General features: G+C 44.5%; 1 protein-coding gene, 1 long non-coding RNA gene and 1 pseudogene across 2 annotated transcripts; 2 read left to right on the top strand and 1 right to left on the bottom strand.

Moving 5' to 3' along the window:
• Positions 1–26,842: 26,842 nt before the first annotated feature.
• On the bottom strand, positions 26,843–31,144 carry LOC138637926 (serine/threonine-protein kinase SBK1-like). The gene is made up of 3 exons (XM_069726845.1): positions 31,027–31,144; positions 28,496–28,698; positions 26,843–27,616 (listed from the first exon to the last, which is right to left on the bottom strand). Exons 1-3 carry the CDS (start codon positions 31,142–31,144, stop codon positions 26,843–26,845), a joined length of 1,095 nt encoding a protein of 364 aa, XP_069582946.1.
• Positions 31,145–36,791: 5,647 nt separating this feature from the next.
• Positions 36,792–37,886, top strand: LOC138637925 (uncharacterized; annotated as a pseudogene).
• Positions 37,887–49,279: 11,393 nt separating this feature from the next.
• LOC138680962 (uncharacterized) lies at positions 49,280–69,762 on the top strand. The gene is made up of 3 exons (XR_011321858.1): positions 49,280–49,396; positions 67,141–67,503; positions 67,674–69,762. It is a non-coding gene; the product is annotated as an uncharacterized lncRNA (long non-coding RNA).
• The last annotated feature ends 2,327 nt before the right edge of the window (positions 69,763–72,089 follow it).

Here is a 72,089-nt window from a genome sequence, read left to right as displayed (position 1 = left end):
CATTAAAAATATAATCATCCCCATCATCCTCCTCGTCCTCCTCCTCCTCGTCCTCCTCCTCCTCTTCGCCCGCTACCTCGTCCTGTACACTGCCCTGGCCAGACAATGGCTGACTGTCATCAAGGCTTTCCTCTTCCTCAGCTGCAGACGCCTGATCCTTTATGTGCGTCAAACTTTGCATCAGCAGACGCATTAGGGGGATGCTCATGCTTATTATGGCGTTGTCTGCACTAACCAGCCGTGTGCATTCCTCAAAACACTGAAGGACTTGGCACATGTCTTGAATCTTCGACCACTGCACACCTGACAACTCCATGTCTGCCATCCTACTGCCTGCCCGTGTATGTGTATCTTCCCACAAAAACATAACAGCCCGCCTCTGTTCACACAGTCTCTGAAGCATGTGCAGTGTTGAGTTCCACCTTGTTGCAACGTCTATGATTAGGCGATGCTGGGGAAGGTTCAAAGAACGCTGATAGGTCTGCATACGGCTGGAGTGTACGGGCGAACGGCGGATATGTGAGCAAAGTCCACGCACTTTGAGGAGCAGGTCGGATAACCCCGGATAACTTTTCAGGAAGCACTGCACCACCAGGTTTAAGGTGTGAGCCAGGCAAGGAATGTGTTTCAGTTGGGAAAGGGAGATGGCAGCCATGAAATTCTTTCCGTTATCACTCACTACCTTGCCTGCCTCAAGATCTACAGTGCCCAGCCACGACTGCGTTTCTTTCTGCAAGAACTCGGACAGAACTTCCGCGGTGTCTGTTGTCGCCCAAACACTTCATAGCCAATACAGCCTGCTGACGTTTGCCAGTAGCTGCCCCATAATGGGAGACCTGGTGTGCAACAGTGGCAGCTGCGGATGGAGTGGTTGTGCGACTGCGGTCTGTGGACGAGCTCTCGCTTCTGCAGGAGGACGAAGAGGAGGAGGAGGGGGTGCGAACGGCTACAGCCAATTGTTTCCTAGACCGTGGGCTAGGCAGAACTGTCCCAAACTTGCTGTCCCCTGTGGACCCTGCATCCACCACATTTACCCAGTGTGCCGTGATGGACACGTAACGTCCCTGGCCATGCCTACTGGTCCATGCATCTGTTGTCAGGTGCACCTTTGTGCTCACAGATTGCCTGAGTGCATGGACGATGCGCTCTTTAACATGCTGGTGGAGGGCTGGGATGGCTTTTCTGGAAAAAAAAGTGTCGACTGGGTAGCTCGTAGCGTGGTACAGCGTAGTCCATCAGGGCTTTGAAAGCTTCGCTTTCAACTAACCGGTAGGGCATCATCTCTAACGAGATTAGTCTAGCTATGTGTGCGTTCAAACCCTGTGTACGCGGATGCGAGGCTAAGTACTTCCTTTTTCTAACCATAGTCTCATGTAGGGTGAGCTGGACTGGAGAGCTGGAGATCGTGGAACTAGCGGGGGTGCCGGTGGACATGGCAGACTGAGAGACGGTGGGAGATGGTATTGTTGCCACCGGTGCCCTAGATGCAGTGTTTCCTACTACGAAACTGGTGATTCCCTGACCCTGACGGCTTTGGCCTGGCAAAGAAACCTGCACAGATATTGCAGGTGGTGCGGAAAATGGTGGCCCTACACTGCCGGAAGGGATGTTGCGTTGCTGACTAGCTTCATTGGCCGAGGGTGCTACAACCTTAAGGGACGTTTGGTAGTTAGTCCAGGCTTGCAAATGCATGGTGGTTAAATGTCTATGCATGCAACTTGTATTGAGACTTTTCAGATTCTGTCCTCTGCTTAAGGTAGTTGAACATTTTTGACAGATGACTTTGCGCTGATCAATTGGATGTTGTTTAAAAAAATGCCAGACTGCACTCTTTCTAGCATCGGATACCTTTTCAGGCATTGCAGACTGAGCTTTAACCGGATGGCCACGCTGTCCTCCAACAGGTTTTGGCTTTGCCACGCGTTTTGGGCAAGATACGGGCCCGGCAGATGGAACCTGTTGCGATGTTGATGCCTGCTGCGGCCCCTCCTCCTCCGCTTCAGAACTGCTGCCGCCTGCACCCTGTTCCCCCAATGGCTGCCAATCGGGGTCAAGAACTGGGTCATCTATTACCTCTTCTTGTAGCTCGTGTGCAACTTCGTCTGTGTCACCGTGTCGGTCGGTGGGGCAACATAGTCTCATCAGGGTCTGATTCTTGATCAGCACCCTGCGATGGCAATGTTGTGGTCTGAGTCAAAGGACCAGGATAGTAGTCTGGCTGTGGCTGTGCATCAGTGCACTCCATGTCAGATTCAACTTGTAATGGGCATGGACTGTTAACTGCTTCACTTTCTAAGCCAGGGACGGTATGTGTAAAGAGCTCCATGGAGTAACCCGTTGTGTCGCCTGCTGCATTCTTCTCTGTTGTTGTTTTTGCTGAAGAGGACAAGGAAGCGACTTGTCCCTGACCGTGAACATCCACTAACGACGCGCTGCTTTGACATTTACCAGTTTCACGAGAGGAGGCAAAAGAGCTAGAGGCTGAGTCAGCAAGATAAGCCAAAACTTGCTCTTGCTGCTCCGGCTTTAAAAGCGGTTTTCCTACTCCCAGAAAAGGGAGCGTTCGAGGCCTTGTGTAGCCAGACGACGAACCTGGCTCCACAGCTCCAGACTTAGGTGCAATATTTTTTTTCCCACGACCAGCTGATGCTCCACCACTACCACTACCCTCATTACCAGCTGACAATGAACGCCCCCGGCCACGACCTCTTCCACCAGACTTCCTCATTGTTTTAAAAACGTTACCAAACGAACGGTATTTGTTGCTGTCACACAACTTACACGGTGAGCTATAACTTCAGTATGATTTAGCTACCCCTTTACAGGTGAGTGAGACCACAACGAAAATCAGGCACAATGTTACACACTCTGTTGTTGTTGGCAACAAATGAGAGAGATGCCACACACGCAGGACTGTCACTGAAGCGCAAATGTAAATATTAATCTCCCACTGATTTGTGTGTTTTTTTTAAAAGGGAGACTTCAGAAAAAAAATAAATAAAAAAAAAAATATTTTTTACAGAAGAATTTATAAAACAAATAAAATGAAATGATTGTTTCAGGGAGAATTTAGGAAAAAAAAAAAAAAAAGGCTTTGTAGGGCCCACTGAGTGAGAGAGGACGCACACAGGAGTCAGGAGTGGCACACAAGCCCAGAGGCCAATATTAATCTCCCACCGATTGATTTAGTGATTTTTTTTTTTTGGTAGATTTTGGAACCCAAATCGAGCAAAAAAATTAATAGGCATTCTATGGCCCACTATTTGTGAGAGAGATGGCACGCTCAGGACTGGCACACAAGCCCAGAGGCCAATATTAATCTCCCATTTTTTTTTTTTTCCAGGGAAAATTTATAAACCCAATAAAAAAAATAATAATAAATAGGCTTTCTATGGCCCACTATCTGAGAGAGAGAGATGGCACGCTTAGGACTGGCACACAAGCCCAAAGCCCAATATTAATCTCCCACTGATTGATTTAATTATTTTTTCAGGTAGAATTTAGAACCCAAATCAAGCAAAAAAATAAATAGGCTTTCTATGGCCCACTGAGTGAGAGATGACACAGACAGGGATGGCACTCTAGCAGAAATGTCAATCTTAATCTCCCACAAAAAAAAAAAAAAAAAAAAGGAACTGTCCTTCAATTACTATCTCCCTGCAGTAATCTCAGCCAGGTATGGCAGGCAGCAATAAGGAGTGGACTGATGCACAAATTAAATAAAAAGTGTGGACAAACAAACAAGATAGCTGTGCAGAAAGGAAGAAACAAGAGGATTTTTGCTTTGAAAAAAGCAGTTGGTTTGCACAGCGGCGTACACACAGCAATGCAGCTATCAGGGAGCCTTCTAGGGCAGCCCAATGAGCTACAGCGCTGAGGAAAAAAAAAAAAAATGTAGCTTCCACTGTCCCTGCACACCGAAGGTGGTGTTGGGCAGTGGAAATCGCTACAGCACAAGCGGTTTGGTGGTTAATGGACCCTGCCTAACGCTATCCCTGCTTCTGACGAAGCGGCAGCAACCTCTCCCTAAGCTCAGATCAGCAGCAGTAACATGGCGGTCGGTGGGAACGCCCCTTTATAGCCCCTGTGACGCCGCAGACAGCAAGCCAATCACTGCAATGCCCTTCTCTAAGATGGTGGGGACCAGGACCTATGTCATCACGCTGCCCACACTCTGCGTTTACCTTCATTGGCTGAGAAATGGCGCTTTTCGTGTCATTGAAACGCGACTTTGGCACAAAAGTCGCGTACCGCATGGCCGACCACGCACAGGGGTCGGATCGGGTTTCATGAAACTCGACTTCGCCAAAAGTCGGCGACTTTTGAAAATGTTCGACCCGTTTCGCTCAACCCTAGTGCAGTATATACGGACACATAAATATCCTACCAAGCATAATAAAAATATATATGTGCAGACAATGGCAACAAAAATATTATAGCCAGAAAAGGAAATATGTCAGTAGCTGAAAAATATTGATAAACATGCTGCCTATCAGACCTTGTAGCATAGCGCCCATACACAATATACATGTAAGGGTCAATCACTGATTACTGGATTGTTGGAGATTTGTAATGTAGGTAATACAATTGAATAGGATTTTTTTCCAGTAGAGGGCAGCGGAGAGGCCGGAGTTGCAGAGCGGGGGTTTCCAGTTGGTGATGGTTGCTGGGGGAGTTGAAGGAGCGTGAAGCTGTGCATTGTTGGAAAAAGGTCTGGAAAGAGCAGTGACTCTGGATCTGTTTTTGGTGACTCTGGGACGCGTTGTTTGGCTTGACATGAGCGACTCAGTGAGGACAACTAAGGTCACAGCATCTTGGGCTAGGCCATAAGAGGCCTGAGTTCTAAGGACCTGGAGAAGCCCTGCGATGGAGAGATCGGCATTCTCTAAAAGCTTCAAGTCAGTGGTTGATTTATTCTCCAGCGTTCATACATTTATCATCTATTCGGAGACTGATAAACGCTTTTTACAGAACTACCCCCTTTACTTAGAGAGGAGGTTATCCCCAACATTGTGAGCATCATGTACATTTATCTGTGTGATGTGACTCAGGCCGCATTCACACATTCAGTGTTTTTACATCAGTATTTGTAAGCCAAAATGAAATGCAAAATACTGACCAAATGCTAAATGTGGCCATAAAGTAATAATCATGGGGGCAAACTGTTCTCCGTACTTCCTGCTGGCAAATCCTATCGGAGAACTCTACAATGCGGTTTGATGTGTAATGTGGATATCGGCTACAGAGACTCAATTAAGACTAATACAAGTCAATGTGTCGGTGGTGTGAGCGGCCGATGGGACTGGAGTATAACACTCATGAGGATGCATCACTTTAGTGACACAAATGATCATGAATTAGTTTCCGTGCTCAGTCCGGCCCCAGCTTGGCCAACTCCAACAACATTTAGAAAAGTGGGCCGTCTGTAGCATAAAAATACCAGGTCACAACTGTTTTGCACAAAATAAGGAACAGTTGTTTTCTTCCCGTCAGCGGAGCTCTAGCTTCAAAACGCTATAAACCTGCACATTAATCCCATATCTGCCGGTTAATAGGGTTTTGTATTTTTACATGACTGCAGTTCCCTTTAAGATTGGAAATGATTGAATCCATGATAAGTTATATACTTTGTGTTTTCTCCTCATGTACAATGGAGAGGAGCTGTTTGTACAGAAATCTCTATGCACAACTTCATTTATGGTCATCTCTGGTTTGATTGATTTCCCTGTATGGATTGAATGGGTTGTTACGGACATCTGGTGAGAATTTCAGGTCAATGGCACCTTTAGAAAGATTTACTTTGAAATATTGAACACCAAAAATTTTCTGATACATATAGATTTAAATGATAAATATATACTTTATTTTATAAAAATAAGGTTTAAAAAACCTGAATGGTCAGATCTGCAGCTCCCCTGATGAATAGGATTCTCATCTATCAAATATTTGGGGCATAGTTTAGGAATAATCCAACATGTTCTATTACTTAACCCATATGGTAAAATAATTGAAATTCTGCCATTTGCTTTTTGGGATTGAATGGTTCATGGTGCAATAAAAATGAGTCTGCAGCTCGAATCCCCCGGTCAGTACGATTAGTGAGGCCAAACTTAAAGGGACTCTGTCACCTGAATTTGGAGGGAACAATCTTCAGCCATAGGGGCAGGGTTTTCGGGTGTTTGATTCACCCTTTCTTTGCGTGCTTTCTGCAATATTGGATTGAAGTTCATTCTCTGTCCTCCGTAGTACACAAGGTGCAATCTTGCCTTGCACAGGTGTGTACTACGGAGGACAGAGAATGAACTTCAATCCAATATTGCAGAAAGCATGCAAAGAAAGGGTGAATCAAACACCCCAAAACCCTGCCCCTATGGCTGAAGATTGTTCCCTCCAAATTCAGGTGACAGCGTCCCTTAAAGTTCTGATGACCACTTGTTTAATTTTTCCTTCGATAGATCTGTGCATCAGAATTTTTTTTGCTTTTGATGATTTTACTGAATACAATAAAGAATAATCAAACTTATGTTCCCCAAATAGCTTATTTTTCCTTACGAAGGTGTGGGGGCTAAAGAAATAAGTCAGACTTGTACTGGGCGGGTTTCTTCTCTTTTAAACACAGCTTTTTACCATTTTACCCCTGAGTTCACTTATCCTGAAAACAAAAAGCATAAAATGCGACCCAAAAATTGTTTGCACCCCAAAATGGCAACAATGAAAATGTCTTCCCACAAAAAACAAACAAACCTCTAAGCAAGAGTTATATCACGTACAGGATGACACTGACACCACACACATCTATGATGGCTCCAAGAACACAGGCAAATAATAAGGTGCGGGTGTCCGTCCATTATCCTATCCAAGTGTTGGGTGCGTCTACTGGAATATTGGTTCTGTCCAGCACATTAATAGACCCTGTACCTCAATATTTCACGTGTGTCAGATTTCATCCAATTGATCAAAGGTTTTGTACGAGTTTTTAGCCTCATGTTGCACATTGTCTACAGCGGTGGTCTAGTCACCCGTGTGGTGTGCAACGTGTAGTCTCCACATGTCTGAGAAAGGGGCGAGAACTACTTGAAAGCTGAAACTTTACATCACATGAGAGAATAATCCACTGCTGTATTTCATCTCCATATGTTCGAGTGCAGCCATTGTCTAATAGATGACAAATCTGAGCTGAATGGACAAAGAACATCTCATAAATCTCATATTGTGGATGTCATGTTGTCTGTATTTCAATATTTAACCCCTTCCCAACATGCACCGTACTAGTACTGCTCTGCGGGAAATGCATTCCTGCAGAGCAGTACTAGTATGGGGGCACGATCACGCCAACTCACTGTGAGCGCCGCGGCGATCACATGTGGTTGTCAGTTGTATGTGACAGCTGACACCCCACAGCAATGCCCACGATCGGGGCTAGTGCCAATCATGGGCATTTAACCCCTCTGATGCCGCTGTCAGTTTTGACAGAGGCATAGAGAAAAATCGTGCAGGGAGGGGGCTCCCTGTGCACTCACACCAGAACAATGCGATGCGATCGTGTTGTTCTGGTGGTCTCCATGGAGACCCTTGGCTCTAAGATGGTCGCGGGGTCCTTCCAGTTCCTCCAGTGGGGTGGCTTGTCATCGGGAAGACTCCTGCACTGCCTGTGCTATGCAAAGTGTCAGATAAGCGATTTATAGTGATGTCCCAACCTGGGACAATGTTAAAGTTTAAAAAAAATTAGAATATGTAAAAAGATTTCTTTAACCCCCCCCCCCCCCCCAAAATAAAAAGATATATTTTTCAAAAAAAAAATCAATTTATTTATATAAATAAAAAAAACAATAAAAGTACACATTTTTAAATTTTTTAAATTAAAATGGTACCTCCTGAAAACATCATCTTGTCCTGCAAAAAAACTCAAGCTGCCATCCAGCTCCATAAGCAGAAAAAATGATAGCTCTCAGAATAAAGCGATGCAAAAATAATTTTTTCTATAGTTTTTGTGTAAAAGCACCAAAACATAAAAAAAGATATAAATGAGGTATCGCTGTAATTGTACTGACCCACAGAATGAAACTGCTTTAATAATTTTACCACATGCGGAACGGTATAAACGCCCCCCACAAAAGAAATTCCTGAACTGATGGTTTTTGTTCATTCTGCCTCCTAAAAATTGGAATAAAAAGTGATCAAAAAATGTCACGTGCCCGAAAATGTTACCAATAAAAACGTCAACTCGCCCAAAACTAAGAATCAAAGTCCGCACTCACAGCAGGTTAAATCAGAGATACTGGGTGGAAAACCACAAAACATGCGTTTCTTAAGCCAGTATTATAGGTTTGGGTGCTCCTTGTGAAAAAACGGGGTCCAAATTCAGTACAACGAAGTAGAAGTAGAAAGGAGCACTCACCATCCAGAAGAAATGTTCAATCTTTATTGCGGCATAAAATGTATAGCAAGGTCTCACAGGAGAACATGGGTGTCACGAGACGACGGCCGTTTCACGCTGCTGCGCTTCTACGAGTCTAAGGTAAGGCTGGGGGGAGGGGAACTTTTATGGGGTCAGAACACTACAAAGTTGCCGCCCCTACCCCAGTGTCAGCTGAGACAACCAGACACTTACTAATCAGATTAAAAGAACAAACAGATTAAAAACAACACGTAACACTTAATGAATGAACTACTTATCCAGTACTATAGGAAGACCAACTCTATTCACAAGAAAACTGTCATATCTGATCTCTCATTGAGACCTAATGGTCCTGTGGCATTGACTCACAGTATCCATTTCTCCTCCCTCTGAAGTAAAGGCCCCTTCACACTCAGCGACGCTGCAGGGACACCGACAACGATCCGGATCGCTGCAGCATCGCTGTTTGGTCGCTGGAGAGCTGTCACACAGACAGCTCTCCAGCGACCAACGATCCCGAAGTCCCCGGGTAACCAGGGTAAACATCGGGTAACTAAGTGCAGGGCCGCGCTTAGTAACCCGATGTTTACCCTGGTTACCAGCGTAAAAGTAAAAAAAAAAACACTACATACTTACCTACCGCTGTCTGTCCCCGGCGCTCTGCTTCTCTGCACTCCTCCTGTACTGGCTGTGAGCACAGCGGCCGGAAAGCAGAGCGGTGACGTCACCGCTCTGCTTTCCGGCTGACCGACGCTCACAGCCAGTACAGGAGGAGAGCAGAGCACAGCGCTGGAGGACAGACAGCGGTAGGTAAGTATGTAGTGTTTGTTTTTTTACTTTTAGGATGGTAACCAGGGTAAACATCGGGTTACTAAGCGCAGCCCTGCGCTTAGTTACCCGATGTTTACCCTGGTTACCAGTGAAGACATCGCTGGATCGGTGTCACACACGCCGATCCAGCGATGTCCACGCGAGATCCAGCGACAAAATAAAGTTCTGGACTTTGTTCAGCGACCAACGATCTCCCAGCAGGGGCCTGATCGTTGGTCGCTGTCACACATAACGATATCGTTGCTTTTTGTGACGTAGCAACGATATCGTTAAGGAAATCGTTGTGTGAAGGTACCTTAACAGTCTATGCAGATCCCCACCTCGTGGAGGGAGTTTAACTCTTTCTAGGCTGGCAAACCGCATCACTGCTGCATTACCTTCATGTTGGTCTCGTAGATGGCTAATCAACCGAGGGACCCCTTTACCTGTCTTAATGGAATTGCAGTGTTCCCTAAATCTGACAAAGAGCGGGCGGATAGTCTTGCCAACATAATAAAATCCACAGGGACAAAAAATTACATATACTACATGCGTTTTTACATGTTATCAAATCCTGAACTACATGTCGCACAGGTCCTATCTGAATGCATTTATCTACTAGATGGAACTTACAAAAATTGCACTGACCACATTTGAAATTGCCTTGCGGTGTTCCCGTTTGTAGCCACATGTGTCTTTCGGAAACTACTCTATTATGGACCAAGATGTCTTTCAAATTTTTACCTCTGCGGCAGGCAAAGAGAGGTCCGTGGCTAGTGGGGTCTGAGAGCCGGGTCTTTTTCTAGGATATGCCAATTATTTCTAATGGCCATTCTAATGCAATTATCCATAGGGCTAAATTTAAAACTGAAGACAAATCTCTTTTGTAACGTATTTTCTTTTTTTGCCCTTACTCCTATATTGTCCTCTACCTCCGCCTTTTTTTGTGCATTATCCAACACTTTTCGGGGATAACCTCGTGCTCTAAATCTATTATAGAGTTCCTGGGATTGTCTTTTGAAACCTTCATCACTATTGTTTATCCTTTTAACCCTCAGAAATTGGCTATATGGGAGGGAATTTTTTATATACTGGGGATGTGCACTATTATAGTGTAGAAGGGAATTAGTGGCTGACGATTTTCGAAACACTTCTGTCAATATCGAGCCTTCATGAACCCACAAATTCACATCTAAAAATTCCAAACTTAACCCACCAAAAACTGATGTCAGTCTCATGTTCATGGTGTTAACCTGTTCTAAGTGACAGACAAATTGGTTGAACTCCTATTCAGTCCCGTCCCAAATAATAAAAACATCATCCACGAATCTTAGAAAAAGTTTTATATGGCTTAAGAAGGGGTTGGTGTCTGCATACACATAGCGATTTTCAAAGACGGACAAAAATAGGTTGGCTAGGGTACATACAACGGGCGTACCCATTGTAGTCCCTTCTACTTGCGCAAACCACTCGGAGTCAAATTGGAAGGCATTGTGTGTCAATATATATTGTAAGCCATCACAAATAAAATTAATCGTCTTTGAATCTGTTGCTGTGCAGGAGAGCACCTCCCTAACTGCTTGTACCCCTTGATTTTGCGGTATACGGGTGTAAATGCTCTCTGTCTATTGAGGCCATAACAAAGCTTTCTTGCCAAGTGAATTTTTTCAAAACCTCTAAAAAATTCTTTCTATCCCGTATATAGGAGGGAATGTCAATTAAAAGGGGATGTAAGAGCCAGTCAAGATATCTAGATAATGGTTCTGTCAGTGAGCCTACCCCTGAAACTATGGGGCGGCCAGGTGGAGCTGTCAGAGATTTATGTATTTTCGGTACATAGTACCAGTGTGGCTTTTTCGGAAATTGTGGGAGTAACTTTTCCGCCTGCTTTGCTGAAATAATTCCCCCTTCCACATATGTTCTTAAAAATGTGCGTAAATCATTACTGTATTTTGGTGTGGGGTCTATTTTTTTTAGTTTCTGATAAGTGTCATTTTTAGACAACTGAGAATGTGCTTCCGCCATATACAAATCTCTGGACAGCAGCACGGTATTACCACCCTTATCTGCTGTACGTATGATCGTATCAGACCAACCTTTGATATCTCTCAGTGCCGCTTTTTCCACTATAGTCAGATTGATGGGTGATTTCTTATACAAAAGAGCTTCAACTTCCTTTATAACCTGTTTTTCGAATACCTCTATCACGTTGCCCGGTGTCACTGGTGGCATGAACGTGGAAGGCACACCTCCTGTAAAGGGAACTCTATCCTGGGACTGAGTCTGTATTGTGTCCCCCTCTGGATTAGCAAGACTAAGCAATAATTGGACATCATTTAAGAACCCCATATCTACATTCTGATCTACCATAAAGCCCAAAGGGCCTACTCTGCTAGGAATCTCGCCTGGGAACGTTGTGGCGTTGGCCCCTGTGGAGGAAGAAAAATGTTTAAATAAATGAATCTTTCTCACTGCTTTGAATAAATCTATTTTAAAGTCCACAATGTTGAATTCTTCTGGTAAACTATAACTAAGACCCTTAGATGGAGAGTACAAATCTGGGAATTCAAGACTGTTTTTTGCAGCATGGACCCCATTGCGGTGCCAGCATCAGGCGGCTTGTTAGCAGGCAGGGAGAACGTTGATTCTTATTTCTCAGAAGTTGAACAACGAGAGGACATCTATTCCCTGAGTACGAAGTCCTTAGAATGCAAACTGTTCAATTTAGCTGAACGTGAGGTGAACTTGTTCTGAACAAATAATTCACTTAAATCCTATTCAGACTGTGGAAGAGTCCCGCGTGGCCTCAGAGTATACAAGGATTTGTCCCAGTTCAGAGACAATACACAGTTTGTAAAAAAAAAATGGGAAACCATTCTCCTTAAATGTTCACAAGACTTACTTCAGCTCGTTCTGGAACAGAACATGATGAATTATGAAACAGTAAATATGGAATTGACAAAAACCAAGGAAGAGATAAAGACAAGACTGTCAGATAACCAATGGTCAACATTAGAAAAAAGGTTGGATAATAAAATGGTAATATTTCAAGCAGACATAAAACAAAAAAACGTGATAAATTCATCCGTGATAAAGCAGATTTTGATTCTAATCAAATCTTCTCTTGGAATAAAAACAAATACCGTATATACTCGAGTATAAGCCGAGATTTTCAGCCCAAATTTTTGGGCTGAAAGTGCCCCCCTCGGCTTATACTCGAGTCACGGTAGCGGTGGGGTCGGCGGGTGAGGGGGTGAGGGCGCTGAGGTATACTTACCTAGTCCCAGCGATCCTCGCGCTGTCCCTGCCGTCCCACGGGCTTCGGCGCTGCAGTTTCTTCCTCTCTTCAGCGGTCACGTGGGACCGCTCATTACAGAAATGAATAGGCGGCTCCACCTCCCATAGGGGCGGAGCCGCTTATTCATTTCTCTAATCAGCGGTGCCGGTGACCGCTGATAGAGAAAGAAGCTGCGGCACCGAAGACAGGAGGGGACAGCGCGAGGATCGCCAGGACTAGGTGAGTATGTTATATTCACCTGTCCTCGTTCCAGCCGCCGGGCGCCGATCCATCTTCCCGGCCGGCGCCTCCATCTTCCCGGCGTCTCTGCTCTGACTGATCAGGCAGAGGGCGCGATGACGCATATAGTGTGCGCGGCGCCCTCTGCCTGATCAGTCAGAGCAGAGACGCCGGGAAGATGGAGGCGCCGGAACGAGACGCCGGGAGCTGCAATCAAGGGAGGTGAGTATGTGTTTTTTTTTCTTTATTGCGGCAGCGGCGGCACAAATTTATGTGGAACATCTATGGGGCACAGTGAACGGTGCAGAGCACCGTATATGGCACAGCACAGCTATGGGGCACAGTGAACGGTGCAGAGCACCGTATATGGCACAGCACAGCTATGGGGCACAGTGAACGGTGCAGAGCACCGTATATGGCACAGCACAGCTATGGGGCACAGTGAACGGTGCAGAGCACCGGATATGGCACAGCACAGCTATGGGGCACAGTGAACGGTGCAGAGCACCGTATATGGCACAGCACAGCTATGGGGTACAGTGAACGGTGCAGAGCACCGTATATGGCACAGCACAGCTATGGGGCACAGTGAACGGTGCAGAGCACCGTATATGGCACAGCACAGCTATGGGGCACAGTGAACGGTGCAGAGCACCGTATATGGCACAGCACAGCTATGGGGCACAGTGAACGGTGCAGAGCACCGTATATGGCACAGCACAGCTATGGGGCACAGTGAACGGTGCAGAGCACCGTATATGGCACAGCACAGCTATGGGGCACAGTGAACGGTGCAGAGCACCGTATATGGCACAGCACAGCTATGGGGCACAGTGAACGGTGCAGAGCACCGTATATGGCACAGCACAGCTATGGGGCACAGTGAACGGTGCAGAGCACCGTATATGGCACAGCACAGCTATGGGGCACAGTGAACGGTGCAGAGCACCGTATATGGCACAGCACAGCTATGGGGCACAGTGAACGGTGCAGAGCACCGTATATGGCACAGCACAGCTATGGGGCACAGTGAACGGTGCAGAGCACCGTATATGGCACAGCACAGCTATAGGGCACAGTGAACGGTGCAGAGCACCGTATATGGCACAGCACAGCTATGTATGGGGCACAGTGAACGGTGCAGAGCACCGTATATGGCACAGCTATGGGGCACAGTGAACGGTGCAGAGCACCGTATATGGCACCGCTATGGGGCACAGTGAACGGTGCAGAGCACCGTATATGGCACATCTATGGGGCACAATGAACGGTGCAGAGCACCGTATATGGCACAGCTAGGGGGCACAATGAACGGTGCAGAGCACTATATGGTTCACACCTATGGGGAAATATGAACGGTGCAGAGCACTATATGGCACAGCTATGGGGAAATAATGATCTATTTTTATTTTTGAAATTCACCGGTAAATGCTGCATTTCCACCCTAGGCTTATACTCGAGTCAATAAGTTTTCCCAGTTTTTTGTGGCAAAATTAGGGGGGTCGGCTTATACTCGGGTCGGCTTATACTCGAGTATATACGGTAACCAGACCTATCGAAGAAGATCTAGAGTAAATAGATTTAATAAATCTAGAAGACAACCCAAAAGGGATTATTTTACAACAGATTCAGATTCCAGTATCAATGAAGAGGGTTCCTCGTCCGCCAATGCATCTAGAAGTGAAGTTTTTCCACAACAGGCTGCCCCTTTAGGCGGAGGACGCGCCGAGGCGGCAGAAAGCATGGAGCCCGACAATCAACGGAAAAGAGAGACTGTATCATGGAAACGGACCTACCAGCCGCCACAACATCAACCACGATAATTAATTTGTCTTCTCATGAACTGAGTGCGGCACATTACTCGGTTCTATCTAAAGGTCTTAGTTATAGTTTACCAGAAGAATTCAACATTGTGGACTTTAAAATAGATTTATTCAAAGCAGTGAGAAAGATTCATTTATTTAAACATTTTTCTTCCTCCACAGGGGCCAACGCCACAACGTTCCCAGGCGAGATTCCTAGCAGAGTAGGCCCTTTGGGCTTTATGGTAGATCAGAATGTAGATATGGGGTTCTTAAATGATGTCCAATTATTGCTTAGTCTTGCTAATCCAGAGGGGGACACAATACAGACTCAGTCCCAGGATAGAGTTCCATTTACAGGAGGTGTGCCTTCCACGTTCATGCCACCAGTGACACTGGGCAACGTGATAGATGTATTCGAAAAACAGGTTATAAAGGAAGTTGAAGCTCTTTTGTATAAGAAATCACCCATCAATCTGACTATAGTGGAAAAAGCGGCACTGAGAGATATCAAAGGTTGGTCTGATACGATCATACGTACAGCAGATAAGGGTGGTAATACCGTGCTGCTGTCCAGAGGTTTGTATATGGCGGAAGCACATTCTCAGTTGTCTAAAAATGACACTTATCAGAAACTAAAAATAGACCCCACACCAAAATATAGTAATGATTTACGCACATTTTTAAGAACATATGTGGAAGGGGGAATTATTTCAGCAAAGCAGGCGGAAAAGTTACTCCCAAAATTTCCGAAAAAGCCACACTGGTACCATGTACCGAAAATACATAAATCTCTGACAGCTCCACCTGGCCGCCCCATAGTTTTCAGGGGTAGGCTCACTGACAGAACCATTATCTAGATATCTTGACTGGCTCTTACATCCCCTTTTAATTGACATTCCCTCCTATATACGGTATACAAAGAATTTTTTAGAGGTTTTGAAAAAATTCACTTGGCAAGAAACCTTTGTTATGGCCTCAATAGACAGAGAGCATTTACACCCGTATACCGCAAAATCAAGGGGTACAAGCAGTTAGGGAGGTGCTCTCCTGCACAGCAACAGATTCAAAGATGATTAATTTTATTTGTGATGGCTTACAATATATATTGACACAATGCCTTCCAATTTGACTCCGAGTGGTTTGCGCAAGTAGAAGGGACTACAATGGGTACGCCCGTTGTATGTACCCTAGCCAACCTATTTTTGTCCGTCTTTGAAAATCGCTATGTGTATGCAGACATCAACCCCTTCTTAAGCCATATAAAACTTTTTCTAAGATTCGTGGATGATGTTTTTATTTGGGACGGGACTGAAGAGGAGTTCAACCAATTTGTCTGTCACTTAGAACAGGTTAACACCATGAACATGAGACTGACATCAGTTTTTGGTGGGTTAAGTTTGGAATTTTTAGATGTGAATTTGTGGGTTCATGAAGGCTCGATATTGACAGAAGTGTTTCGAAAATCGTCAGCCACTAATTCCCTTCTACACTATAATAGTGCACATCCCCAGTATATAAAAAATTCCCTCCCATATAGCCAATTTCTGAGGGTTAAAAGGATAAACAATAGTGATGAAGGTTTCAAAAGACAATCCCAGGAACTCTATAATAGATTTAGAGCACGAGGTTATCCCCGAAAAGTGTTGGATAATGCACAAAAAAAGGCGGAGGTAGAGGACAATATAGGAGTAAGGGCAAAAAAAGAAAAGACATTACAAAAGAGATTTGTCTTCAGTTTTAAATTTAGCCCTATGGATAATTGCATTAGAACGGCCATTAGAAATAATTGGCATATCCTAGAAAAAGACCCCGCTCTCAGACCCCACTAGCCACGGACCTCTCTTTGCCTGCCGCAGAGGTAAAAATTTGAAAGACATCTTGGTCCATAATAGAGTAGTTTCCGAAAGACACATGTGGCTACAAACGGGTACACCGCAAGGCAATTTCAAATGTGGTCAGTGCAATTTTTGTAAGTTCCATCTAGTAGATAAATGCATTCAGATAGGACCTGTGCGACATGTAGTTCAGGATTTGATAACATGTAAAAACGCATGTAGTATATGTAATTTTTTGTCCCTGTGGATTTTATTATGTTGGCAAGACTATCCGCCTGCTCTTTGTCAGATTTAGGGAACACTGCAATTCCATTAAGACAGGTAAAGGGGTCCCTCGGTTGATTAGCCATCTACGAGACCAACATGAAGGTAATGCAGCAGTGATGCGGTTTGCCAGCCTAGAAAGAGTTAAACTCCCTCCACGAGGTGGGGATCTGCATAGACTGTAAAGGTACCTTCACACATAACGATTTCCTTAACGATATCGTTGCTACGTCACAAAAGGCAACGATATCGTTACGTGTGACAGCGACCAACGATCAGGCCCCTGCTGGGAGATCGTTGGTCGCTGAACAAAGTCCAGAACTTTATTTTGTCGCTGGATCTCGCGTGGACATCGCTGGATTGGCGTGTGTGACACCGATCCAGCGATGTCTTCACTGGTAACCAGGGTAAACATCGGGTAACTAAGCGCAGGGCCGCGCTTAGTAACCCGATGTTTACCCTGGTTACCAGCGTAAAAGTAAAAAAAAACAAACACTACATACTTACCTACCGCTGTCTGTCCCCGGCGCTGTGCTCTGCACTCCTCCTGTACTGGCTGTGAGCGTCGGTCAGCCGGAAAGCAGAGCGGTGACGTCACCGCTCTGCTTTCCGGCCGCTGTGCTCACAGCCAGTACAGGAGGAGTGCAGAGAAGCAGAGCGCCGGGGACAGACAGCGGTAGGTAAGTATGTAGTGTTTTTTTTTTTTTTACTTTTACGCTGGTAACCAGGGTAAACATCGGGTTACTAAGCACGGCCCTGCGCTTAGTTACCCGATGTTTACCCTGGTTACCCGGGGACTTCGGGATCGTTGGTCGCTGGAGAGCTGTCTGTATGACAGCTCTCCAGCGACCAAACAGCGATGCTGCAGCGATCCGGATCGTTGTCGGTATCGCTGCAGCGTCGCTGAGTGTGAAGGGGCCTTTACTTCAGAGGGAGGAGAAATGGATACTGTGAGTCAATGCCACAGGACCATTAGGTCTCAATGAGAGATCAGATATGACAGTTTTCTTGTGAATAGAGTTAAGGTACCGTCACACTTAGCGACGCTGCAGCGATACCGACAACGATCCGGACCGCTGCAGCGTCGCTGTTTGGTCACTGGAGAGCTGTCACACAGACCGCTCTCCAGCGACCAACGATGCCGGTAACCAGGGTAAACATCGGGTAACTAAGCGCAGGGCCACGCTTAGTAACCCGATGTTTACCCTGGTTACCATCCTAAAAGTAAAAAAAAAACACTACATACTTACCTACAGCCGTCTGTCCTCCAGCGCTGTGCTCTGCACTCCTCCTGTACTGTCTGTGAGCACAGCGGACGGAAAGCAGAGCGGTGACGTCACCGCTCTGCTTTCCGGCTGACCGACGCTCACAGCCAGTACAGGAGGAGTGCAGAGCACAGCGCTGGAGGACAGACGGCTGTAAGTATGTAGTGTTTGTTTTTTTTTTTACTTTTAGGATAGTAACCAGGGTAAACATCGGGTTACTAAGCACGGCCCTGCGCTTAGTTACCCGATGTTTACCCTGGTTACCAGTGAAGACATCGCTGAATCGGTGTCACACACGCTGATTCAGCGATGTCTACGGGGAGTCCAGCGACCAAATAAAGTTCTGGACTTTCTTCCCCGACCAGCGACAGCACAGCAGGGGCCTGATCGCTGCTGCCTGTCACACTGGACGATATCGCTAGCGAGGACGCTGCAACGTCACGGATCGCTAGCGATATCGTCTAGTGTGGCGGTACCTTTAGTCTTCCTATAGTACTGAATAAGTACCGTATATACTCGAGTATAAGCCGACCCGAGTATAAGCCGACCCCCCTAATTTTGCCACAAAAAACTGGGAAAACTTATTGACTCGAGTATAAGCCTAGGGTAGAAAATGCAGCATTTACCGGTGAATTTCAAAAATAAAAATAGATGCTCCATACCGTTCATTATTGCCCCATAGATGCTCCATATACAACTGTGCTATATAGAATGCTCTGCACCGTTGATTATGGCCCCATAGATGCTCCTTATAATGCTGTGCCATATATATATTTCACGGATCCGCACATTCCTAAACCAAGAATCTGCAAAAACCCTAGTCCATGCCCTCATCATCTCCCGCCTTGACTACTGTAACCTCCTGCTCTGTGGCCTCCCCTCTAACACTCTTGCACCCCTCCAATCTATTCTAAACTCTGCTGCCCGACTAATCCACCTGTCCCCCCGCTATTCCCCGGCCTCTCCCCTCTGTCAATCCCTGCACTGGCTCCCCATCACCCAGAGACTCCAGTACAAAAGCCTAACCATGACATATAAAGCCATCCACAACCTGTCTCCTCCATACATCTGTGACCTCGTCTCCCGGTACTTTCCTGCACGCAACCTCCGATCCTCACAAGATCTCCTTCTCTACTCCCCTATTATCTCCTCTTCCCACAATCGCATACAAGATTTCTCTCGTGCATCCCCCCTACTCTGGAATGCTCTACCACAACATATCAGACTCTCGCCTACCATCGAAACCTTCAAAAAGAACCTGAAGACCCACCTCTTCCGACAAGCCTACAACCTGCAGTAACCACCGATTGACCAAACCGCTGCACGGCCAGCTCTACCCTCACCTACTGTATCCTCACCCATCCCTTGTAGATTGTGAGCCCTCGCGGGCAGGGTCCTCTCTCCTCCTGTACCAGTTGTGACTTGTATTTTTCAAGATTATTGTACTTGTTTTATTATGTATACCCCTCCTCACATGTAAAGCGCCATGGAATAAATGGCGCTATAATAATAAATAATAATAATAATAATATATGCTCTGCACCTTTGATTATGGCCCCATAGATGCTCCTTATAATGCTGTGCCCCTTATATGCTCTGCACCTTTATGGCCCCATAGGTGCTCCTTATAATGCTGTGCCCCATATATGCTCTGCACCTTTATGGCCCCATAGATGCTCCTTATAATGCTGTGCCCCTTATATGCTCTGCACCTTTATGGCCCCATAGGTGCTCCTTATAATGCTGTGCCCCATATATGCTCTGCACCTTTATGGCCCCATAGGTGCTCCTTATAATGCTGTGCCCCATATATGCTCTGCACCTTTATGGCCCCATAGGTGCTCCTTATAATGCTGTGCCCCATATATGCTCTGCACCTTTATGGCCCCATAGGTGCTCCTTATAATGCTGTGCCCCATATATGCTCTGCACCTTTATGGCCCCATAGGTGCTCCTTATAATGCTGTGCCCCATATATGCTCTGCACCTTTATGGCCCCATAGGTGCTCCTTATAATGCTGTGCCCCATATATGCTCTGCACCTTTATGGCCCCATAGGTGCTCCTTATAATGCTGCTGGTACTGCCATAAAAAAAAAAAAAAAAATCACATACTCACCTCTCTTCTCAGGACGCCGGCGCTTTCAATAATTACCTGCTCCTCTGCGGCTCCGTCTCCAGCACTGACGCTCAGCAGAGGGCGCGCACTGACTACATCACAGCGCCCTCTAACCTAAGCGTCCTTGCTAGAGGACGCTGCAGACGGAGCCGGAGCGAGGAGCAGGTAATTATAGCGCTGCGCTCCCCTTACCTGCTGCGGCGCGGTCCCTGCAGTCCCTGGCTTCTCCGGCGCTGCAGCTTCTTCCTGTAATTGAGCGGTCACATGGCACCGATCATTTACAGCAATGAATATGCGGCTCCTCCCCTATGGGGGTGGAGCTGCCTATTCATTTCTGTAATGAGCGGTGCCATGTGACCGCTCAGTGCAGGAAGAATCTGCAGCGCCGGAGAAGCCAGGGACTGCAGGGACCGCGCTGGGAGCAGGTAAGTATGACTACACAGCCCCCGCTCCCCCTCCCCTGCTGACACCCGGGTATATGACTCGAGTATAAGCCGAGAGGGGGACTTTCAGCCCCAAAAAATGGGCTGAAAATCTCGGCTTATACTCGAGTATATACGGTAGTTTATTCATTAAGTGTTACGTGTTGTTTTTAATCTGTTTGTTCTTTTAATCTGATTAGTAAGTGTCTGGTTGTCTCAGCTGACACTGGGGTAGGGGCGGCAACTTTGTAGTGTTCTGACCGCATAAAAGTTCCCCTCCCCCCAGCCTTACCTTAGACCCGTAGAAGCGCAGCAGCGTGAAACGGCCGTCGTCTCATGACACCCACGTTCTCCTGTGAGACCTTGCTATACATTTTATGCCGCAATAAAGATTGAACATTTCTTCTGGATGGTGAGTGCTCCTTTCTACTTCTACTTCGTTGTACTGAAAAACGTCAACTCGTCCCGCAAAAAACAAGACCTCACATGACTCTGTGGGCCAAAATATGGAAAAATTATAGCTCTCAAAATGTGGAGATGCAAAAAACTATATTTTGCAATAAAGTCTTTTAGTATGGGACGGCTGCCAATCATTTAAATCCGCTAAAAACCTGCTATAAATAGTAAATCAAACCCCCTTCATCACCCCCTTAGTTAGGGAAAAATAGTAAAATAAAAAAATGTTTCCATTTTCCCATTGGGGTTAGGAGTGTGTTAGAATTAGGGGGTTTCCAATGTTTAGGCACATCAGGGGCTCTCCAAACGTGACCTGACATCTGATCTCAATTCCTGCCAATTTTGCGTTGAAGTCACATGTCGCTCCTTCCCTTCCGAGCTCTCCCATGCGCCCAAACAGTGGTTTACTTTTTCATATGGGATATCTGCGTACTCAGGACAAATTGGACCCCAAAAGTTGTTGTGCAATTTGTCCTGTTACAATTAAGAAAATTAAAAATTGGGGATGAAAATATCATTTTTGTGAAAATAATTTTTTTTTATTTTTACGGCTCTACATTATAAAATTTCTGTGAAGCATTTAGGGGTTCAAAGTGCTCACCACACATCTAGATAAGTTCCTTAGGAGGTCTAGTTTCCAAAATGGTGTCACTTGTGGGGGGTTTCCACTGTTTAGGCACATCAGGGGCTCTGCAGACACGACATGGCATCCGATCTCAGTTCTTGTCAATTTTGCATTGAAGAGTCAAATGGCGCTCCTTCCCTTCCGAGCTCTCCCATGCGCCCTTGGTAAAATAAAACAAATTGGATCTGAAGTGATTTTGTGCAAAAAAAGTTCAATATTATTATTTTTTTTTTTTGTAAACATTTCCAAAATTCCTGTGAAACACAAGAAGGGTTAATAAACTTCTTGAATGTGGTTTTGAGTACCTTCAGGCTATGTGCACACATTCAGGAATTCAAGCAGAAAATTCCTGTGGAAATCCGGACATTTCTGCCAGATTTCCGCATGAAATCCGCATGCGTTTTTTGAGCAGTTTTGACGCGTTTTTTCCCCTTTTTTTCCCAGACATTTCCCAATGCATTAGACAGTGGGAAATCCGCAAAAAAAACCACAAAATTAATGAACAGGTTCATTATTTTTCCGCAATGCGTTTTTCATGCGGAAAAACGCACATCATGTGCACAATTTGCGGATTCCATTATAAATCATGGGATGCTTAATGTATGCAGATTATTTGCAGTTTTATAGCATTTTCATAGTGCAAAAACGCTAAAAAACCACAAATCTGCAACGTGTGCACATAGCCTTAAAGGTGAAGTTCTTAGAATGGTGTCACTTTTGGGCACTTTCTGTCATATAACTTCCAAAAAAAAAAATGCTTCCAAAATTGTGCTGATGTAAAGCAGAGATGTGGGAAATGTTTTTTTTTTTTTTACGGTTTTGTGTGATGGGACTCTCTAATTTAAGGGCACAAACTGACAGTTGGAAATTTGAGCAAAATTTGGAGTATTTCACAATTTTCATATATTACAATATTATAAAGTACAATGTCATGAGAAAACATTCTCCGAATCACCAGGATCCATTGAAGCGTTCCAGAGTTATGACCTCATAAAGTGACAGTGGTCAGAATTGAAAAAATGGCCTGGTCAAGAATTTAAAAACAGGCTTCGGGTTGAAGGGATTAAACAATGAAATCATCTTATTTATGATTTCTAAAAAAAAATAATTAAGTAATATGCATTTACTATGGTCATTTCATGGTACAGCGCAGATGTGTATCAGATATTACTTAATTATTTTATTTGGGCAGAACTAATGAATCCACTATAAGAACTGACACTGAAGGATGATGACGTCCTGTCCTTTCCAATTTACTGGTACATGGTTATTACTGACATGTACCAAGCAAGCTGGACTGGGCGGGGGGAAGTCTTCCTGTGCAGTCCGAAGGTTCCCAAACCTGCCCCCCACGTCTCACATCCGTGGGGATTTAGAAAACAAACCGGTGTCATCTGTCAATCCGCACTGAGTTTCAAGAGCTGGAAATTGATATATTATTATGAACCTGACGGCTGATACATGCAGTTTCTGACACGTGCTGCCCGTGGATGTGTGATATCAGCCAGGTATGTTGGACTCTGAAATAATGCAACATTTTAAACCTACTTTAAAAGCCATTAAGGACTGAGCAGCGCCATCAATCCAGGGCAGGTGGCAGTAAGAAGATGCCGAGGACCCGCCTGTCAGACTAGTCGCACTTTACAACACCGTTCTTTCCCTAGAGGCTTTTAGACTATTCGAACAGGCGAATTCCCAGCGGCTTCTTTCCATCACCTGTCAGGAATTGACTGGTCCCTCCCTATATGCATGCATAGTCAGTCACTGGCAGCGGGCTGGAAGAAGCCACTTGAGACTAGTCTTCAGCGCAGCTTTTTAGAGTCAAACATACATGTCTGGGATCATACAACCACTGCCTGATATGTGCCGTCCCTGGATTTACACCATGTATCAGCTGTCAGGATCTCTGCACCGGTGAATTACTGCACATGCAATCTAGAACTCAACTGTAACACACAACACTTCATCGTCACTTCTGGAATTCCCACCTGAAAAAGTAGAAGAAAACCTTAAACACATTTTCAAATTAAAGGGAATCTGTCACCTGAATTTGGCGGGACTGGTTTTGGGTCATATGGGCGGAGTTTTTGGGTGTTTGATTCACCCTTTCCTTACCCACTGGCCGCATGCTGGCTGCAATATTGGATTGAAGTTCATTCTCTGTCCTCCATAATACACGCCTGCGCAAGGCAAGATTGCTTTGCGCAGGCGTGTACTATGGAGGACCGAGAATGAACTTCAATCCAATATTGCAGCCAGCATGCAGCCAGCGGGTAAGGAAAGGGTGAATCAAACACCTGAAAACTCCGCCCATATGACCCAAAACCAGTCCCGCCAAATTCAGGTGACAGAGTCCCTTTAAGATGGATATTCGCTCTAAATTTACTAATTATGAAGCTAATCTCGAATACCGATCCCCCCCCCCCAAACTACAGCTCTAGTGTCCTCCCCAAACCACTGATCCCAGCACACTAAATGGGCATGCTAGGAGGTTGGCAACCACTGGAGAGACAGGTTGGAGATGACTAGGCCAGGAGAATACAAGATCTTTAGATAAATAACCCATTACTAACCAGACGACTTGTGGCCAATTCTAAAAACAAAACTGGCAAATTCGATGCTGACTGTTCAAAACACCTAAAGATTGTAAAATACTTACACCAGAGAAAATGAAGGGATCCTGCAAGAGACACATCTTGGGTCAGAAAGTAATGGTCATCACACTCCATAAGATTGAGGGGTGTAAAGATAATGACTCTGTATCTGGAGACACTGGATGGACACTCGTGGATCATGGTGAACATTTTCCACATTTGTCACTCAGTTTTAGGGTCTCGTTTTTATGGATTTAAAAGAAAAATGTTAGTTAATGCAAATAGAAATGGTAGGCAGAAGATGATCCTTGTCCTAAATGATGGTATGCTAAAGGTCGATTCTGTGGTGTGCAAAAAAATAACTAAATGTACCATACGAAATTCTTATAAAATGGATGGTCAGGTGTCGGTCATTTTCTGGTGAAAAGAGAAAGTAGAAAATTCTTAAAATATGTTTTCTGTTTGTTAAAAAAAAAAACGTCTAAAGGGGAAATCTAATGTCCTAGTAGTGACATAAAGAATATACGGCTCTATGGAAAGCACAAACCCCATTCCATACCTTGAAAATAAAATAAAAATTAGATTTACTTGTTGACAAATAAGGGCTTGATCTTTATTAGACAATTTAGAAATATATTTTTGCTTTAATTTTCTTAGAACATTGTACGGTAAAATGACAGGGGGAAATCCAAACTACAGGTGAGATAAAAATGTGGGGAAAACATGAAATTTTTTTTCTACTGTAATCATACTGCATAATCCAACTGATATAGAAAATAATACTGCTGTGAGTGACATGCCTCTCATCTAGAACTGTGAGAACCTGTTTTACCATGAAGTGAGGCTATGAACTATTACGCCAGTCACCAAGGCGGTACTGAAGGGCGAGAGTAATCCTTTCTGGATGAACATGCTGCTCGGTGTGTGACATCGGTGCACACGAGGATGCTCATCCAAGGACGATAACTCATTACTAGTCAGTATAGTCTTAGATTAAGGAGGGCACCATCAGTTAAATAATTTCCAAGTATTAACGGGATCTTCCTGTAGTATGTCTTTATAAAGAATCAATAAGCAACCAAGACAAGAAGACCTACATCAAAGCAGGGATCACCTTAACAAATGACACTTTTTATTGATGCACATATATCCACAACAAAGAGTTTTAAACAATCGGCGATTACACCATAAGTAATCATAACAAGCAGGAGCAATGGTTATTATAACACCAAGTCATGTACAAAAAGTTATCATTAGGCATAGTATATTATAAGACTCAATTAGTCAGTTTGAAGACTGCATGCTTTCCAACCCTAGACTAATGCATCTAACTTACGTACTTAGAATAATAAACAAACCCAAACACCAGTATTATGGATGCACCAGGGAGACCAAACTGGATTATAAAATAATCTTTAACTAATAATAGCAATACAGAAAAAAGTAATTTTTAAAATAAAACACTGTTGTGCGAATCAGGACAGTATATATAATAAAAGTAAACCCATAAACACAATTCATATAAGTGCCACCAATGGGCATGTGCAAGGTAATGATTCCCCTTTAAGGAATATAGGCAATTCCCTGAAATTCTTGTCATTGTGCCAGAAAAAAAGTAAAAAAATATATATAACAAATATAAAAAATATATAAACAATGTATATAGCAATGGGTGGAGGTCACACACAAAGTCGTGCAAAATTGCAGCAAGTAATATCAAGTGCTTAAGTGTGGGAATAGATTCAGGGAGGAATCCTCACATGTACGTAGCGAAATCCCTGAGAGCTGTGCAAAGCTGCAGAATCACAAAGTGCAATGTGCTGAAAAGTGACTTGGGGGGGGGGGGGGAAATTTCAGGGGAAGATACTATTAGAGCATTACCTCAGGGTGCCTCACTGTCCTGCAAACGCACACACACCCATCGTGTGTTTCGGAAATCACTTCCTTCGTCAGGGACGACTAAGGAAGTGAGTACTGCAGTGCGCAGGTACCGAGAAAGGTCAGGCCCGGCGCCTGCGCACTGCAGTACTTTGCTCTGCCCTCAACAGGGCAGACAAAGTACACCTGTGCCGGAGCCATGGCAGGAAGACAAGAAGAAGTCGGGATTGCATGAAGCTAGGAGGCGCCGGACCCAGACAGCGACACCCATCAGACCCGGACCGCAGCAGGACCACCCCTGGGTGAGATTAATAAAACCGTTTTTTCTTTCCTTTCACGTTACATCGGGGGCTTATCTACAGCATTACAGAATGCTGCAGATAAGCCCCTGATGCCGGTGGCCTTAGCTCATAAACAATTTTTGAGGTGACATATTCCCTTTAAAGGGACACTGTCACCTGAATTTGAAGGGAACAATCTTCAGCCATGGAGGCAGGGTTTTGGGGTTTTTGATTCACCCTTTCCTTACCTGCTGGCTGCAATATTGGATTGAAGTTCATTTTCTGTCCTCCGTAGTACATGCCTGCACAAGGTAATCTTGCCTTGCGCAGGCGTGTACTATGGAGGACAGAGAATGAACTTCAATCCAATATTGCAGCCAGCATGCAGCCAGCAGGTAAGGAAAGGGTGAATCAACAACCCCAAAACCCCGCCTCCATGGCTGAAGATTGTTCCCTCCAAATTCAGGTGACAGTGTCCCTTTAAGTCTGCCATGAGCTCATAATTCAGGAGCCAATACAAATTAATAAGTGTCATGCAAGGTTATGAGCTCACTGGATCTTTACCTCTCAAGATCTAAAGGATTTCAATTTCAGAACCCAAATCGAGGTTGGCATTGTCAGACATAATCAGCAGGACATCACTCGACCGAGATATGGCTTCCTCTGAGGCATCGCCTATGATGATGCACTCTACGTCTCCTCGATTCTCCACCACAATATACTCATCTTCTCCTTCAATGATGATGATTTCTGTCTCCAAATGTTCCATATCCACGTTGTCAACCACAATCTCATGGGAATTATCAGACACGTGGTCTTCACCCCATGGAAAGTAAAGAAAGTTCATAACTATGTTCACTGAACTCCTGCTGGTGGGGTCTTCAGAGAGCAGACAATGAAAAAATTCATGAGCATTGACAGAAAACTTGGTCCAGTGTCCTGGAGGTACAGTGTAATTTTCAAAACGCTGCCAGTAGATAAATTCTTGGAAGAGATGATCATCTTCTACCGCTCTTTCCCATGGAATATATCCAGTAAACGCAATGAAAAGAAGTACACCAAAGGCCCATGTGTCAATGCTGGGCCTCAAAACTAGAGCTTCATGGCGTCGCAATTGACAGAGCTCTGGGGACATGAAAGGAATGATAAATGACATTGAGGTCACAAGAGTACCGATTGCTTTTGTCAGGCCGAAGTCACTCAATTTAACATGGAAGCAATCTTGGTCCATTAGTAAAACATTGTCTGGTTTTACGTCTCGATGTACTAGTCTTTGATCATGCATGTATTCTAGCGCTCTGGCCAACTGTAGCGCACAACGCTTCACCTTCGCATCTGGAATTCCAACCTGGAAAAGTAGATGAAACCATTAGATGATCACTTTACTAGAAAATGTGTATGGTCTTAGGAAAACCAGAATGGTATCTTATCTACATGCTTTCCTTTTAGTTCAGCACGAGATATTGGTAACCAGTGTCTTACTGGAGTGTTTTCTGTGAGTAGTACATAACTTATGGTTGGCCATATTGTACAGTTGCAGACACTGCTCTGGCCCCTTTCTTTTTCCTTTTTAGCTAAATATCACATAAATATTGGCAACATAAGTATTGTACTACACACAGGGAACATATGTTTTGCCATATTCTACTGTTTCCAGTACTGCTCTGGCCCCTCTCCTCTTCAATTCCCTTTAGCTCTCACGGGTAGAAGTCACTGCTAACGATCACGAACTCTCGACACAAATCTGGGAGCCTTATTTTCAATCTCCTAGACTTACATTGAGAAGTGACTTCTGATTCTTCCAGCAAACACTGGAGCGAACCAGGAAGTCACAACCTTGGTCACATGAGGCACAAAAGGATCAGGTTGGCACTGGAAATAGCAGAAGATTGCAACTGGTCAGTATCTTATTGCACAAAAAACATCAGTAATGCATAACTGGTGGTGACATGAAGGAAATCCCTACTGGTACTGTAATCTAGGATAGCAATTTCCAATCTCTGACATTCTAATCTATACAAAACCACTAATATGGCAAGAAGGGTCAAGTAAGGTTTTTAGCTAAAACTATTGAGTCACATGTTGGAGAACCCCTTTCTTTGAGTAGAGATAAACTGAACTAAAACATTGTTCCTGACTGCAATTCTTTAGAGCATCTTCAAAAAATATGGCCACAATTTTACATGGTTAAATATGCAAATCCATTTAGTGATTTTGAAATACTTACACCGGGTTCTATGAGCGAGTGAAGAGTTCCTGCAGGGGCCAAATCCTGGGTCAGGACGTAGAAGTCATCTGAGTCCACATAGATGGGGTGTGTGAAGATGATCCCTTCGTTTCCTGACAGGTGGATGGACATACAAAGCTCATTGAGAAAGTTTTCATGCTTTGTCCGTGTCTTCTTCATCAATTTAAGGGCCACCTTGTTTCCTTAATGAAATGAGAAAAATTGATATATCAAAGCAAATTCTTTGCAGAAAATGGGCCTTACTCTAAATATTAGTCTTTAACCCCTTAATGCCTTATGATGTGTTTAACTGTGAAGATCTCCGGTCACTTATTGCTCCATAACAGATGTATCAGTGGTGCTGATAGCCCTGGTACAGAAACTGCACCATGCGACTGATGCACAGTCCTGCTCCTGCTGTAATGGCTAGGATGGGTGAAAATGCAAGCACTAGCAGATTAACCCATCATATACAGCTGTTAGGGTACCGTCACACTATACGATTTACCAACGATCACAACCAGCGATACGACCTGGCCGTGATAGTTGGTAAGTCGTAGTGTGGTCGCTGGAGAGCTGTCACACAGACAGCTCTCCAGCGACCAACGGTGCCGAGGTCCCCGGGTAGCCAGGGTAAACATGGGGTTACTAAGCGTAGGACCGCGCTTAGTAACCCAATGTTTACCCTGGTTACCAGCGTAAAATAAAACAAACAGTACATACTTACATTCCGGTGTCTGTCCCTTGCCGTCTGCTTCCCGCACTCACTGACTGCCGGCTGTAAAGTGAAAGCACAGCACAGCGGTGACGTCACCGCTCTGCTCTGCTTTCACTTTACGGCCGGCAGTCAGTGAGTGCGGGAAGCAGACGGCAAGGGACCTGACGGACACCGGAATGTAAGTATGTACTGTTTTTTTTTTTCTTTTTTTTTTACATTTACGCTGGTAACCAGGGTAAACATCGGGTTACTAAGCGCGGCCCTGCGCTTAGTAACCCGATGTTTACCCTGGTTACAAGCGAACGCATCGCTAGATCGGTGTCACACACACCGATCCAGCGATGACAGCGGGAGATCCAGCGACGAAAGAATGTTCCAAACGATCTGCTACGACGTACGATTCTCAGCAGGATCCCTGATCGCTGCTGCGTGTCAGAAACAGCGATATCGTATGGATATCGCTGGAACGTCACGAATCGTACCGTCATAGCGACAAAAGTGCCACTGTGTGACGGTACCCTTAGTTGTAACAGAGGCACATGGGCTGACAGATTTTTTTTTTTTTTTTCCTTTGGACTACTCATTGTGAGCTTTGAACACCAAAAAAGCAGTATCTATTCTTTCAAAAAAGTACTACAAAGTTTATTCAAAGAATTACATATATAGTCAAAAATAATACAAATACATTACATATAAGGCAAGAAAAAAAATGGGTTTATTGGGAACAGGAAGACTAGCTCATCCTGCAAGGGCGTATAGTAGACACAGGAGTTGGACCATGGACAAATACAATTACTACATAAAGTGCAAATCTTATTCATAAAGTGCCAGTGCTTTAGTGATTCAAAGAACACCGAAGATATGGAGAGTTATTGCTAGTAAACACTAAAGCACTGGCACTTTATGAATAAGATTTGCACTTTGTGTAGTTATGGTATTTGTCCATGGCCCAACTCCCATGTCTACTATACGGTCTAGCAGGATGAGCTAGTCGTCCTGTTCCCACTAAGCCCTTAATTTTTTCATAAGATCATGCAAAGTATGGGATAAAGTGAAACAATAAATAAAACAAATCAAAAACCAAATTCCTGGATTTTGTATGCCCCCAAAAATGTTACCAGTAGAAACTACAATTTGTCCTGAAAAGTTGATGACTTCCCTTCCAACAAGGAAAGATATTCTGCAGGTTGATTGGGTATTTTTTTTAGTATTTTGATTTGCTACACTCACAAAATGCAATAATTTGTTTTTGCACTCTTCACTATTTAGTGACATATCAAGGGTTTAAAAATGTGATTTAGGATTTCTTTAAGATAAAATGTACAAAAGAAACAAGTAGTCAAAATGTTTTTACCAGAAAATGGCACAACTGAAAACTAAATCTTGTCCTGTAAAAATAAAACAAAAAAAAACCTCATACAGCTCCATTTTCATAAATGGTCAATCTGTATGACTGCTATTTATTTTTTTATTTTTTGGCAAAAAGTTGGAGAGTTGTGTAAACTCCAAAATGCTGCCAAAGACCAATACAACTCATCCATAAATATCCCTGAACTCCTATAAAATGTTTACAAAATACTATGGATTCTGGAATGACTGTGAAAGAGAAACCAAAAGACTGTCCTACAGCCCCATCCTTAAGGGGTTGAAAGCTTCTCAAGTGTTTGTGGGATTTGAAATGTCTACAAAATTCTAACTTTTATGAAAAATGTTACTATTAAACAATATGAAGGCAATAAACCAATATATCATAGAAACATTTTATGGTATAATCAAATTATGACTAATCCACACTTGTAATATTTGACCTTACCTGTCTTCTTCTCGGTAGCCATGACCACTTTGCCGAAGGTTCCGCTGCCCAGAGTCTTCAACAATTCGTAATCCTTCTCACTAGTGTGGGTGAACTCAAATGCATGAACTGCTTCCATCCTAGCTTATGATGGGTCAGAATCTACTCGAGAAAACCCAGCTGAATCTTTGTTTCAATGTTTCACAAGAGCTACAATCTCTCAATTAGTGAAGTCGCTTCTCTAGGAATTGAGAGCAAAGAAGACCTTGTAGTAAAGATCAACCTCACAAGTGACTGCAAGGATCCAACAGTCTTTTATGGACACCATGGCCATGAGATTGAGGTTCCACCCCTTTACAAGGACAATGGTGTGAGTGCCCCTCTAGTCATATGGAAATGAGGGGCTCACTACGAAGTTCAGGAATAGCTCAGGTATAAAAGATGTCTGGGTGGAGGCCATGCTGGATTTTTCCAGTATCTGCCATTTGTTGACTGAATCTATTTAGTTTACTTTAGTGTCATTTGTTATGCAAATATCGTGTATGAAAACTACTTTAATCTAGAGGGTATTGCTGGATTTAGGCAATCTGCATGTTGTACATAACAAGACACTATATATTCTTTTATGTCAAGTAATCACTCCAAAAATGTGCATCCTGTCTTTCAAAACAAAGATCAAAAAGTTGTGTACCCCAAAATAACACCAATGAAAATGTAGCCATTGATCCTGCCAAAAAAGATGTTGAGCCAACAGGACACATACTTGATATGTATGGGGGCATTATTGCTTTAATTGTGGCATCCTTAGTATTATTTAGCAAGTAGCACTTAGTCACAAGTTCTTATAAAGTAATAATGAGGGAAACTTGGGGCAATTAGAACCCTAAAAGGGCACATGGGGGCTCCTAAGATGTGTTTGCATAGCATGCGTCTCTCCCTCGAAGCAAGAAATGTTTGGGCTCCTCTGGTCTAAATTTTCTGCTAAGCATTAAAAAACCTGGACCCCAGACTGATACAATGCATCAAACTACAGAGAGACCTTTACATCTGCTGTATATAGTGCCCAGGAGGTTGTCTAGTCCGGTTATATTTTTATCGCTTCTCAGTGGTGTCTTCCATGGTCACACGTCATCATTATTGACATCAGGTCAGCGCCGTCTCCTGAACTTCTTTTTCCCTGAATCTGTGGCAGTGGAGCCATTTTTTAAAAAACCCTTTGGCAAATTGCACCACTGATTTATCTCTAAAGGTACCGTCACACTGAACGATATCGCTAGCGATCCGTGACGTTGCAGCGTCCTGGCTAGCGATATCGTTCAGTTTGACAGGCAGCAGCGATCAGGATCCTGCTGTGCCATCGTTGATCGGCGCAGAAAGTCCATAATTTATTTAGTCGCTGGACTCCCGCAGACATCGCTGAATCGGCGTGTGACGCCGATTCAGCGATGTCTTCACTGGTAACCAGGTTAAATATCGGGTTACTAAGCCCAGGGCCGTGCTTAGCAACCCGATGTTTACCCTGATTACCAGCGTAAACTTAAAAAAAAAAAAAAAAAAAAAACACTACATACTTATCTTCCGCTGTCTGTCTCCGGCGCTGTGCTTCTCTGCACTGTGAGCGCCGGCCAGCCGGAAAGCAGAGCACAGCGGTGATGTCACCGCTGTGCTTTCTGGCTGGCGCTCAGTCAGTGCAGAGAAGCACAGCGCCGGAGGACAGACACCGGAAGGTAAGTATGTAGTATTTGTTTTTTTTACGTTTACGCTGGTAAGCAGGGTAAACATCGGGTTACTAAGCGCAGCCCTGCACTTAGTAACCCGATGTTTACCCTGGTTACCAGGAAACCGGCGTCGTTGGTTGCTGGAGAGCTGTCTGTGTGACAGCTCTCCAGCGACCACACAGCGACGCTGCAGCGATCGGGATCGTTGTCTGGATCGCTGCAGCGTCGCTTAATGTGACGGTACCTTAAGTGTCGGTGATACAGATGTGTGGGATTTCTTGAAGCCATCCTATTCATGAAATATCGGATAAGAAAACGGATGAACACCGGTACCCCTAGTGTTGGGCAGGACCGATAGTCCTGTAGAACTACCCAACACTTAAATGGAAGGACTCTTGTACCTCAATACTTCTTGTGATACTGATCTGCACAACATTTGTCTGAAAAATGTTAACGTAAAATCCTTGATTTCTTATTCTGCTAAAGTTTTTTTTTTTTTTTTTTTTTTTTTTTATAGAATCAAATGTTTTCATACTTCATTTATGTTTGCTGCTCTTTTAAAACATGGATGTGATCTGGACACTGGCTGTTGTCCAAAAGACGTTCAAGAAAGATTTATTGATAGTGACTTTTTAAAAAGTTGAGAAACCGCTCTAGACAGGAGGTTTATAAATGTAATGCATCTTCTTTACAAATAACTGGTGCAACATTTTTTGGAATTTACTGCAAATGATAACTCAACCAAGAAACTCAATTGTAAATGCCCTTCATAATTTTCTCCTTAGAAAGTTCTTCTACATTCTTCTAGTTGAGAGGTGAGAAATTAGACTTCTGCACAAGGTAAATCTTGCCTTGCGCAGGCGTGTACTATGGAGGACAGAGAATGAACTTCAATCCAATATTGCAGCCAGCATGCAGCCAGCGGGTAAGGAAAGGGTGAATCAAACACCCAAAAACCCCGCCTCTATGGCTGAAAATTGTTCCCTCCAAATTCAGGTGACAGTCATCTAAGCCTCTCACTCATCTCCCTCCACCTTCTCCAGACTGTGCGGCATCAGCTGATCCCTAATCGTATGCCACGGCTATCAAAGAAAAAATAAAGAAAAAATAAAAAAGCACACTTCACTATTTCCTTGTCACAATACCACTACTGTCTCTGCTGTTCGTGTTTTGGTTTAACTCGCTTCTTTCTGCATCTCCAGCCTCTGCACTCTAGACCAGGACTTCCTGCTATGACCAGGCCTGGACGTCCCTGTACTTTATACAAATGCATATGTCATGACTTTGAGTCAGTTATTTCTGAGGCCTGATCATGGCTAGAAGTCCCGTTCAACGGTGAAGAGTTGGCAATTCTTGCCGCCGCTCTCCACATCTCCAATGACATGGCAGGGGAGGCAGCAGGGGGACAGGTGTGCAGTATAAGTTTGTGTTTAAACCTTTTACTAGCTCTCTACAGTTCTGCAAAATGCCGGCCACAGCTGGCTAAAATGTTACTGAATTTGAACATAATGAATTAAAAATATTCTAGAGAATACGGAAGGATTTTAGTAAAAATCGAGGATTCTATTTGAATAAGTTTTGCCCATCTCTGGACACGCATGCTCACTACTACCCCATTTATGTAAGGGATCTTTGAACCCAATTTTTGTCATTTTTTGGGATCCTAGTGTTCAGACCTTAGCGTTCATACATGTATTATCCATTCGGTGACTGTGATAAATGCTTTTCATGTAACTACCCCCTTTACTTAGGCTAGGGTCACATTGCATTATGTGACCGCGTTTAACGGACGTTACACCGTGGCATGATGCGGTGTAACGTAGTCCGTTAACACCACCATTGCCTGTAATGGTGAACGCATCGCTAGCGCACGCCCATATTGGGCGTGCGCTAGCAATGTGTCGCGTCATTTGAGTGACAGACCGCGAACGCTGCTTGCAGCTTTCGCGGTCCGTTCCTCGCTAGCGCAGATCAGGGATCTGCGCTAGCAGGATCAGCTTTACGCGATCCCTTTTGGGACATTGCGTTAGCGCAGTCCGTAGAGCTATGCGCTAAACGGACTGCCCTAACGTAATGTGACCCTAGCCTTAGAGATAAGATTGTTATCCCCAACATTCTTTGCAACATGTACATTTTGCCAAGAGTGTGCGAAGCAGTCATCAAAGCTAAAGGTGGCTACTTTGAAGAACCTAGAGTATAAGACATTTTCAGTTGTTTCACGCTTTTTTGTTTAGTATATAATTCCACATGTGTTAATTCATAGTTTTGACGCCTTCAGTGTGAATTTGCAATTTTCATAGTCATGAAAATACAGAAAAATCTTTAAATGAGAAGGTGTCCAAACTTTTGGTCTGTACTGTATTTTTATGAAAACAGAAGATACATCTCAAGGTAGTAAGTGACCCATCAGCATTCAGTTATCTATATATATAATTGTCTAAGGGTTTTTCCGTCTGTCTGTCTGTCTGTCTGTCCAGGAAATCCCGCGTCTCTGATTGGTCGAGGCCGCCAGGCCTCGACCAATCCGCAACGGGCACAGCGACGATGATGTCATAAAGGATGTAGACATCCTGCCTCTCTGATTGGTCGAGGCCTATCAGCAACGGGCACAGCGACGATGATGTCATAAAGGACGTAGACATCTCACGTTTCTGATTCAGCGACGGGCACAGTATCGACGTAGATGTCATAATGGTTGCCATGGTGACGATGTCATAAAGGTTGCCTCGATCAATCAGCGACGGGCACAGTGTGCCGCGAATTCTGGAATCATCATTGTCAATATACTACGGGGACATGCATATTCTAGAATACCCGATGCGTTAGAATCGGGCCACAATCTAGTATATAAATGGAGCCAAATCATAGTCCCTGTTTCGACCTTTGGGGCTCAATGCCTCCAGTGTGTGGATCCAAAACACTTTTTTTTTGGCATAAGGATCCTATTACCCCCCCGGGAAGAGCGGGGGGGGGGGGGTCATACCTGTTTGTTTGGACACCTGTAGGTTTGTACACCACTATGGCTAATGTATATACTTTTGTTATTATCTTTGTTTATCACGCTTTCATTATTGTAGTCACTACTGAATGTCAAATGTGACAGATACGTTTGTAAAGGCCCCGTCACACTTGGCGAGATCGCTAGCGAGATCGCTGCTGAGTCACAAGTTTTGTGACGCAACAGCGATCTCGGTAGCGATCTCGCTATGTTTGATACGTAGCAGCGATCAGGCCCCTGCTGTGAGATCGCTGGTCGTGTCGGAATGGCCTGGGCCATTTTTTGATCGTTGAGGTCCCGCTGGGGAACACACATCGCTGTGTTTGACACCTTACCAACGACCTCATTGACGACTCAGACACCGACATATAGGCGTGCATTTGCGTTGCCTTTTCCGCGCCCATTCTGTTCCGATTGGTGGTCGCTACTGCGTTCTGATTGGTTTGCGGCCATGCCTAGGCGACACATTTTATAAGCCCTTTCGTTCTTTGTTCCTGAGCGCGTGGTGGAGCAGATCGTTGTAGAGTTCTCCGGCCTGCGACTCCTCTTCCATTTCGATAATCTGTTCTTCAAGGATTCTTCTGACAACTATACATTGTGCACGGTAGGTGTTTTTGGGGTCGCAAGTCCGTTTTCATAGTCCCCTAAATTTTTTATAGGGCACCTACAAATAATTTCCTGCTATCATTGCTGTGGAGGGAGGGAGTGAGGGCTTGGCTGCTATCTGTGTACATATACTTTTACACGGGCTGCTATTTTAGGGGGTCTTGTGCTTGCACACCCATACAGCATGTTTTCTGTCATGCATGGTAACGGAATGGAGTGCATTTATTTTTTTTATAAATTTTTTTTTTCTTTCTTTATTTATTAACTTTCTCATCTTTTTCTTTTGTGTTTCAGTGTGCAGCATCATGAACAATGCGCAGTGTGCTGTTGTGTTTGCTGCATTGCTGGTTGAGGAAGCTCGGCGGCAAGATGAGGCCCGGATGCAAGAGAGGCGTTCCAAACGAAAGCATCGCATGTGGACCAGAGTGGCTGCAGAAGAGGTCTGATTTGTCCCACATGCAACTTGTAAGAGAGCTTCAGGATAAGAATCCTCATGATTTCCGCAACTATCTGCGGATGTCTGAGGAATCCTTCAAACATTTACTGGAAAGAATTACTCCACTGATTCAACGGAAGGATACAGCGATGCGTGCTGCCATCCCGGCCGATGAAAGATTGGCAGTCATGCTGCGATTCCTGGCCACCGGGCGCTCGCTGCAAGACTTGCATGTTTCTTCAGCCATTTCAAGGCCCCTGCTCAGCGTTCTAATTCCAGAGACATGTGATGCGATTTTCCAGTCTACGTAGCTACATGCAGTTTCCCAACACTGAGGATGAATGGAAAAAGATTGCCTCGGATTTTGAGCAGCTTTGGCAGTTCCCTAACTGTGGTGGGGCTTTGGAAGGGAAACATGTCCGGATCACTCAACCACCGAACAGCGGATCCTACTTCTTTAATTATAAGGGCTATTTCAGCATCATCCTGATGGCCCTTGTTAACGCGAATTACGAATTCATAAATGTAGATGTTGGCATGAACGGAAGGGTTTCCGATGGTGGTGTTTTAGAGCACACACTCTTTGGAGAGCGTTTGAACAAATGTGAACTTCACTTGCCTCCCAACTCTGAGACTAGAGGCAACCTTCATTTTGTTTTTGTCGGTGATGAGGCCCTTCCCGCTTCATCCCAATCTTATCAAACCGTTCCCCCAAAAAAGTCTAACAGAGGAAAGAAGAATTTTCAATTACCGCTTGTCAAGGGCACGTCGGGTTGTAGAAAATGCATTCGGTATCATGGCTAATCGCTTCAGAGTTTTCCACACGCCTATTAACATGAAGCTTGAATCGATAGACTCCGTTGTTTTGGCTTGTTGTGTGCTTCACAACTTCCTTCGCCGTCGCGATGCTTTGGCGTACAGTCCACCAGGCTTCATGGACTCTGTGGGCCTAGAAAATGGGGAAGTGCAGCTCGGTGAATGGCGCGCAAATGATCCTGCAATTGCAGGCCTTCAACCATTGGTACCTGGCAGAAACACCCACGATGCGAAGACCTGCCGAGACAACTACTGCCAATATTTTAACGGTCCTGGTGCTGTTACTTGGCAGCATCAGAACTTATAGTGGGCTACTACTGACATTTATACACTGTTTTAATTATTGAACTGATTTGTCTAATAAACTGTGTTTTACTTTGCAAAAAAGCTTTGTTTCTCATTCTTTCTGCAGTAAGGGCCCGTATATACATACGTGTATTCCTATGTATACATCCATATACACCAACATTGAAATCTACAGATACCTACATATACACATACATACTCACAGACATACAAATATAAATACCTATCTAAGCATAAATACATATCCATACATTAAACCACCAACACTCCAGTCTTCCTGTGCAACTGGAGACGCTGTATTGATAATGCGTAACTTTTAGAACGCAGTAGCGTTTTCGGTCTGACCTGGAGATTACATTACAGGGCGCTTCCTTCGTGAACGCAGTAGCGTCGTCTAATAACCGCGGTGACGTTGATGCGTCGTGGGCGTGGTTTACGGTGCTGATGCGGTGTGGGCGGGTTAAAGGACATTGCTGCGGCCTTGCTTGTAACTAGTGGCGGCAAAATGGCGGCCAGGCGACGTGCAACACCTTGGGGTGACGCAGAAGTGCATTACCTGGTAACAGAGGTAGATGCCTGTGATTATGGGTGTCCTAATCACCCAGAACATCCTGTCCTCCATAAGCAGGCTGTGCTGCGCAGGATCAGTCGGGGCCTAGCCCAGAGATTTGGGGTGCAGCGCTCCAGTACCCAGATCCGGAAGAAGCTGGCGGATCTGCAGTACAGGTCCAGTGAGCGCCTAGCCAGCATCCGGTCACAGAGCCTTCCACATCGTGGTGAGTGTTGTTAAGATAGGTTAGCATAGTATATGGCCACGACCGTTTTTAGTGTTTCTGCTGCCCTCGGCACTTTTCGTGCTGCCTCCCCAGTTGATGAGTATGCAGAGACTGTCAGCACATTCATGGCAGATCCAACATTTTTTGGGTGGCGTGCACCCAACGTCAGACACACCGTTGTAAAATGAGGGGCATGTATACACACATATATACCACACAGTGCTCATCTTGTTTATTGACCGCACATAATGCTCTGCTCCGTACACACACACATGCCGGTCCGTTACGCACACACCCAGCTCTGCTCCGCACGCCTCGTACACACCCGGCTCTGCTACGCACACCTCGTACACACCCGGCTCTGCTCCGCACGCCTCGTACACACCCGGCTCCGCACGCCTCGCACACACCAGGCTCTGCTCCGCACGCCTCGTACACACTCTGCTCTGCATGCCTCGTACACACCCGGCTCGGCTCCGCACGCCTCGCACACACCAGGCTCTGCTCCGCACGCCTCGTACACACCCGGCTCGGCTCCGCATGCCTCGTACACACCAGGCTCGGCTCCGCACGCCTCGTACACACCCGGCTCGGCTCCGCACGCCTCGTACACACCCGGCTCGGCTCCGCACGCCTCGTACACACCCGGCTCTGCTCCGCACGCCTCGTACACACCCGGCTCGGCTCCGCACGCCTCGTACACACCAGGCTCGGCTCCGCACGCCTCGTACACACCCGGCTCGGCTCCGCACGCCTCGTACACACCCGGCTCGGCTCCGCACGCCTCGTACACACCAGGCTCTGCTCCGCACGCCTCGTACACACCCGGCTCGGCTCCGCACGCCTCGTACACACCAGGCTCGGCTCCGCACGCCTCGTACACACCAGGCTCGGCTCCGCACGCCTCGTACACACCCGGCTCGGCTCCGCATACCTCGTACACACCCGGCTCCGCACGCCTCGCACATACCAGGCTCTGCTCCGCACGCCTCGTACACACCAGGCTCTGCTCCGCACGCCTCGTACACACCCGGCTCGGCTCCGCACGCCTCGTACACACCAGGCTCTGCTCCGCACGCCTCGTACACACCCGGCTCGGCTCCGCATGCCTCGTACACACCCGGCTACGCCCTGTGCTCCTCGTGCACACCCGGCACTGCACAGTCCTGCATACAATGAGGCCCCTGATCATATGACCCAAAATACGCCCCAGTATATGGCGGCACATTTGTTACAACCGTAATTACAGTGCAGCACCTCAGGTATGTAATAATGCAATAATTTATTTTTTCTCCAGCACCAGCAGACCCGGAGCCCCAGCCGGAGTCACCTACAGGCTCGTCACCTACAGGCTCGTCACCTACAGGCTCGCCAGCATCACTCCGTGACATGGGTGAAGCCTTGTCCCCCGGTAATTCTTGCACTAAAAAAAAGTCCATACAACTTGTAAAGGATAGGACTGTCGTGTATTATGAAGTGTTGTATCTTTCCCTAGGCGGTGATGCCAGAGGATCCGGGTGGTCCCTTAGTTCTTCATCACCCGATTTACACGGAAACCGTAAGTGTTAAATAACAAACACGTACATGATAGTTAGATGCATGAACAAACTAAGTTTTACCATTCCCTCCATAGAAATCCCAACATTAGAGGACCTCCAGGCATCACACAGGAGGATGATGGCGACACAGAGGACACTGACTGAGCAAGTCAAACAGCACGGAGTGATGCTGGCTCGTTTTGTGGCTACACAACAACAGAGTGGCAGCCATTAATTTTTTTTTGTTGTTGTTGGTTTTGTAATATTTAAGTTTTTTGTTCTTGCTATCTTTATATTCTTTATAAAACAAAATTACAGTTTATATCCCCTGATGTGTACGCTTTGTTAAAAACAACAAACATGTTTCATCACTCACAATCATTATATGTATGCATCTGTATACATGCACCCAGCCCATTATTCCGCCTACTAGACCTGCAAATGACTATATGCTGAATTCAGTAAAGCAGACTGCAAGTTTGAATTATCAAAACACTTTTATTTATAACAAATCTTAACATTAACTAACATTTTAATTTAACTCTTTTATATTAAATAACTTCTGTACAACAATTATACTTATAACCCTAAATGTTAAATGGAACTATAGTTCTTCATAATGGTTTTCACCATTCAAAAATCCTTGGCTGGGCGGAGAAGATAATTGTCCAAGGAAAGAATGGGAAAACCTGGGATATTGTGCTGGAGGGGCAAGCGGCATGTTTGGATGAGATAGAATTCGACGGTGTGCTGGTGTCCCACGCATTGCCTCAGGCGTTTCGTTCATTGGCTGCCATGAACAAGGATCACGGTCCATCAAACTATGCACACTTGACCTTTCATCCAGCTGACCAGCTGCCGCTTTGCTTAAAGTTTCAAAAATCACCCTCTCTGTGTGGATCCTTTGTGTGTCTTGCAGCTTCCCTAGCCGATCAGCGGCAAAGTTGGCAAAGGTGTCCACGGTACTGTTACTCTGCTGGCTTAACATCTGCTTTGCCAAAGTGACCAACTCTGTTGATGGCTACACGGTGTCCTTTCTTCTACGACCATTGTTAATCCGCCGTGGTACATAAGCTGAGTTGGGGGTTGAGGGTGCAGGGTCTTCACTCGACCCCTCAGTAGCCTCCGCCCGACTCGGTTCATCTCCCAGCAGGTCCTCACTGGTCGGGGTGGACAGATCATCATGCAGATCTTGCTGCAGGAACAGAAAATTAAGAATTAAGGGGAGGAACTAGTATTACAGGATAGGTTTTTTCATTCAACGGTATGAACACTGAGTGGGGCAAAAAAGTAAAGGATTGTACTTATCTGAAGTGGAAGGGATAACTTGGAGAAAATGCAGCATAATAAGAGGGAAAAACTTAGTTACTATTTTCTATTCTACTATGGCATGAGACACCAAGTTTTAAGGCTTTTTACAGGGAAGCAAGCAAAGAAGGTACTTACATCTCCAACAGGGGTGTCAGTCGGGATCACAGGGTCTTCATCCAGGGTCTGCCGCATTGAAGATGCCATTGTGCGTAGGAGCTCCTGGTCACGGGTGAAGCCAAGCAAGTCAAAGTACCATAACGATGGCACATAAACCTCATCTGTGGCGGCACCAGACTTCTTTGACTTCACCACCTTGTTCAGCTCCTTTTTATAAACTGTGCGTAGAACCTGGATCTTTTTCCAGACAACACTCTCATCCACCTTCTCGCTGGGGTTATGCTGCTTAAAAAGAGCAACAAGTTTGGCAAATGCTTCCCTTTTCTTATTTCTGTTACTGTAGTCAGCGGATTTAATCTGCCAAAGGCAGGGCAGGGATCGATACATCTCAATTAATTCCCGTACAAATTCCTCGGTATTGAAAGACATCTGAAAGAAAGAATAGCATACAGTGAGCATATATGGAAAATTTTAAACAACATTTTGAAAAGTTATGTATGAGCCACACTACTGTGAATGTAGAATAGAGAACAATGTGCCAGGACTGCTAATAATCTCGGCCAGTCTGCAGTCCCTCCTTCCAATAGTCCTCCACTGACCACACCAATGCTGCCTGTGTACCCCTGCCATGCAAATGGAACCGGCATAGAGCCAAATTTATTATTTAAAAAATAAGGCCTAGTAAGCCTGTCTGCCGTCCCTCTGTGCCCACGAGACTACCTAAAATGGCTCCATGTGCAAAAGTATATGTACCACAGATAGCAACAAAGCCCTCCCTCCCTCCTTCCAGAGCAAAGATAGCAGATTAGTTGGTGCCTTATAATAAAGGGAATGGAAACGCATTTGAGACCCCAAACGATACCTACCGTGCACAAAGTATAGATATCCGAAGAACCGTTGAAGAATACAAAAGAATAGAAGTCGCAGGCCGGAGAACTCTACAACGATCTGCAATCCACCACGCGCTCAGGAACAAAGGACGGAAGAGCTATCGTGTCGCCTCATATGGCAAGGCCGCCGACCAATCAGAACGCAGTAGCGACCACCAATCGGAACTGAATGGGGGCGGAAAGGGCAACGCAAAGGCACGCCTTTGTGACTACGTCACACAAGACGTCCCTCATCGAGGTCTGTATCGTCATAATAGCAGCCATGTGACAGGGTCACAACGACCAACGACATCGTTGTACAGGTCGCTACAGGTCGCCGCATCGCTGCTGCGTTGCTGGGAAGATCGCACTGTTTGACATCTCACCTGCGACCTCATAGCGACGCAGCAACGATCACAGACATGTCGTATCGTTGTCGGGATCGCTTTATCGTCACTAAGTGTGACTGGGCCTTAGAGATCGTAATGATTTATTGTAGTACGCCTTAAGTTGAGTGCAAGGTTGCATTTTCATCATTGTATGGTTTGGGTACCTACCTTAGTCAATAAATACCATCTATGGGTAGATGCTAAAGGTACTGTCACACTAGACGATATCGCTAGCGATCCGTGACGTTGCAGCGTCCTCGCTAGCGATATCGTCCAGTGTGACAGGCAGCAGCGATCAGGCCCCTGCTGGGAGATCGCTGGTCGGGGAAGAAAGTCCAGAACTTTATTTCGTCGCTGGACTCCCTGTAGACATCGCTGAATCGGCGTGTGTGACACCGATTCAGCGATGTCTTTGCTGGTAACCAGGGTAAACATCGGGTAACTAAGCGCAGGGCCGCGCTTAGTAACCCGATGTTTACCCTGGTTACCATCCTAAAAGTAAAAAAACAAACACTACATACTTACAGCCGTCTGTCCTCCAGCGCTGTGCTCTGCTCTCCTCCTGCTCTGGCTGTGAGCGTCGGTCAGCCGGAATGCAGAGCGGTGACGTCACCGCTCTGCTTTCTGGCTGCCCGGCGCTCACAGCCAGACCAGAGAAGCAGAGCGCCGAGGACAGACAGCAGAAGGTAAGTATGTAGCGTTTGTTTTTTTACTTTTTAGGATGGTAACCAGGGTAAACATCGGGTTACTAAGCGCGGCCCTGCGCTTAGTTACCCGATGTTTACCCTGGTTACCGGGGACCTCGGGATCGTTGGTCGCTGGAGAGCTGTCTGTGTGACAGCTCTCCAGCGACCAAACAGCGACGCTGCAGCGATCCGGATCGTTGTCGGTATCGCTGCAGCGTCGCTATGTGTGACGGTACCTTAAGGTGTGATGGTCTTCACCTGCCATAGACCCTCAGACACAGCCCTGGTGCCGACATTGTGTGCAAATCATTATGGAAAGTAAAGGGGATTAGTTGGTGCTAATTGTAAAAGTGATGTTAGAAGAGATTAACATAACATTTGGGATGTGTTGCTGTTATGTGAGCGGTCACAACATCCAGCCCTCATAGGGGAATGAGCTGTAATCGCCCCAGGGCCGCTCCATTGTATTCATGCCCTGATACTAACGAGATGTTCTCTGATGAGCACCAGATCCCTTCCTGGGGGGGGGTCACTTTTTTTTTTTTTCAAAGAGCACTAGGATTGTACAAAGGTTTATATTTTGCAGGACAAGTTGTAGTTTGGAATTACCCCATTAATTTTACCATACAATATACTGAAACGATGTGCATAAACCAATGTGAGTGGGAGGATATCTTAAAACCAATGAAATTCTGCCATTTTTTTCCTCCCCTTTTAAACAAGAGATCATCATTGGGTTTTTTTCTTCGATGGAGCGGTGTATCCACATGTTTTTTGCTCTGATTTTACTGAATACAATAAAGAATAAGCAAAACATTATATGATACAATATATCATACCAATATCTCGCTGAGGATCTGTTTATACCAAGGAAGGTGACGGGCACAAGGGGGCATTCTTTGCGTCTGGAGGAGAGAAGGTTTTTCCACCAACACAGAAGAGGATTCTTTACTGTTAGGGCAGTGAGAATCTGGAATTGCTTGCCTGAGGAGGTGGTGATGGCGAACTCAGTCGAGGGGTTCAAGAGAGGCCTGGATGTCTTCCTGGAGCAGAACAATATTGTATCATACAATTATTAGGTTCTGTAGAAGGACGTAGATCTGGGTATTTATTATGATGGAATATAGGCTGAACTGGATGGACAAATGTCTTTTTTCGGCCTTACTATGTTACTATGTTACTATGTTACTATGATCCCAAAATAGTTTTTTTCCATATGAAGGTGTGGTTAATGAAGAAAGTCGGGATTGTGTGTGAGGGGGGAAGGTTCTGTTCTTCTGACCAATGTTGTCCAGTTTTGCAGATGCAGCGATGTCACAATTTTTTTTTATTTTTACAGATATTTTTTCACACCCCTCTTAACTAGAAACTAAAGTAAAAAGTTAGTAATAAAATGTGATCCCCTGAACATGCCTAAATCTACGATTATGCCTGTAGCAATGAAACAATCGGGGTCCAAACAATATTGGTTCTGTAGGTTCTTTCATAAGCTAAAAGACGGCAAAAAAAATTCTGTGGCACTAGAAAAACAGGTAGATATTTTTGGTTTGTCTTTAATTCATAACTGAGTCACATGTAAGTCTGAGGTCGGGGTCCCGGGGACTGTCTGTGCTCTGTATTACAATATTACAGCTCAATTACCAAAATGTCCACAGTATCCAGGTTTCTGGCACTTCATATATCTGATGAACCCAAGCTCTAGCAATAAATACAGCCCAGAGTAACGACGAGATCAATCATAACTAACACAAATCTTTATTGATAAAAATAAAATCAGAATAAATTAAAAAGCAGAGCGCCCCCTGGAGAAGACACTACTATATCCAGAGTTATAATTAGCAGTATGCTATTATATGGATCTGTCATAATTAATATTTATAATTATGATTTATTATGACTCCACCTGATCAATCTCATGAAGAAAGAAATACTTCTGGTAATCAACCAATAAGTCATAAAGCACAATTTATTAAATGTCTGTCAATTGTGCAGATTATACTGACACATACAAATCTTACCAAGCTTAATAAATAATACTCGGGAAGAATGCCATCAATATGGCCTTGATTATGAGGATATAGAGGGATACCAGGCACTTAGATCTCCTTCGAGAGAATGATAGAGCCCCTCAAGATGGAAAAGGTCCTTTTACATCTTTAAAAAACAAAAGTGCAAGGATGCCACCGCAGGGTGATACCAGCAATATTGACATCTTTGCACTATTGGTGGAGAGGGACCTTAGAAAACTAAACAATCTGGAGTGGGAAAAGAGCGGCAATATGTCAGAGGATGAATGTGTAGCCCTGAATAACCTCAGAAGGAATGACCAGATAATTAAACCCTCAGACAAGGGGGGAATCTGGTCATTTTGAATCACACCGAGTATCGCTCGATGTGCTAGGCTATTCTATGTGATGGAGAAACATATGAAATTCTGAACCGCAGCCCAGTGGGGACCTTTGGGGAGGAATTGAGAATATTACTGGAAGGGGCCCACTCCTGGGATCTTATCTCAAAACAGGAATATGATTTTCTGCTACCTAAGTTTCCACTCACAGCCACGTTCTATGCACTCTGTTGTGAATTCTGTTATCGAACTCTCTCCTGTGGTCATGAATGGTACTTCGGCGAGTTCTGTCCATGGACTCCCTCTGGTGGCTGTGAGTGGAGCTGCTGGTTCTGAGGTTCCTTCCACAGGTGACCTAGTTTAGTCTTAGGCTGGCTGCTCTATTTAACTCCTCTGATCGTTACTCCATGCCAGCTGTCAATGTTCTTGTACTGGTTAAGTTCGCTCTTGGATCTTTCTGGTGACCTGTCTACTCCAGCAGAAGCTAAGTCCCTGCTAGTTAATTATTTGTTCATTGTTTCCTTGTCCAGCGTGCTGTCATGATTTTGCCTTGCTAGCTGGAAGCTCTGGGATGCAGAGTGGCACCTCCGCACCGTGAGTCGGTGCGGAGGTCTTTTTGCACACTCTGCGTGGTCTTTTTGTAGTTTTTTGTGCTGACCGCAAAGATACCTTTCCTATCCTCTGTCTGTTTAGGAAGTCTGGCCTCCCTTTGCTGAAACCTGTTTCATTTCTGTGTTTGTGACTTTCATCTTTACTCACAGTCAATATATGTGGGGGGCTGCCTTTTACTTTGGGGAATTTCTCTGAGGCAAGGTAGGCTTTATTTTCTACCTCTAGGGCTAGTTAGCTCTTAGGCTGTGAAGAGGCGTCTAGGTAGAGTTAGGTACGCTCCACGGCTATTTCTAGTGTGTGTGATGGGATTAGGGGTTGCGGTCAGCAGAGCTCCCACTTCCCAGAGCTTGTCCTGTGTGAGTTTAACCATCAGGTCGTTCCAGGTGCTCCTAACCACCAGGTCCATAACAGCACTCCCAAAAGTTCACAAAGGGTTGAATCCATTACAGGGACGTCCCACAGTGTCGGGGGTTGACTCCCTGTTACAGAACTGTGGAATCTATGTGGACCAAATTCTACGTCCCTTTGTAGTGGCCACTCCGTCATACCTGAGGGATACGGCAGACCTGCTATTGAAATTGGAGGGAATACATCTGGAGGAGGAATACTGGTTGGCATCTATTGACATAGAGGCCTTATATAGCAGTATACCACATGAGGCAGGGATGAGAGGAGTGGAGTTTTACCTACAACAAAGGTCGGTGGCTTGCAGAGAGCATAATACATTTGTACTGTCCCTTCTAGAATTTACGCTCACTCATAACACCTTCACATTTGATGGAAAACACTACCACCAGCTCAGGGGCACCGCGATGGGGAGTCCCTGTGCCCCGTCGTATGAAAATTTGTTCCTAAGCTGGTGGGAGGAAACAGTAGTGTTTAGAGGTGAATCTGGCTGGTGGCAGGATTCTATTTTAGTCTGGTACAGGTTCATAGACGACGTGTTTTTGGTGTGGACAGGGACAAGAGAAAGATTTGGGGACTTCCTGGGGGACCTGAACCATAATGACTTGGGTCTCAGATTCACATCAGAGATCCAAAAACGGGAGTTGGCTTTCCTAGATGTCACCATCAGAAAAGAGGATAGAGGCGATATCTCCACAAGTATATACCGGAAGCCAACTAGCACAAATAGTCTCTTGCACTGGCAAAGCTACCATCCGAACTCCCTGAAAAGAGGGATCCCTAAGGGACAGTTCCTGAGGTTAAAAAGGAACTGTTCCAGAAATGATCTCTTTGACAGGCAAGCAGGGGACATGTACAGGAGATTTAGAGAAAAGGGATCCCCGGAGCATATACTTGAGACAGCCTTTGAGCATGCCAAAAAAACGGACAGGCAAAAACTTCTACAAAATAATGGGGGAAATAAGGAAGGAAAAGAGGATATCAGAATAATTGGAACATTTGATATAAGGCATCAAGAGATCCGAAAAATATTGCTCAAACATTGGGACATCATTAGACTGGATCCCGAACTGGGTGAGGTGGTGGGGGAATACCCCAGCATCACTTTCAGGAAAGGGAAGTTGCTCAGAGATATGCTCGTACACCGCCAATACAGAAGGTCGGAACCGAGTGGTACCTGGCTAGACAGGAAGCCATGCGGCTTCTTCAAATGCGGGAACTGCAGCATGTGTAGATGGATGGAACCGGGGAAATCATTCCGCAGCTCGGCCACAGGGAGGATGTTACCAGCGTAATTTCTCCAACTGTAAAACCACAGGGGTAGTGTATATGGCGAAATGCTCATGTCCAAAAGATTATATAGGTAAAACTAAAGGGGAATTTAGGAGAAGAGTGGGGGAGCATATGGGAGACATCAGAAATAACCGGGATACCCCACTAGCGAAGCATGTACAAACCCATCATGGAGGAGATGTAAAAAGTGTTAACTTTGCTATCATTGAAGTGGTAAATATTTACCCCAGAGGGGGTGATGCTGACAAGACCATTCTGAGGAGGGAGTGCGAATGGATATTTAAAATGGGGAGCCTTGAACCTAAAGGGCTAAATGACCAACTATCGTTTGCTTGTTTTTTGTAGTCTAGCCAAAATAGGAGAAATAGTAAGTGGTTATATTTTAAAAGCCGTGCATATTTCCAATTTTTGTTTGTCTCCCGCTGGAACAAGGGAGCTCTGCAGATCAGTGTGCAATATCTATCTATGTAACAACATTCTGCTTCCCCACTGTTGACAACAAATCCGCATAATCCTATATTCTCAGCATGATGTCTCCTTCTGGTAGATACACCCGGATTAGGGTAATAAATAGGTTTTTATCATTATTACTATCAGGGAGACATGGTGAGTGCCACCTATCAGCCATGGAGGGATGTGATGATGTGCATTAGGTCATTACAAATATAAACCAGAATGAGAAGAGGTTGTGAGGTCCCCCGGCATAGAGAAGAGATGTCTGATGAATAATAGCCATACGCATGCGCTAATGATTTACGGCGGTTTGTTCTGGCTGAATTTTCGGACATGGAAGTATCCATAAAATAAGGGGGAGATCAATAATGACCTTGCTTTCCGGTGATCCGGCCCCAATATGATATAGAAAAGACCGAAATGCACCAATTTACCGTTACAATATGTATACAAGCGGTGCGCAGGCGCAGGAGATGCCGGGGAATGTGCGCAGATGCAGGCACCACTGATGTATTCCGTACTTGGAGTCTGGAGCATGCGCAGTCTGCGCACATGAGAAATGACCCGGAAGTAGCGCGTGTCGTTTTGACTGTGCACCGGAAATCAAACTGCCGCGGGAGCGCGGACGCCATATCGGCGACAGCGGAGCTTCTGCGGGTCAGCGGGAGCATGCGTGGTGGGACGGGGAGAGATCGGACTCACCGGAAACACGCAGGTAGGGGGCTGGATACACCGCTAGCTGTGATTGTGGCGGGGGGGTTAAAAAGCGTGAGGCATGTGGGCTATGCAGCCATGACACCGCATCAGGACACACTTTATCAATGAATCTTGCCTCCTGAGGAGCCCGCATGGGGCAAAACGCGTAGAGGTGCTGTGGTCTGTGGCAAACGACGCAAAGAGGGAGATAAGTGTCTGGACTGTGATATCGATGCATATGGTCACACATCTATATATCTCTAGGTGACACTGTTCAGTTGGTTCAGCCATAGTTGGTGGTATTAGCCATAAATGGTGCTATGAACCTATAAAAGACTGTGCCCCAAAAAGACTCCCTCAATAGAACGTCATTGCTTGTTTGCCTTCTGTGTTCTTTATATTTGTTTTTAGACATGGGGATCTAGTATTCCTTTAGTGCAGGAGTATCTTTGTTTAGCCTGCAGTGGGTCCTAGGCTGTGGGTAGTGGGTGTCCCGTGGCTATCATGGGGTACATCAGGACATCCAGGGACAGCCACCGTGGAGTGGGGGCGTCATAACGTTTCCCTGTAGGGTGCCAACCCCCACAGCCAGGCAGGTTGTGAGTGTAGTGATCACTAGGGATATACAGTAAACCCCATTTTTAAACTGTTTGTTTTTGAGCACAGTATTTTTTTTGTTTTGCAATTTTTGTCCTTTCTGTGGTGTGAACCAATGTATGGGTTCAATCAATAAAGATTTTTTATTTTAGGATAGTTTATATGATATTCAAGCTTAATAAATGAATAAATAAATGTGTGCAGACAATGGTAACAAAAATCAGTCAGAAAAGGAAATAAAATGTTAGTTGCTCAATATTGATAGGCAGCATGTTTATCAGACCTTTCATAGTCATAAAGTACCTGCTCAAAAAATAAATTAAAAAATAAATATATATTGAACAAATAATGCTAGCTATAAAAGATAGTCTATGAGTATTAAACACATAATTATGCCCTTATTAGAAAAAGAAATGAAGTGAGCATATGCTCCCCAGCAATGAAATCCAAGGAGGAAAGTGCAGAGACAGCTCAAGTATAGTCTGGAGAAATGCCTATCAAGAGGAGAATGCAGTCAGATGAGATGTCGGGTGTAGCGCCTCCACACCCCGACGCGCGTTTTGCCACTGGTTCCTTCCGCCAATGTAAATACGTCCACATCACCATAAAGAAAATATTTATATACAGTATGTAAGAGTAACTACATAATGGATGTTAAATGGTCACAGGTTTGATATTTCAATAAACTACATCAGCATTCCACCCTCCCCTCTTTCCATTGCTTCCAGAAGTTTCCTGTTCTGGTCCACAATGTATAGTATTCTGAATGAATGGAAATAAAGCAATTAAAGCATAATATCCTGAAGGGGTGTTCCGGTTTTGATAAACCCTTCTACCTCTGCTGCAGTTTGAAGACCAAACAAAAAATGTTGCAGTTGGGACAGCTGGGTAACAGTCTCCACTGCCGCTGCCATTGTGCTTGTCTGCAGCGTTGATGCCATGTTGGTTGTGCTGCAGTCATTTACTAAGCTCAGTGTCTCTTCTGTGTAGATGAAGGAGCCGCTGACCCCACTGGCTGCAGAGCTGTGTATATGACGCTGTTGGTAGCAGTGGAGAATCGCTGCTGGACCTGCCGGAGTGATGTGGTGTTTTTTTTTTTTGTTTGTTTGTTTTTTAGACTGCAGCCAGTTTTTGAAACTGGAAAACACCTTTTAAAGATTTGCATTTAAAGCGATTGGTACCAAATAGTCAAAATATTGGAAGTGCACACCTCATAGTTAAGATTGTGACGATATAAACCATAAGTTTCCCCTCAGTGCGGCATCTACCGGTATGAAGTCCTGATGTGCGTTGGTACAGTAGTTCACCTACTATGGTCCTACTTCAGCCTTGACACTAAGGCTCCTTCACACGTCCATATTCCAGTATGGGCGCCATCTGGGTTTGCTCTTCATTATAACCTGTGCTGCTGTGCACACTGAAGACAATGATTGTAAATTTTGCTTGGTCTTCCAGACCTTATCTTGACCTCCACTGTTCCTGGTAACTGCCATTTCTTAATGACATTTTGAACTGGGGAAATGGCAAGTTGGAAACGCTTTGCTGTGTTCTTCTAACCTTCTCCTGCTTTGTGGGCGTCCACCATTTTCATGTTCAGTGTTCGGCAGCTGCTAAGAAAAACCCATGACTGCTGTTTATTAACACAAGGTTACAGGAGGCTGGGTTTTTATTAAGCTGGGAAATTTGCATCACCTGGCCTTTCCGAATGATGAACAAGCCATAACCCGAACAGGCTAAGGTCTGAAACCTTTCTCAGTTATCTGCAAGTGTGTGTGTGTGTGTGTGTGTGTATATCTCCTAAAAAAACAAAAGAAATGTCATCTGTAACATTAGGCCTTCTAGAGATCATTTCATCTTCAACTTCCTTAACTGTTCACAATAACAGTCATTTTGACCCCGAGTGCCCAAACTTTTACATGTCACTTCGTCATGTCGCTGCCCTTGATGTCCCCATACCTGTCATTACGATAATGAGTTTTGCACACGGAAACGCGGTCCGTGAAAACACGCTGACATGTGCAGAGACACATTGATTTCAATGTGTCTGTGAGTCAGTGTCTCCGGTATGTGAGGAAACGGTCACCTCACGCACCGGAGCCACTGACGTGTGAAACCGGCCTGAGAAAGGTTCCTGTTGGGACCGAAACGTTGCTTTATGGGCTGATTAAATAAGCTCTTTTTCACTACAAACTGTGTGCTGCCTCCAATTTTTCTTTTTTATATATATATCTATATCTATCTTTTTTTCTGGTTAGCCAATAAAGGTGTCACTCCTAGAATACTAGGAATATTTACATATATAAGGTTAATAAACTTTAAAGGGACTCTGTCACCTGAATTTGGAGGGAACAATCTTCAGCCATAGGGACGGGGTTTTCGGGTGCTTGTTTCACCCTTTCCTTACCCGCTGGCTGCATGCTGGCTGCAATATTGGATTGAAGTTCATTCTCTGTCCTCCATAGTATACGCCTGCGCAAGGCAAGACGATAGGAAAATAGCCAAACAAATAAGAATTAATCAATAGTTTGGTAGCGTTCTTAGCAGCAAAGCAACTAAGCACATATGAGCAAAAGACTCAATAGGAAATGTGGCTGCACAGGAGAGGTGGGAATCTTTTCAGTTGTCTTCCTCATCAGTAGGCAGGGCAATAAATTCCAAAGAGGCAGGCCTACACATTTCCTTAGAGGTCCTTCAGACAGACACATTGGCAGATGTGATGGTTAAGTGATAATGACTTGTTGTACTTAATGCTGTTCTGCCCCCATTCACTATACACTGCCACTGGTTCGGGTTTATATCACCAAACCTAATAAATCTTGATTTTTACATTCAACACAGGAAGAAAATACGGTAGTGTGAACGCAGCCATAAACAAATAAAAAATAAGAAACTTTTTTTTTTTACTTGATAAAAGGGTTGAACTGGTACCACGGGCTATATTTATGCATTCTTTCGCTTAGGCTGTCTACACACTGTAGTGAAAACCTAGTATTATGTATGAGGTTTTCACTGTTCCTGTAAAAATCGCGGCCGCAGGGCATACAGCTGTAATTTTACATCTAATTACTGGCCGCATTTCCTGCCGACAATTGGTAGGAAACCACAGCTGCACATATGGAGCTGTCCACTCAGCATAGGAGAAAATCACGGAGGCACGGACATTACAATAAGGCTACGTTCACATTAGCGTCATGCGACGCAGCGTCGCCGACGCAACGCATGACGGATCGGAAACGCACGCAAAAACGCACCCTTTTTGACGCATGCGTCGAACCGATGCGTCGTAAAACGCAGCGTTTTTTGTGCATTTTTGTTGCGTTTTTGCAAAAAACGCAGCGTTTTACGACGCATGCGTTGTCAAACAATGAAGTAATCTTTCAACACAATTTAGTGTCTAGACACTAGATAATACCACCAATGAATAGAAGAGGGTGGGTCTAGTGTCTAGACACCAGATAATGCCACCAATGGGTAGATGAGGGTGGGTATAATGTAATTGTGGTATATATACCCCGGCATAGATTATTTCCAACCATACAGCATCAGGATGGAGCGTACCATGGAGAGTATCTACCTCAATATGGAGCTGGAATTTGCCCTTGCTATTGCTTATGCTATTGCCTGTCATGAACAGAGGAAAAGAGACAAACTACGAAGAAGGAGTCGTCGGCGTTTTTGGCTACACCCTATAGTGGAAGTCCGAGAGAGTCGTGGAGCCTACCATTGTCTGTTTGGCGAATTAAATGAGAACCAGGAGAAATACTTTGAATACACCAGGATGTCACAAAACAGCTTCCGATATCTGCTGCGTCTGGTGGAAGGAACCATTTCCAGGCAGGACACGCAGCTCCGTAAATCTATTTCCCCCGAGGAACGTCTGCTGGTGACTCTACGGTACGTAATGCAATGTGAAGGATTTTTATGTTCTTGCCATTTTTTAAAGTAACGTGTTTTGGTTTTGTGGGGTGGGGGATTGTAATTAAGAATGAAAAATTCTTTCATCACAATTTAATTAATTACATTTATTTCTTTTTCTTCTTGTCAGTTTCCTTGCTACCGGATAGACCTTGAGATCACTGCATTTCCAGTTTAGGATTGGATTCTCCACACTGTCTGGTATTATTGCCGACACGTGCCACGCATTGTGGGACAACCTCCGGGATGAATTTTTACCCATCCCTACAACAGAATTATGGCAGGCCAACGCCCAAAAATTCGAACAAGTGTGTTCTTTCCCTAACTGTATTGGAGCCGTGGATGGGAAGCACATTAGGATTACCAAGCCTTCAAGAAGTGGATCTCTGTTTTATAATTATAAAAAATACTTTTCCACCGTGCTCATGGCAATTGCAGGTGCGGACTGCAGGTTTCTCGCTGTGGACATTGGAGCGTTTGGCCGTGCAAATGATTCACGGACATTTAAGGAGTCTGATATGGGCCGAAGATTGTACGATAACAATTTTAATTTCCCCCAGCCACGACCTCTTCCCAACACCGAAGGCCCGGCCCTGCCATTTGTTGTGGTTGGGGATGAGGCTTTTCAAATGAGTGGCAACCTACTTAAACCGTACTCCAGTCGGGGGTTGGACCGCACCAAAAGTATATTTAATTATAGACTGTCCAGGGCCAGAAGAACTGTGGAGTGCGCCTTTGGAATCCTTGTCTCCAAATGGCGTATCTTAGGATCCGCTATAAATTTGAAAATTGAGACAGTGGATGAGGTGGTGAAGACGTGTGTGGTTCTCCACAATTTTATTATTGATAAAGAGAGTCAACGTGGAACTCGATGAACCCATACCAAACCCATTGCCTGATTATCAAGATCTGCGGACAACTGTGGAGATTGCTCATATGAGGGACCAATTTGCTGCATACTTTGTTTCAGATGTTGGGCGTGTTTCATGGCAAGATCAAATGGTTAATTCATCTTGGTATTATGATACAATAAAAACACTGTAATGTAAACACTGTTGAGTCCATGTCATTTTACCAGCCTATGTAATGTTATTTAAATGTTGTTATAATGTCCCCTGATTGTCTAGTGCGTTGTTTTGAAATAAAGTTCTTGTGCCTTTCCGTTTTCACAAAACAAATCTCCCATATGTTTTCCATAGTAATCAAATTTTAAAACCCAATGTTATATAAACTAATGTGTGTCCCACAAAATTTATGTGAGCACCAGTACCCAAATGGACTGTGACAAAACCAAAAAATTTTTCAGCCGTGTGTTCCATAGTTAACATGATCGGCTCCCACCTTGTCAACCATTTTTAATCCTGCAGACTATTTGCATATGGAACCTGGCTTGACAAGGAGGGAGACGATCATGTTTGCAAAACTCTACAGAGTTAACACTATTGCACTCAGGATGCTAGAATACGTCCAGAGTCAAATAGTGGCGACACTGTGAACATTGCTACCACCTCACCTGACCAATATTCTTAAGGTCCCGTAATAAAACGATTATCCAACGATACCGACCAGTGATACGACCGGACCGTGATCGTTGTTTAGTCGTCGCGTGGTTGCTGGAGAGCTGTCACAGACAGCTCTCCAGCGACCAAAAAAGAGCAAGTCCCCGTGTAATCTGGGTAATGTTATGAAGCGCATGGCCGCACTCACGATGTTTTCCCTGTTTACCATAGTAAATGTAATTTAAAGAAATAAAAAAACCCTTACATTCTGGTGTGTGACACGTCCATCGCCGTCAGCTTTCCGTACTGTGCCAGCCCTCAAGCACAGCACAGCGTTTATTATTAAGTCAACGGTGTGCTCTGCTTTACGGGCGGGAATCACAGTGTCAGTCACTGCGGAAAGATGACGGCGAGGGACGTGGTTGACACCTTTTTTTTTTTTTTCTTTTTTGGGGTATTGTTCACTTTTTTGAGTGTTTAAAACACTGCGCTACTAACCCAATATTCCCTTGTTTACAGCAAAGACATCGCTGGATCGGTGTCAAACACGCCGATCCAACAATGACAGCGTGTGATCAGTTACCCCAAAAAATTCCTAATCATTCGCTAACACTAAAAATCTCCCAGCAGGGGCCTAATCATTGTACGATTTCAGAAAAGATAACGTTGGTTACTGACAAAAAACAACTATATCGTTACTGAAATCGTTGTGATGGTACATTTTAAAATTGATATATTGAGCAATGCTGTTTGTTTGTAACATCTCATAGTACAATGAGCGACAGCCCTATAAAAAAATGAAAAAAAATATTTATAAAATATTGTCAGACATTGCACATCAGGTGTTACAAACACAAGATTTGTTTATATGGCGCACGGTGTGATTTGGTGCAAACTTTATTATAGACAATAAAAACTCAGTATTTTTGAAAAAATAACAATTTTATCTGGGATACAAAAAAAAAAAAATGGGAAATGTTATGGGGTATCTATATCTGCAATTAAGGGGGATTGATATACCCCACTTTTGGGGGGTGTTGAGGAGACCGAGGAGGAGGACGAGGGGGAGGAAGCAGCATACTCTGACACTAGACGGGATGCCGACATCAATCCAGCCAGTTGACGGTGGCGAGACTGCCAAAGCAGGAGGTGAGGGAGGAGGAGGGACGACCAGTGTCCTTGGCTGGCTACTCCTGCTCCGGGTAGACCCAGGCTGAGTGCTTGGTGTACTCCTTGTAGACCCAGGCTGGGTACTGGGTGTACTCAGTGTAGACCCAGGCTGGGTACTGGGTGTGCTCCGTGTAGACCCAGGCTGGGTACTTGGTGTGCTCCGGGTCGACCCAGGCTGTGTACTTAGGGTGGTTGTTTTGGGAGCAGCCATAGCCAAGGTTGTAGTGCTTGTCGTAGTCTTCCTTTTTTTTCCTCCTCTCTCCCTCTGGGTGTGGGTCGGCTTCCCATCTGTGTGCCCTTGAAGGCCTGGCAGGAGCAGAACTTTGGGGCTCTGTTCTGTGGTGGTGGTGGCCCTCGGCACGCGGAGCTCTGTGGTGGTGCTCTGCAGCAGGAGTCGGAGTCATGGCAGCCAGCGATGGTACTGCGGGCACTGTAGTCGCTGACTGCATGACCCGAGCCTGCTGCAGAGCAGTGACATATGCGTTGTTGCAGCCCTGCATGACCGAAATCTGGAGTTCCGGCGTAAGATGTTCAACCATGCCCTTGTGAATGGCACTAAAAAAATGTTTGGCCGGCCTCGAGAGCTCCGATTCTATGTTTTCAAGACGCCGGTCGATATTGGACATTTTATCGCACAGCGCCTTGAAACCATTCTGAAATACGGTGCTCAAATGTAAAAATTCGGGCAGATCGCCCTGTCCGAGGCCCGCTGACGCTGTCGGGAAGACCCGAAGGAAGGAGCGACAGAGGCCTCGGCCAGGGGAACATCTGATGGACCGGCTGCCGGTTCGCCAGATTGTGGTGGTGCAGACCTGCTCTCGCTGTGGGATGGCTGCGACAGTTCAGATGGCGCTTCACGAAGGACCGCTCCAGAGGGTCGGACAGTCTCGCGGGTGCTGCTGTGTGTTCTGTGAAAACATAAGGAAACCATTAGTATACTAAATATCACATTTCACATGCGTCATTAATAAACTTTACCGGCGGTATCCATTGCCGCCTTTAATATTAACCTATTTTTAATATTGACACTGCATATGCCGCATCAATATTAAAAAAAGAATGCATTTATTTTATTTCAAAATACTCACCCATGGTTGCGGTTTGTAACGCCCGACAATTACGCTTATCGTTGGAACTGCCATGACGTCACAGTCATGTGACCGAGACGTCATCACAGGTCCTGCGAGCTGAGCAACCATGGGAACATAACCTGCCTTGCAGTAGAAGGTATGCCGTGTCTATTATATTTTAAGTTTTTTTTTTGTGTAAAAAAACTGGGATACACCTGGATGGGCAATATACTACTCCACTATGAAATATTGCCCGGGCATGGCCAATCTACTATCTTTCTGTGTTCTGTATACTTTGGATTTCAGGGAAAAAAATAGGAAGTCAAGCTCACCATTGTAGTAATCCCAGAAGGCTCGGAGCACGGAGCCGCTGTGTCAAGCGTGAGAAGACCAGAAATCAATAAAAAATTCGAGGTCACCGAGGCGTGAAAAGTAAAAACTAAATACTTATTCACTTCAATCAGAAGCAGAGGATGAAACATCAGCACAATACAATAAAAACACTATCTATGCGTTTCAGGTCTGATGTTCCCTGTCACCTGAAACGCGTAGATAGTGTCTATTGTATTGTGCTGATGTTTCATCCTCTGCTTATGACTGAAGTGAATAAAAGTATGTATTTTTTACTTTTCACGCCTCGGTGAGCTTGAATTTTTTTCTTCATTTCTATACTTTGTACTTGCCCAAAAAAATGGCTGGGCGATAAGCTACGTGGCTGGAATATAGTACGTGAATATGCATGTTGTAAAAACTAGGTGTGTGCATAGGTACTATACTTACTCTCTGCTTTCAAGGACCGGTCTCAAGAACTGCAAAATATGGTTGTATTTGTAGACAGAGGTCCTTGACGCTGCAGCACCACTACGGATCTGTCCCTCCTTTTTCTGGCCCCTCTTGAAACGGTCCTTCATGGAGCGCCATCTGGTCTTCAACTGTTTAACTGTGTATAAATTTACTAAAAAAATATACGTTTTAGAGAAAATATTGAAAACGATTACGCAACCGTGTGCAATCCCAATAGAAGACATCACAGACGGTTGTGTAATCCTGGCATGATGGCTCACAGCAGCATTTTGGAAATACTTACGAAAATTAGCTTTGCCCGTGGGGGAAGCGCTGTCGAAGCCATCCCACAGCGATTGTGCCACCTCTATCCACAAACTGCGCAACACGCCCTGGTCCGCGTGCCGGGGGTCACGGCTGTCCCACAACGGGCCCCGTTCCTCTATGGATGCCACCATCATGTCAATATCCAGTGGGTCATCAAGGGCCCGTTGTGAAACCTAGAATAAATGGAAAATATTAATGTTTGCAAGATAAAAATTGTTGTCCCTACCTCCTCCACCACCACCTACCACCTCCACCACCCCCCCCCTCCCACCACCCACCATACCCGCAAAAACAAAAAACTAAAAGAAAAAAAAAGGGATAGGTTTGACATAAAAACTTACTCGCCGTCCTGCAACCACAGCTTGGTCCCTTGGTCTCTGCTCCTGCTCCCTCTGTTCCTCCTGGCTCTCCTCCTCACTTGAAGAAGCCTGCAAAATAGTTTACAAAAAAGTTGAGTGACCCATCTACAAATGACAGCGAATAGTAAGCAATAGTAGATCATGTACTCACCGGACTCCTCAGCGGTGGGGTGTGGCTTGAGTCGCTGGCCATGACTAATGCAATTCTGAAATAACGAACAAAATAACATTTATCCTATGCACAATACAGCGGAACATAGTAAAATATATAAAAAAAAAAAAAAATTTACATTTCAACCACAAAGAACATTGCACTCCAACTGAACAAACGCTGATCAAACAACACTGCCACATTGATTAAAAGAAACAATGGCAGAGACAACTCAATGCCAGAGTAAACAAAAGCCTAAAGATAACAAAACAAATACACAACAGACACTATGTCTAATCCAAAAAAGAGAGTTTTGTTTAAAAAAATGTACAGTATGCACGGAGCAACCCAAAAAACACAATAGATTTTTGAAAGGAAAAAATTAACAACCCCCAAAAATTAAGGACAGAAACGGCAATCCTGGATACACCGCCATACTTTACAATAAAACCGACAGGGCCGGATACAATAAAAGGCCACACAACGCCATACATCACAACCAGAAACATACAACAATGTCTTGACATAACCACAGTGCAGAACATAATACACAACTTGCAATAAAAATTATTACATTTAATAAAAGGGCGCAGAATCATTCTATACTACCATACTTTACAATAAAACCGACAGGGCCGGAGACAATAAAAGGCCATACAACGCCAGAATAAAACATCACAACTGAATACAAAAAAACACCCCCAAACCAATAAATGGAAAAGAAAAATCTATCCTGGAAAGAACAATAATCAAGGCAGACAATGAAACGCCATCCTATACAACACCATACATCACAACCAGACTAAAAATACAATAATATCTTTAAAAAACCACAGTGCAAAATGTAATACACAAACAATTTAAAAATAAAACATGTAGAAAATGCACATAAATCATTCTATACTTGCATCTCTGGACAGCAGATGAATAAGTAGACGAAGTCTGGTGTGATGTCTTGCCTCTGGATGCTGCAGCAGAAGTGACAAACAATCCTACATTTTCTTTATATATGGGGGATGTTTTTATCACTGTTTGCACTGTCTAGACACTGTCTAGACACTTTTTTGTTTAATTTTATTTAACGACGCATGCGTCGCACAACGCACGCACGACGCACACACGCGACGCAAGTGCGTTGTCAATTGGTTTCAATGGGAAATTGTAACGCAATGACGACGCACTAGCAACGCAAGTGCGACGCGTGCGTTTTTTAGACGCTACAAAAATGCAACATGTAGCGTCTCCGACGCCACCCAGGTGCGGTGAAACGACGCATGCGTCGTGCGTTTTTCCAAAAACGCACGACAATGCAACGCATGCGTCCCCAATGATAAAGATAGGGGCGCATGATGCATGCGTTGTCGTGCATCGGCGACTCTGCGTCGCATGACGCTAATGTGAACGTAGCCTAATGTGAGTAATGTGTGCCTTCTGTGGTTTTGACAGGCTCCCATTCACTGCAATGGGAGCCGAGGTCCATGAGCTGCAAACAGAATGGTCAAGACCAGGGCCATATTTAGAGTTTCTGCTGCCCTAGGGACTTTTCGTGCTGCCTCCCCCATTGGTGAGTATGACTAATGCAGACACTATCGGCAGTGACGTAGGCTACTTTCACATCAGCGATTTTTGACATTTGCAGCAGATCCGGCAGTTTTTCCACATCCGTAACGGATCACTTACGGCAACACCACTGTTCGGCCTCATTCATTCCCTATGGGACTTGCGGCACTTGCGGTTTTGCTGCGATCCAGCAAATGCGGTACTTGCAGCAACAGGAAAAAAAATGCTGCTAGCAGTGTTTTTTTTTTTTGTCTCACCTCAAGTGCCGTACATGTCCGCAAGTCCCATAGGGAATGAATGAAGCCGAACGCAGAGTTGCCAGCCCGTAACTGATACGTTGCGCGACAGATGCAGAGAAACTGCAGTATCTGCCGCGAACTGAGAAAATCGCTGATGTGAAAGTAGCCTTAGCAAACCTTTCCATTAGTTGTCATGTGAGAATCTGGTGGATCTCATACACAGTACATGGTCAGTTGATTCTGCCAAGGTTGCAAGGTTTGGCTGACAGGTTTTTAAGGGGAACCTGTCAGTCAATTTATACTACCAAAACCACGGGCAGCATCACTCAGACTGCAAACAGGGAAGTTTATCTCTGCAATGCTGGGATGTTTCAGAGAGAATAGTTTGAAAAGCTGGATGGGTAATTTAGTGAGAGAACGGACTAATCTGTTGCTATCGTCTGTGGGCTCCTCAATCCATGTCTCTAGATCAGGGGTGGGCAATTTATTTTCCCCGAGGCGCCAGATGAAAGACCATGACTGTTGTGGAGGCCAAACCAATAGCATGAAAATAATTATACTCAATATTAATTAATATTAATTGTATCACTTAATATTGAGCAGAATTAAGTATGCTGACACCCCCCTATATATCTTTAAACCCCCCACAGCCCCTTATATACAGCATGAGCCCCACACAGCCTCCCCATATACAGCATGAGACCAGCCTCTCATCTCCTTTCCTCAGCAGCTTCCCCTCACCTCACCAGCCTCTCACATCCTCCCCTCCCCAGCCTCTTATCTCCTCTCCTCAGCAGCCTCCCCTCACCAGCCTCTCATCTCCTCTCCTCAGCAGCCTCCCCTCACCAGCCTCTCATCTCCTCCCCTCACCAGCCTCTCGTCTCCTCCAGTCACTAGCCTCTCGTCTCCTCTCCTTTCCAGCCTCTCGTCTCCTCTCCTTTCCAGCCTCTCGTCTCCTCTCCTTTCCAGCCTCTCGTCTCCTCTCCTTTCCAGCCTCTCGTCTCCTCTCCTTTCCAGCCTCTCGTCTCCTCTCCTTTCCAGCCTCTCGTCTCCTCTCCTTTCCAGCCTCTCGTCTCCTCTCCTTTCCAGCCTCTCGTCTCCTCTCCTTTCCAGCCTCTCGTCTCCTCTCCTTTCCAGCCTCTCGTCTCCTCTCCTTTCCAGCCTCTCGTCTCCTCTCCTTTCCAGCCTCTCGTCTCCTCTCCTTTCCAGCCTCTCGTCTCCTCTCCTTTCCAGCCTCTCGTCTCCTCTCCTTTCCAGCCTCTCGTCTCCTCTCCTTTCCAGCCTCTCGTCTCCTCTCCTTTCCAGCCTCTCGTCTCCTCTCCTTTCCAGCCTCTCGTCTCCTCTCCTTTCCAGCCTCTCGTCTCCTCTCCTCACCAGCCTCTCGTCTCATCTCATCTCTCCTTTCCAGCATCTCATGTCATCTCCTTTCCAGCCTCTCATCTCATCTCTCCATTCCAGCATCTCATCTCCTCACTCCTCTCTGCAGCTTCCTCGGAGTCCTCACACACTGCCCGCCTCCTCTCCCTGCTCACCGCCGACTTCAGTATCTTCTCCCACAAACATTACCTGTTAATACGATTAATCCCCAATCCCCACAGTTTTAAGCGTGCCCTAAAAACTCATTTGTTCAGACTGGCCTACCGCCTCAATGCATTAACCTAACGATCCCTGTGTGGCCTATTTATAAAAAAAAAAAGGGTTCCTCGCATCATGTTCTCATACACTTTTTGCAGTATTAGCCCTCTGTGTCGTTACTGCTACATACTTAGGCAGGTAACTGGTTCATGCAGCTTTACATGAACACCTGAGCCTTACACTATAGCTGGTCCGAATAACTAAAGCAATTGTTACCATCCACCTCTCGTGTCTCCTCTTTTCCTCATAGTTTGTAAGCTTGCGAGCAGGGCCCTCACGCCTCTTGGTATCTATTTTGAACTGTGATTTCTGTTATGCTGTAATGTCTATTGTCTGTACAAGTTCCCTCTATAATTTGTAAAGCGCTGCGGAATATGTTGGCGCAATATAAATAAAAATTATTATTATTATATTATTACCTGCTTCTCTGCAGTCTGCTCCAGTGCTCTTACATTAAGAGGAGCGCGTAGCGTGTCACATGACCGGTGTCAGGAGGACCATGTTGCACTTGGGCTGCTGCTGCTTAAAGGTACAACACCCATTTCTGCCCCATACAGTAGTCAGGGCAGCAATGCCCTGATGGCGGCCTTACGCCCGAGACCTCCCTCCCCCCGCAGCAGCCGGGACTGAGGTGGGTGGGCGGGGTGACCCCGGACTTAAAAAATAAAAAAAATAAAAAAATTTAAACTTGCTCAGGTGCCGCCCCCTGCATTGTCCCTGCCCTAAGCACGTGCCCTCAAGTGCCTAGTGGCAAATACAGCCCTGGTCAAGACCATTCTTTTTGCGGCTGTTGTCACGGCTTTGTCACGGCCGTACACATGGCCGTAGGGATAGTTTCTTGATGGGGGAAAATTAATTCCCTGCTGCCAAGAATGCCCTGTGGCCATGTATTTCCCTGGAACCGTGAAAACCTTATTCATAATACGAGGTTTTCACTCCAGTGTGTACACCACCAAAGCACAATAATGACACGTATGTGCTTTACATCAATATTCTACACACCAAGAACATTTGAAATTTGAACAATTTAAAAAAAAAAACACAGACAGTATTTTATTTTATATTATATTTTGTGAACAGCAAATGAAGGCATCTAGATTAGCCAAAACTCGTAGTCCTTCTTGTATGGAAATAAAAAAGTTGATTTTTTTTTTTTTTTTTTTTTTTTTTTTTTTTGATCTGACCGGAATCTTTTCTTCTTCTTCTTTTCATCTTTCTCAACATGAAAAAGGTCTACATCCATTTTATTTTTTATAAATATAGGTTCTTATTTTTCATTGTCCTGGTCATCTTTTCTTCCATTGACGCAATATTTCTTTAACTCTTGGCATTTTGTTTTTCCATCCCTGGTTTCTGATGCATTTACTCACTTCCTCTTCTTCTGGTCTTATGTCTTGAAACGATCCTGTTGAGAAAATGTCAAAAAATTTTGTAATATGGTCATGTGATATAGATTCTAAACAATGTTTATTACCAGTGCCTTGATTAGATGGGTTAGATACACAGCTCAACAGCAAAAAAAAAAAGCAACAGCCGACAGCACTCAGATGACCAAGATGCACGCTCCAAAGTCCATGGATCCAACTGGACCAATACTCACAAATGTAGAAAAGGAAGCAGCATCCATTCCAGGTGAAGGATATATCAAAAGAAGTCTTTATTCTGCCATCACATCATACAACGTTTCTGCCAAACATGGCCTTTGTCAAGTATGACAAATTACTTGATAAAGGCCATGTTTGGCCGAAACGTTGTATGATGTGATGGCAGAATAAAGACTTATGATATATCCTTCACCTGGAATGGATGCTGCTTCCTTTTCTACATTACACAGACAACTCAAGTGTCACATAGGATAGGATTAGATACACAGCTCAGAATGTATCATGCAGGATAGTGTTAGATACCCAGCTCTGCAGATAGTGTAACACAGGATTGGAGTAAATACATGGCCGAGAAGACAGTATCAAACAGGATAGGATTGAGTGCACAGGTCAGCGGACAGTGTCATTCAAGATTGGATTAGACACATGGTTCTGCATTAAAGGGTTAGCTAGGATTATACAATTGTGTGGGATTAGATACTTGGCATAGCAACCATTGGAACATCTTACCGGTAATATAGTCCACACGCATTCTGTGCTGTATCTTCCTCCACCGATCATAAATGTGTAGCCCATGCATTTTAGATGCTTCCTTACATTTTTTTAGTGATGGTGACTCCTTCTCTAAAGTTAGAGGATATTTTATTTCAAATCTTTTAAATTCTTATTCCTTGGAACTCAACAAAGCAGAAGGACAAGTGTCTATCTTTCTCCTTCACATTATCCACTTCCATTGAAGCGCTGTAAATTATAAATGTTTTAGTAACAGATCACATAAAAATAGTCAACCTGATGAAACGAGGCTCGAGACAACCACACGACTATTCAGACACTTACGTAGATGTTGAAGCCTCCTCTTGAATTTTTCTGGACAAGTTTTATGCTCTGATCAGCATGTCCATTGTGTTTTCCCGATAAACACGCTCCGCAGTACCGTTGCTATGTGCCAGATACTTTGAAAAGTGATCTTTATCAGTGCTCTCTTTACAATTTGCAGCGACAAATGTTTCTGCCATCCGTCTCGCTATCTGGCTTCAATCCAAATCTGTATAATAAAAGAAAATTAAGTTAATCATTTTATTATGATCATGTAGACTTATTAACTAATAGTTTCTATTTGAAAAGACGTACTTGGTATGAAGTCTTGCAATATCATTTGAAACAGATTTTTTTTCTCCCGTTGATGAAATAAAAAAATCTGTTATTTTCATTGTTTGGCTTTAAGAATGTGGGCCTCACTTTTTCAAAGTAGATATCAAACCACTGTAATAGAAAAAAAAAATAAAAAAATAAATGACTAAACTAAAGAACGACAGAGAGAGGTGGGCACAGAGAGAAAGGCATACAGAGCTGTAATATACTTACGCTTTCCTCTTCTTTAGTTAAAATTACTGTTGCAACCTGATTTGCCGCTGTCTTGTGCTCATACACAGTAATACCTACATGATCCGATTTAGGTATTCTATCTTTCCACTCATCGATCTGTAAGATCAAAAAATAACATACATTAATTTAAAAAACACAACCCTACATTACTCATTTACATAAAGCAATACAAAACTTAAAGCTATTAACTTTCATATGCTGAACAACACCAGGTCTCTGCAGCTTTCTGACAATGATAATCGCTTCCAAATACTGAAGAATTGTCAATTTTTCTTCCACATGTAGATTTTCCCCTTTTGCCAGCCTTTAGACGTGCATAAAAGTAGGTTTTGCAACGATCAGGATGTTTTCTAGCTCGTTTGCTGTCTGAGTTCCATCTCTCAAACATTTCTTTCTGTGAAAAGAAATATGAATGAGAACGGATATTGAATGAATGAAAAACTTAAAAAGAACTTGTTACCCCCAAAATCGCTGGTGAGGTAAGCTCACTGTCATCAGGGGCTTATCTACAGCATTCTGTAATGCTGTAGAAAAGCCCCCGATGTATCCTGAAAGAGGAGAAAAAGATGTTAGATTATAATCACCCAGGGGCGGTCCTGCTCCGATGGGTGTCCAGGTCCGGTACAGCGCCTCCCATCTTCAATCCATGACGTCCTCTTCTGGTCTTCACGCTGCGGCTCCGGTGCAGGCGTACTTTGTCTGCCCTGTTGAGGGCAGAGGAAAGTACTGCAGTGCGCAGGCGCCAGGAAAGGTCAGAAAGGCCCAACACCTCAACAGGGCAGACAAAGTACGCCTGCGCAGCGGGACCGCCCCTAGGTGAGTATAATCTAATCTTTCTCCTCTTTCAGGTAACATCGATGGCTTATCTACAGCATTACAGAATGCATTACAGAATGCTGTTTATAAGCCCCTGATGACGGTGAACTTACCTCACCATCGATTTTGGGGGTGACAGGTTCCCTTTAATTAAAAAAGGTGTTTTAGACCAGTTTTTTTACTTTGCGACATTTTCTTTAGATATTCCTTTGCTGATCCTCTTTTGGAACACACCCAGTTGATCACCGAAGATACAAAGTGCATCATACACCTTCTTGTCTTTGTGTATGAGATCAGTGGAGTTTTTCGTATAATCAAGAAACGGCTTCAAACTTTTTAGATAATTGAAGACAGCCTGAGTGTTGCCAATTTCCAGAAGTTTTGAAAAATATTCATTAGTCATATGGATGTTAAAAACAAATTCCATTGATGGCTTAGGCTAGGTTCACATTGTGTTAAGTACATACCGTTTAATGGATCCGTTAAACGCATGTACAGAAATGAGCCAAATTTGTTGAAAATTTGGCTTCACGTTAACGCTTGCATTAACGCACGAGATTGCATTTATGTCATTCTGATGTCCGTTCATGAAGCATCCGTTTGTCTGCTTTCAGGCACTGAATAAAGTTTTTTTTTTTTCTCCTTTTGTCAGCGTCAGGTGTGGGTGGATACATATTCTCCATTTTGAAAGCATTGAGTGAACTTCTGCTAGCAAGATGTTTGTGTCTGAGCTCGTTAGATTTCGCTTGATGCAGTTGCGACTTCGGCAGAGAAAGCGTATTTCCCAAAGGAGATATTGGATCCATGAAGTGAATTTATTACAGAATACATATGGTGCCTTTCACACCCTGTATGTTCAGCTTCAGGATCATCCCTTCAAATTCCAACGCTATCTACGGATGTCCATTGAGACCTTTGATGTTCTGCTCTCGCATGTGAAGGATGAGATACATCATCAGCGCAGCACTTTCCGTGATACCATTTGTGAGGAGCAACATTTAGTGGTGACTCTGAGGTAATTATCCTTTTTTTTAACATTCTTCTATTGACAAAGACAAGATGTAATTTATCGAGGGGCATAATTATGTATATTTAGGCAATTGTATTCCATTTTAACTAGCCTTTTTGTTAGTTGCCCTTTAAAATCATAACAATAATTTTTTTTTTTTCTTTGATTGCCAACAGATATCTGGCTACCGGAGAATCATTTGCATCACTGCATTTTCAATTTAGACTGGGGAAATCAACCATTTGCCAACTGGTTCGTGAAACTTGTGATGCCATTTGGAACAACTTGCAACCACTTGTACTACGAATCCCCGACAACGGAAATGTGGCTATCGATTTCCAAACATTTCGAAGATTTGGCTAATTTCCCCAATTCTATTGGTGCCGTGGATGGCAAGCACATTCGGATTCAGAAACCAGCGCATAGTGGATCCATATACTATAACTACAAAAAATACTTTTCCATTGTATTGATGGCTATTGCGGATGCTAGATACCGTTTTGTTGCTGTGGATATTGGTGCGTATGGCCGGACTAACGATTCCAGAGTCTTCAGAGACTCCAACATGGGGAGATGTTTGTACAGCAACAACTTCAACATACCCTCAGCACGACCTCTACCGGGGACCGAAGGCCCAAATTTGCCCTATGTCTTAGGGTACCGTCACACTATAACATTTCGATCGCTACGACGGTACGATTCGTGACGTTCCAGCGATATCGTTACGATATCGCTGTGTCTGACACGCAGCAGCGATCAGGGATCCTGCTGAGAATCGTACGTCGTAGCAGATCGTATGGAACTTTCTTTCATCGCTGGATCTCCCGCTGTCATCGCTAGATCGGTGTGTGTGTGACACCGATCTAGCGATCTAGCGATGTGATCCAGCGATGCGTTCGCTTGTAACCAGGGTAAACATCGGGTAACTAAGCGCAGGACCGCGCTTAGTTACCCGATGTTTACCCTGGTTACCCGGGGACCTCGGCATCGTTGGTCGCTGGAGAGCTGGCTGTGTGACAGCTCCCCAGCGACCACACTACGATTTACCTACAATCACGGCCAGGTCATATCGCTGGTCGTGATCGTAGGTAAATCGTATAGTGTGACGGTACCCTTAGTTTGGGATGAGGCGTTCCAACTCGGACAAAATCTCCTAAAGCCATACTCAAGCCGTAGTCTAAACTCCACAAGACGCATTTTTAATTATCGCTTGAGCCGGGCAAGACGTTATGTGGAGTGTGCCTTTGGGATTTTGACCTTTTAAAATGGCGTATATTACTAACTTGCATGCAACTGCAACCTGAAAATGTGGACCGTGTTGTGAAGGCATGCATCTGTCTGCACAATTTTGTTTCCAGACATGATCCCCAGGTGGTTGACCCCGATGACTGTGATTCGACCCTCATGAGCATAGATTCGATTGCTGTTCAGTCTACAGTTGAAATAATGAGGATTCGTGATCAATTTGCTAATTACTTCACACATGAAGGTCTTGTTCCATGGCAAGACATACACGTGTGAAAATGTTGAAGCCTGATTATATTGGTGAAATGTGTGGAGCAATTGTTGTTTTTTTAATTTATATAACCTTATCTATTGTAAAAAGTTCATGTCATACAAGAATATGAAATTTTATAATAATGGTTTACTAAAAATCTTAAACATTCCAACCTCAGTGTTGGTAGATATTTTAACATATGAGATCCCATAGGGATGAACAAAATCATACACAAAAAACTTGGGTGCCCTAAAATTTAACAAAAAAATGTAAACGCAGTAATTGCCACAGTTTGTTGAAAGCTTAAACCGTAATTGCAGACTGTGATATTGCGCGGGCGTATTGTCTGCTCAACTGTACGATGGACTGCTACATTGCCTCTGCTGTTCCATACTCGGTTCACCCCGGCCTCTGCACTGTTGTTTGTATGCCGGCATGTCCATGCTTCTTGGTCTCGAGGAACTGGGTTCCTGAGGGGCCAAAAATTCGTCGACTAGGTCATGCAATCTTTGCCTAAACATCATATTTCTGTGCGGCGGTATGTTTTGGAGGACAGGCACATATGACAAAAGCAGGAGCTTCCACTCATTGGCTGCATATACAGATTCATGGGATTGCAAGTCCATAATTTCCCGCCTTAGATCTCTGTGTTCACTGCGACACAGATCCTCTACCCATTGGAGTCCATCTACAATAATGGCATCAACTTCATCTTTTCTAGATGCTGGCTTCCATTTGTGTCCTTGTTCAACAACCTAAGGTGTAGTAAAAAAAAAAAAAAAAAAAATTACAATTCTTGTATCAATTAATTTATGGGTGAAATACACAAAATGTGTGGCATGTACCTTCGTAACTTTTGCCTGTTTTTTGGGGGGTGGCCTAGCAGGTTCGGGCTCAGATTCCTATATGCAATAAAAACATGATTACACGTGATTACCTCAATACACTGGAGTGACACAACATTATTGTGGCTTTTTAACCCCTTAATCCCATATGACGTACTATTCCGTCGAGGTGGGGTGGGCCTTAATTCCCACCGATGGGATAGTACGTCCTAGCGATTGGCCGCGCTCACGGGGGGAGCGCGGCCGAGTGTCAGCTGCCTATCGCAGCTGACATCCGGCACTATGTGCCAGGAGTGGTCACGGACCGCTCCCGGCACATTAACCCCCGGCACACCACGATCAAACAGGATCGCAGTGTGCCGGCGGTATAGGGAAGCATCGTGCAGGGAGGGGGGCTACCTGCGTGCTTCCCTGAGACCCCCGGAGCAACACGATGTGATCGCGTTGCTGCAAGCGTCTTACCTCCGGTCCCTGCAGGCCCCGGATCCAAAATGGCCACGGGGCTGCATACGAATCCTGCAGGGACTACTTCCAGGTCCACTGCAGGCGCTGGTAAGCCTGCAGCACTCTAAGTCAGATCGCTGATCTGACAGAGTGCTGTGCAAACTGTCGGATCAGCGATCTGTGATGTCCCCCCCTGGGACAAAGTAAAAAAAAAAAAAAAAAAAATTCCACATGTGCAAAAAAAAAAATTCCTAAACAAAGAAAAAAAATATTATTCCCATAAATATATTTCTTTATCTAAATAAAAAAAAACATTAAAAGTACACATATTTAGTATCTCCGTGTCCGTAACGATCAAACCTATAAAACTGTCCCACTAGTTAACCACTTCAGTGAACACCGTAAGAAAAAAAAGAGCCAAAAAACAACGCTTTATTGTCATACCGCCGAACAAAAAGTGGAATAACACGCGATCAAAAAGACGGATATAAATAACCATGGTACCACTGAAAGTCATCTTGTCGCGCAAGAAAAGAGCCGCCATACAGCATCATAAGCAAAAAAATAAGTTATAGTCCTCAGAATAAGGTGATGCCAAAATAATTTTTTCTATAAAATGGCTTTTATCGTATAAAAACACCAAAACACAAAAAAATGATATAAATGAGGTATCGCTGTAATCATACTAATCCGAAGAATAAAACTGCTTTATCAAATTTACCAAACGGGGAACAGTATATATGCCTCCCCCAAAAGAAATTCATGAATAGCTGGTTTTTGGTCATTCTGCCACACAAAAATCGGAATAAAAATCAAAAACTGTCACGTGTCAGAAAATGTTACCAATAAAAACATCAACTCGTCCCACAAAAAACAAGACCTCACATGACTGTGAACCAAAATATGGAAAAATTATAGGTCTCAAAATGTGGGACGCAAAAACTTTTTTGCTAGAAAAAGCGTTTTTTAGTGTTACAGCGGCCAATCATAAAAATCCGGGAAAAAAAATGCTATAAAAGTAAATCAAACCCCCCTTCATCACCCCATTAGTTAGGTCAAAATAATAAAATTACAAAAATGTATTTATTTCCATTTTCCCGTTAGGGTTGGGGCTGAAGTTAGGGTTAGGGTTTGGATTACATTTACGGTTGGGATTAGGGTTGGGGGTGTGGTTAGGGTTACCGTTGGGATTAGGGTTAGGGGTGTGTTTGGATTAGGGTTTCAGTTATAATTGGGGGGTTTCCACTGTTTAGGCACATCAGGGGCTCTCCAAACGCGACATGGCGTCCGATCTCAATTCCAGCCAATTGTGCGTTGAAAAAGTAAAACAGTGCTCCCTCCCTTCCAAGCTCTCCCGTGTGCCCAAACAGGGGTTTACCCCAACATATGGGGTATCAGCGTACTCGGGACAAATTGAACAACTTTTGGGGTCCAAGTTCTCTTGTTAACCATTGGGAAAATAAAAATATGGGGGGCTAAACATCGTTTTTGTGGGAAAAGATTTTTTATTTTCACGACTCTGCGTTGTAAACTGTAGTGAAACACTTGAGGGTTCAAAGTTCTCACAACACATCTAGATAAGTTCCTTGGGAGGTCTAGTTTCCAATATGGGGTCACTTGTGGGGGGGTTTCTACTGTTTGGGTACATCACGGGCTCTGCAAATACAACGTGACGCCTGCAGACCAATCCATCTAAGTCTGCATTCCAAATGGCACTCCTTCCCTTCCGAGCTCTGTTATGCGCCAAAACAATGGTTCCTCCCCACATATGGGGTATTGGCGTACTCAGGATAAATTAGACACCA

This window comes from Ranitomeya imitator, chromosome 5 (assembly GCF_032444005.1).
Source record: "Ranitomeya imitator isolate aRanImi1 chromosome 5, aRanImi1.pri, whole genome shotgun sequence".
Lineage (NCBI taxonomy): Eukaryota > Metazoa > Chordata > Amphibia > Anura > Dendrobatidae > Ranitomeya > Ranitomeya imitator.
The sequence above is the reverse complement of the archived record's forward strand: the minus strand, read 5'-3'. Positions and strand labels throughout refer to the sequence as shown.

Coding starts and splice junctions, on each gene's coding strand:
- LOC138637926 (XM_069726845.1), bottom strand. CDS start 31,144: ATGGAAGCAGTTCATGCATTTGAGTTCACCCACACTAGTGAGAAGGAT. Junction 28,699..31,026: donor GGCTACCGAGAAGAAGACAG/GTAAGGTCAAAT, acceptor CATTTCATTAAG/GAAACAAGGTGGCCCTTAAA. Junction 27,617..28,495: donor ACTCGCTCATAGAACCCGGT/GTAAGTATTTCA, acceptor CTACTTTTCCAG/GTTGGAATTCCAGATGCGAA.